This window comes from Papio anubis, chromosome 3, assembly GCF_008728515.1.
Source record: "Papio anubis isolate 15944 chromosome 3, Panubis1.0, whole genome shotgun sequence".
Classification (NCBI taxonomy): domain Eukaryota; kingdom Metazoa; phylum Chordata; class Mammalia; order Primates; family Cercopithecidae; genus Papio; species Papio anubis.
The window spans coordinates 112,087,039-112,159,127 of NC_044978.1; the positions used below are offsets into that span (position 1 = coordinate 112,087,039).

At 36.8% G+C, this 72,089-nt stretch overlaps 1 protein-coding gene across 1 annotated transcript; it reads right to left on the reverse strand.

The window, feature by feature from the left end:
* Positions 1 to 17,574: 17,574 nt before the first annotated feature.
* On the reverse strand, positions 17,575 to 50,924 carry TMPRSS11D (transmembrane serine protease 11D; the record flags this gene model as incomplete). The annotated part of the gene is made up of 9 exons (XM_031664479.1): positions 17,575 to 19,200; positions 22,375 to 22,517; positions 23,954 to 24,213; positions 29,892 to 30,069; positions 31,600 to 31,638; positions 34,697 to 34,854; positions 38,908 to 38,975; positions 45,280 to 45,398; positions 50,780 to 50,924. Coding segments are annotated over 9 exons (1,272 nt in total), but the record flags the coding sequence as incomplete, so codon positions are not given.
* Between the last annotated feature and the right edge of the window lie 21,165 nt (positions 50,925 to 72,089).

The following is a 72,089-nucleotide window of genomic DNA, read 5'->3' on the forward strand; positions in this document are numbered from 1 at the left end:
TTAGATTGACATTTAATTAAAATAACTCTGGCTTGCTAATTGGAAAGAAGATTGGAAAATGGAGAAACTAGAGTTGAAAGGGAACAGCTAGACAGTTATTCAGGTGCCAGTGCTTTGAACTAAGGTAGTGAAATGGAGATATCTGGACTTGATAGGATTTAATGATTGATTGGGTATGGGGAGTGAGGGAGTGGAAGAATCAAAGCAACACTGATGAATGATTTCATGAAAGTATTGTTTGGACAAAGGTATCTATGGCATCCTGATGAACGACATAGCAAACAATAAGCTGCATGATAATGCCTTGGTCAACGACCAGCTTGTTAAACAACTCTATTCAAGTAATGTTGATCAGTAATTGAATATGAATCCTAGTGAAGTTATGTAGTACACACTTTCTTTTGGCTTTGCTTCATTCAATATTTTAATAAAAACTTAGGAAAAATGAAAACATTTCGGTAGGAGTAGCTAATATGATAATATACAAGGTTGAGACTAAAAGGAGACATAATACAATACCTGAGATAAAATATTTGAGACACCACCATCTTGACCTATTTTGTGGTGCTTACTTTTTACAGAAAACAAAACAAGTGTTCAGAATAACATTTTGAAATGTGATATGTTGTGTTTTTTCATTTCTCATAATTTCTTTTTTTTTTTTTTCTACTTTTTTGGAGACAGGGTCTCGCTCTGTCGCCCAGGCTGGAACGTAGTGATGCAATCTCGGCTCACTACAACCTCCATCTCCCAGGTTCAAGTGATTCTCATGCCTCAGCCTCAAAAGTAGCTTGGATTATAGGCATGTGCCACCATGCTCAGCTAATTTTTGTAGTTTTAATAAAGATTACATTTTGCCATGTTGGCCAGGCTGGTCTGAAACTCCTGTCCTCAAGTGATCCTCCCACCTCGGCCTCCCAAAATACTGGGATTACAGGTGTGAGCCACCATGCCCAGCCATTTCTGGTAATTTAATTTGATCCTATTAGATCCCATTAGTATATTAGATAAGAGACCAGGTGAGAAGCTTCCCTAATTATTGTCCTTAAATGGTTTCTGGAGATCAAAGATCCTGACACGGGTTATCTTCTTCCTTCATTGACCAAAAAATATATATTGCACACCTGTTATGGCACTGACATGATGTTAATTATATAATTAGAAATAATACTCTAAAGGCTGGGCACAGTGGCTCACGCCTGTAATCCTTTGGACTTTGGGAGGCTGAGGCGGGCAGATCACTTGAGGTCAGGAGTTCAAGACCAGCCTGGCCAACCTGGTGAACCCAGTCTCTACTAAAAATACAAAAACTAACTGGGCGTTGTGGTGAGTGCCTGTAGGCCCAGCTACTCAGGAGGCCGAGGCAGGAGAATCACTTGAACCCGGGAGGGGGAGGTTGCAGTGAGCTGAGATCATACCATTGCACTCCAGTCTGGGCGACAAAACAAGACTCTTAAAAAAAAAAAAAAAGGAAAAGAAAAAAGAGAAAAAGAGAAAGAATACTGTAAGGTATTAAGGGGAACACTTAATACCTTAATACATTACCCTTAATACATTAAAGGTAAGAAAGGAACACTCTTCCCCTCATTTCCTGTTGTAGTTACAGCATTGAGTTAATTGCCACTGGGTAAGGCTTGTCCATAGCAGACAATTTTAAACAGGCTGTTTAAGCCTATGGCAGAATCAATATCTTAAAAGAAAAATGTGTTTATTTTTAGTCACAAGAGGTTGCTGTTCTAATGATCAAAAACAGCTTCTACACTGGGCTATTCAAGGCTATTGAAAATGTTGTTTCTTATAATATATGCATTTGTACTACTTTGAAAATTTTTTCTCTTAACTACATATCAGCATAATATGCTTTTTGTGTATGCATTATTTCACTATATATGAAATGTATATACTCTTATTTTAAGCTAAAACCCAACCTATACTATAGATTTGAAAAATACTTTCCTGTTCAGAGCAAATTTTCTCCCCATCTGACCAGACTAGATACATTTTCATGGACTAGAAGAGGGAGTAGAGTGTCAGAAAGGAAAGTACTAGAGTGAGAAAAAGTCTATGACCTTTAACCCTTCCTATGCTTCTTCCCTAACTTAGAGTTAGTGCTGGAGAGTAGTGATAACAAAACTCAGATAAACATGAAGGGAGATGAAAATAGAGAGGGCTTATGTCCCCCTTCACATTTGAAGCTGAAAAGTGACAAACTTGCAGAGCTCCTTGTACACCAATGGTGCTTAAGTCCTTGAGTAGAGAGGGCCTCTAAGTGTATTGAGGCAGAGACCCCGAAATAGCCTTGTTGAGTTTGATGGTGATTGAGAGTAGTGGGGGTTAGTAAACCATGTGTTATATTCCTCTAAATGAGTTCAAGAGAAAGCTGGCAGACCAGTTTGGAGAATGTGCAGTGGTTAGCAATATGATCTCTGAGTGGGAGACACAATGAGAACTCAGACTTCTGAGAGGATAGGTGTGGAGGGTTGATCATCACTGAAGACCAGACAGCACAATGTACATCTCAGGAGATGACAGTGTGAACAGATGATGACCGAAGATCAGCCCCTCAGCCCAGTGCATTGTCAATGTATAAGCTGGGTCACTTGGAACTTAGAGAAGGATAAGGGACATGGTAACTTAACTGAGAAAACCTCATACTATCTAAGAAAACCCTGAATTGGCAAAATCTAACAAGAATAGGGTGTATATTTGCTGTCGTTAGACAGAGTGGAGGCTTGAAAGAGAGATGGAATTGAGAAAATTACTTTCTAGGGGGCTTAATTGAGTTTACAGCAAGAAAACATGCCAGATGGGATAGAAAGTTTGATACAAGCTTAAAAAGAAGCAGCTTTTAAAGCTCATATTCATTTTTTGTTTAAGAAAAGGGGCTTTCAGCCGGGCACAGGGGCTCATCCCTGTAATCCCAGCACTTTGAGAGGCCGCAGAAGGCGGATCATGAGGTCAGGAGTTTGAGACCAGCTTGGCCAATATGGTGAAACCCTGTCTCTACTAAAAATACGAAAAAATTAGCCAGGCATGGTGGCACGCACCTTTAGTCCCAGCTACTTGGGAGGCTGAGACACAAGAATCCCTTGAAACCGGGAGGCAGAGGTTGCAGTGAGTCCATTGTGCCACTGCACTCCAGCTTGGGCAACAGAGTGAGCCTCTGTCTCAAAAACAGAAAGAAAGAAAGAAAGAAGGAAAGAAAGAAGGAAAGAAAGAAGGAAAGAAAGAAAGAAAGAAAGAAAGAAAGAAAGAAAGAAAGAAAGAAGGAAGGAAGGAAAGAGAAAGAAAGAAGAAAGAAAGAAAGAGAAAGGAAGGAAGGAAAGAAAAGAAGTTTTCATAAAAGTTTGTTTTTCAGCAATGAGATGTTTAGAAGTATTAAAAGAAGGAAGATACCTTTAAGATATTCTTTGAAAGAAGAATGCCATAGAAAGTTGTTATATTTTCCTAATATTATGTGTTTGAAAGTGTCTTCTCTATACACCTAACATTTGTTATGATGTATCTATAACATTTTCAAAAATAAAAATAAAATATATTTTTCTTCTTTGTTTCTTCTTTTCCTTCTTATTATAATTTTTATGTCCACTTTAAAAGCTACCAGTAAAGTCAACAAACCAACCACTGGATTGAAATTTAAAAGGTTAAAAAGCTATTTTCTATTGTATTATTATTTATTTATATTTTTGTGAATTGACTGGTACATATTTACTGAAAGGAAACAGAAGTGGCAAAGTCTTCTGAATTCATTGCTACTACTAAAGAACATTCACAAGGTGAAATGAGCTCTAAACAGACAAACTTTAAAGTTTTATCCAGTACACTGGAAAGCATGGGCAGGAAGAATACCTCATCAATATCCCTTTCTTCAGATATGTTGTCAGGACAACATGAAATAATGAAAATCTATTTTTTAAATGAATAGTAACTGATGCATTGACATATAAACTAAATTTAAAAATTTGGTAATTATAATGAAGCAACATGGAATGAATGTGAACATATAAAATGAATAAGGCAGAATGCAAGTTTTTTAATGACTATAAACCAAGTAAAATTATGTCTGTATTTAGATGAGAACTGAAAATTCTCAGATGAGAATACAGAAAAGTGAAAAGTACTGTGATTGATGGTTGGCAGTGTCATCGATTTTTTTTTTTTTTTTTTAAGTTTTAAAATCCTTCCCATTATTATAATGTTACTTACCCAATACTTTCTTTTAAAATGAAGGAACATTTTTAAAAATGTTGACTTATTCATTTATAATCACTTTTGAACATTTCAGGTTAAATTTAAAAATGAATACCTTTTAAAAGTAAGTATAAGATACATTTGCTTTCCTATCCAGCTTTCAAATAGAAAACTTTTTATAAAGGGAAAATTTGTTAGCAGTGAGGAACTACACAGAATAAAACATAAATATATTTCAATTTTAGAAGGTCCTTAGAAAAGAAGAAAATTTATCAGCTTTTAAGCATAAGTAAGCCATTTGAAAAGAAACATGATATGGAAAATTTTTAATTAAAATACCAATAACGCTAATATAAGAGTCAATTCTGGAATATATGCAATTCATAATTTGAGCAACAGCACCTTGGGTTTTATTAACAAATATATATGTGTATACTCATTGTTGATAATTCATATTTTAATTATTTTTATAAAAGTTACCTAACACATGAAAACTAGTATTAGTCAAATTGTCTAGTTATTCCTACTTGAGAGTGCTTTCTTTGATTTTTTTTTAGTTAATGTGTGACATAGTTGTGTTTCTATGAATATATATAATTCCTTTAAGTTCCATAATTGAAAGTATTACTGGGTGGCGGGGCCAAGATGGCCCACTAGAAGCAGTGGGGATTGGAGGTTCCCATCAGAAAGAACCCTAACAGTGTGCTCATCCTGCACCGGTAGCTGAGGTATCCAGGTTCTGTCATCAGAACTGACTAGGAGGCTGGTGTGACCCATGGAGAGAAAGGAAGAGCAGTGTGGTGTGGTGGCCCACCTGAGAGCCACACGGGGCAGGGAAGCCCCCACCCTCCAGCCAAGGGAGGTGGTGAGTGAGTGTGCTACCTAGCCGGAGAAACTGTGTTTTTTCCATGGAACTGTGCAACCCACGGATTGGAAGATCCCACTCATGAGCTCACATCCATGGGGGCCTAGGGTCCCAACCAGGGAGCCATGCAAATTCTCAACAGCTGCTCAGAATCTGTTTAAGCCTGGAAGCTCTCCAGGAGGGTCGGGGTGGCCAGCCTCTCAGCTGCCACTGCCTGCTGTCTAAGTCATTTGAGCTCCTTGGGGGAGGGGTGGCAGCCAACGCTGGGATTGCTAGCTGCCTAACACACTAAGCTCCCAGGGCAAGGGAAGGGCAGTAACCATCTCTATAGCTCCAGGCTGTACTTTACTGCTGCTGGAACCAGGGAGGCGGGATGGCTAGGTCCTAAGAGGTATCCCCTACAACCCAACACACTGGCTGTGGCAGACTACAGTCTGTCTCTTCAGGCCTGACTCTGACCCATCCCTCTTCACTGGGTGGGGCCTCCCTGCATGAACTCCAACAACTCCAGCCAGGGGTCAGGGATAGACTCTGATCTCGCTGGCCGTGAACCCTTAGGGGTGGGCGTGGCCGCAGTCTCTGCAGACCAGCAGAGACTTTCCTCCTGCTAGTTCTGAGGAATCTGGGCAGCCCAGATGAGTGGGTTTCCACCTAGCAAAGCACAGCCCCTCCACCAAGGGACAAAGTGCTTCATTAAATGGGTCCTACTCCCCATGCCACCCAACTGGGTGAGACTCTCTAACAGGGACTGTCAGACGTCCTATAAAGGAACATTCTTACTGGCATCAGGTCGGTGCCCCTCGAGGTAAGAGATCCCAGAGGCAGGAGTAGGCACCCATCTTTGCTGTTTTCCAACCCCCTTGAGTGACATCTCCAGGCACAGGAGTGAACCAACCAGATGAATAGGGCATGAAGTGAACCCTCAGCAAACTGCAGCAGCCTTACAGAAGAGGGACCTGAACATTGAGGGAAAAACAAATAGAAAGCAACAAGAGCATCATCTACAGAAAAGTCCTCACAAAAACCTCATCCAAGGGTCAGCAGCCTCAAAGATCAAAACTAGACAAACTCAGGAAGATGAGAAAGAATCAACGAAAACAAACTGAAAACCCAAAAGGCTAGAGTGCCTCTTCTCCTCCAAATGATTACAACGTCTCTACAGCAAGGGCACAGAACTGGGCAGAGGATGAGATAGACAAATTGACAGAAGTAGGCCTCAGAAGGTGGGTAATAACAAATTCCGCTGAGCTAAAGGTGCATGTTTTAACCCAACACAAAGAAGCTGAGAAACTTGATAAAGGGTTACAGGAGCTGCTAACTCCTGTATAGGAGTATAACCAGTTTAGGGAGGAACACAAATGACTTGATGGAGCTGAAAAACACAGCACAAGAGGTTTGTGAAGTATACACAAGTATCAACAACTGAATCGACCAAATGGAAGGAAGGATATCAAAGCTTGAAGATCACCTTGGTGAAACAAGGCATGCAGACAAGATTAGAGGAAAAAGAACGAAAAGGAATGAACAAACCTCCAAGAAATATGGGACTATGTAATAAGACTAAACCTACAATCAGAGCACAGTGGCTCATGCCTGTAATCTCAGCACTTTGGGAGGCCGTGGTGGGTGGATAAAGAGGTCAGCAGTTCGAGACCAGCCTGACTAACATGGTGAAACCCCATCTCTACTAAAAATACAAAAATTAGCTGGGTGCAGTGGCAGGTGCTTGTAATCCCAGCTACTTGGGAGGCTGAGGCAGGAGAATCGCTTGCCGAGATTGCGCCACTGCACTCTAGCCTGGGTGACACAGCAAGGCTCCATCTCAAAAAAAAAAAAACCAAAAACAGAAAAAATGGAACCTATGGTTGATTGGAGTACCTGAAAAAGATGTGGAGAGAATGGAACCAAGTTGGAAAACACACTTCAGGATACTATCCAGGAGAACTTCCCCAACCTAGCAAGACAAGCCAATGTGCAAATTCAGGAAATACAGAGAACACAATTAAGATACTCCATAAGAAGATAAACCCCAAGACACAAATTCATGAGATTCTCCAAGGTCAAAATGAAGGAAAAAATGTTAAGGGCAGCCAGAGAGAAAGGCCAGGTCACCTACAAAGGAAAGCCCATTAGACTAATAGCAGACCTCTCAGCAGAAACCCTACAAACCAGAAGAGATGGGGGCTAATCATCAACATTCTTAAAGGAAAGAATTTTCAACCCAGAATTTCATATCCAGCCAAACTAAGCTTCGTAAGTGAGGGAGAAATAGAATCCTTTCCGGGCAAGCAAATGCTGAGAGATTTCATCACTACCAAACCTGCTATGCAAGAGCTCCTGAAGGAAGCACTAAATGTGGAAAGGAAAAACTGGTACCAGCCACTGTGAAAACACACCAAAATATCAAGACCAATGGAACCATGAAGAAACTGTATCAAACAGTGTGTAAAATAACCAGTTAGCATCATGATGACAGGATCAAATTCACACATAACGATATTAAACTTAAATGTAAATGGGCCAATGCCCCAATTAGACACAGGCTGGCAAATTGGATAAAGAATCAAGACACATCTGTGTGCTGTATTCAGGGGACCCATCTCATGTGCAAATACATACATAGGTTCAAAATAAAGGGGTGGAGGAAAATTTATCAAGCAAATGCAAAGCAAAAAGATGCAGGGTTTGCAATACTAGTCACTGACAAAACAGACTTTAAACCAACAAAGGTCTAAAAAGACACAGAAGAGCATTACATAATGGTAAAGGTATCAATGCAACAAGAGCTAACTATCCTAAATATATATGCGCCCAATACAGGAGCACCGAGATTCATAAAGAAAGTTCTTAGAGACCAACAAAGACACTTAGACTCCCACACAATAATAGTGGGAGACTTTAACACCCCACTGTGAATATTAGTCAGATCAATAAGACAGAAAATTAACAAGGATTCAGGATTTGAACTCAGCTCTGGATCAAGTAGACCTAATAGACACCTACAGAACTCTCCACCTCCCAAATCAACAGCATATACATTTCTCTCAGTGCCACATGGCACTTATTCTAAAATCAACCACGTAATTGGAAGGAAAACACTCCTCAGCAAATGCCAAAGAGATGAAATCGTAACAGTCTCTCAGACTACAGTGCAATCAAATTAGAACTCGAGATTAAGAAACACACTCAAAACCATACAACTACATGGAAATTGAATGAACTTCTCCTGAATGACTCCTGGGTAAATAATGAAATTAGGACAGAAGTCAAAAAGTTCTTTGAAACCAATGAGAACAAAAAGACAATGTACCAGAATCTCTGGGACACAGCTACGGCAGTGTTGAGAGGGAAATGTATAGCACTAATGCTCACATCAGAAAGCTAGAAAGATCTCAAATCAACACCCTAACATCACAATTAAAAGAGTTAGAGAAGCAAGAGCAAACAAATCCAAAACTAGTAGAAGACAAGAAATATCTGTCAGAGCAGAACTGAAGGAGATAGAGACATGAAAAACCCTTCAAAAAAATTAATGTAACCAGGAGCTGGTTTTTTGAAAAAATTAACGAACAAAAAAACAAAGACTACTAGCTAAACTAATAAAGAAGAAAAGAGAGAAGAATCAAATAAACCCAGTAAAAAATGATAAAGGGGATATCACCACCGACTGTAGCAGGACGAGCCACAGACAAAACTCCTCAGACATCAAGTTAAAGACGTAAGGGATTTATTTGGCCGGGGGCATTGGCAAGACTCCTGTCTCAAGAGCCGAGCTCCCCGAGTGAGCAATTCCTATCCCTTTCAAGGGCTCACAACCCTAAGGCGGTGCATGTGAGATGGTCGTGATTGATTGAACAAGCAGGGGGTACGTGACTGGGGGCTGCATGCACCAGTAATTAGATCAGAACAAAACAGGATAGGGATTTTCATGGTGCTTTTCTATACAATGTCTGTAATCTATAGATAACATAACCAATTAGGTAAGGGGTCGATCTTTAACTACCAGGCCCAGGGTGCAGCTCCAGGCTGTCTGCCTGTGGATTTCATTTCTGCCTTTTAGTTTTTACTTCTTCTTTCTTTGGAGGCAGAAATTGGGCATAAGACGATATGATAGCCCTCCACCCTTATGACCATACAGAAATATAAACTATCATCAGAGAATATTATAAACACCTTTATGTAAATAAACTAGAAAATCTAGAAGAAACAGATAAATTCCTGGACACATATACCCTCCCAAGACTAAGCCAGGAAGAAGTCAAATCCCTGAATAGACCAATAACATGTTCTGAAATTGAGGCAGTTATTAATAGCCTACCAACCAAAAAAAAAAAAAAAAAGCCCAGGACCAGACAGATTTACTGCCGAATTCTATCACAGGTACAAAGAGGAACTTGTACCATTCCTTCTGAAGCTACTTCAAACAATTGGAAAGGAAGGACTCCTCTCGAACTCATTTTATAAGGCCAGCATCATCCTGATACCAAAACCTGGCAGAGACACAATAAAAAAAGAAAACATCAGGTCAATATCCCTGATGAACATCAGTGTGAAAATTCTCAATAAAATACTGGTAAACTGAATCCAGCAGCGCATCAAAAAGTCTATCCACCATAGTCAAGTCAACTTCATCCCTGGGATGCAAGGCTGGTTCAACATAGGCAAATCAATAAACGTAATCCATCACATAAACAGAACCAATGGCAAAAAGTACATGACTATCTCAAAAGATGCCGAAAAGGCCTTTGATAAAATTCAACACTGTTTCATGTTAGAAACTCATGGATTATTGATGGAAAATATTGAAAAATAATAAGAGCTATTTATGATAAACCCACAGTGAAAACTGGCACAAGAAAAGGATGTCCTCTCTCACCACTCCTATTCAACATAGTATTGGACGTTCTGGCCAGGGCAATCAGGCAAGAGAAAGACGTAAGTGGTATTCAAACAGGAAGAGAAAGTCAAATTGTCTCTGTTTCAGATGACATGATTCTATATTTAGAAAATCCCATTGTCTCAGCCCCAAATCTTCTTAAGCTGATAAGCAACTTCTGCAAAGTCTCAGGATACAAAATCAATGTGCAAAAATCACAAGCATTAATATACACCAACGGTAGACATGCAGAGAGCCAAATCATGAGTGAACTCCCATTCACAATTGCTACAAAGAGAATAAAATACCTAGGAATACAGCTAAGAAGGGATGTGAAGGACCTCTTCAAGGAGAACTACAAACCACTCCTTAAGGAAATCAGAGAGGACACAAACAAATGAAAAAACATTCCATCCTCATACTGATTCTCAGGAAGAATCCATATTGTGAAAATAGCCCTACTGCTCAGAGTAATTTATAGATTCAATGCTATTCCCATCAAACTACCATTGATATTCTTCACAAAATTAGGAAAAAAAAAAACCACTTTAAACTTCATATGGAACCAAAAAAGAGTTGGTATAGCCAAGACAATCCTAAGCAAAAGGAACAAAGCTGGAGGCATCATGCTACCTGACTTCAAACTATACTACAAGACTACAGTAACCAAAACAGCATGGTACTGGTACCAAAACAGACACACAGACTGAAGGAACAGAACAGAGAACTCAGAAATAACAACACACATCTACAACCATCTGATTTTTGACAAACCTGACAAAAACAAGCCATGGGGAAAGGATTCCCTGTTCAATAAATGGTGCTGGGAAAACTGTTAGCCATAGACAGAAAACTGAAACTGCGCCGCTTCCTTACACCTAAACAAAAATTAACTCAAGATTGATTAAAGACATAAATGTAAATCCCCAAACCATAAAAACCCTAGAAGAAAACCTAGGCAATACCATTCAGGACCTAGGCATGGGCAAAGACTTCATAACTAAAACACCAAAACCAATTGCAACAAAAGCCAAAATTGACAAATGGGATCTAATTAAACTAAAGAGCTTCTGCACAGCAAAACAAAAAACAAAAAAAACAAAAAAACCCAAAAAAACAAAAAAACACTACCATCAGAGTGAATTGGCAACGTACAGGATGGGAGAACATTTTTGCAACCTATCCATCTGACAAAGATCTAATATCCAGAATCTGCAAGGAACTTAACCAAATTTACAAGAGAGAAAAAAAAAAAAACAACCTCATTAAAAAGTGGGCAAAGGATATTAACAGGCACTTCTCAAAAGAAGACATTCATGTGGCCAATAAACATATGAGAAAAAGCTCAACATCACTGATCATTAGAGAAATGAAAATCAAAATCACAATGAGATACCATCTCACACCAATCAGAATGGAAATTATTAAAAAAAGTCAAGAAACATAGATGCTGATGAAGTTGTGGAGAAATAGGAACACTTTTACACTGTTGATGGCCATGTAAGTTAGTTCAACCATTATGGAAGACAGTGTGGTGATTCCTCAAGGATCTAGAACCTGAAATACCATTTGACACAGGAATCCCATTACTGGATATATACCCAAAGTAATATAAATTATTCTACTATAAAGACACATGCACACAAGATTATTGCAGCACTACCTACAGTAGCAAAGACATGGAACCAGCCCAAATGCCCATCAATGATAGACTGGATAAAGAATATGTGGTACATATAGACCACGGAATACTATGCAGCCATAAAAAGGAATGAGATCACGTTTTTTACAGGGACATGGATGAAGCTGGAAGCCATCATCCTCAGCAAAGTAACACAGGAACAGAAAACCAAATACTGCATGTTAGCCACCGTGCCTGGCCAGACTTCTTTTGTTTAATTTTATGTTTTTCATTTTTGTTGTAGAGTGATATTCTACTGTATGACTATAACAAAATCTATTCATTCTACTGATGATGGATATTTGGTTGTTTCCACTGTTTGACTATGATTAATAATGCTTCTTTGAATATTCCTGCACATGTACATACATTTACATAATATTCACTTTAGAATGGAATTCCTAGATCATAGGATATGTATATGATATTCTTTATTAGATAGTACCATTTTCAAATTTTATTAAAGCAATTTACACTCCCACATTCTTGCTAGTTCTTCATATTGGCAACTTTTAATTTTTACCCATTCTGATAGTGTGTAGTGGTGATATATTACAATAGCTTTAATTTTCATCTTTCTTATTTCCAATAAGGTTGAGCCTTTTTTTTTTGAGACGGAGTCTCGCTCTGTCGCCCAGGCTGGAGTGCAGTGGCCGGATCTCAGCTCACTGCAAGCTCCGCCTCCCGGGTTCACGCCATTCTCCGGCCTCAGCCTCCCGAGTAGCTGGGACTACAGGTGCCCGCCACCTCACCCGGCTATTTTTTGTGTTTCTTAGTAGAGACGGGGTTTCACCGTGTTAGCCAGGATGGTCTCGATCTCCTGACCTCGTGATCCGCCCATCTCGGCCTCCCAAAGTGCTGGGATTACAGGCTTGAGCCACCGCGCCCGGCCGAGCCTTTTTTTCTTACATTTATTGGCCACTTCTTTTTTTCTGATGTGCCTAATCCAACTCTTTGCTCATTTTCTATTATGTTATTGGTCTTTAAAAAATTTGTTTGTAGTTTTTTTTTCACACATTCTAGATATGTGTTTTTTAATTTATATGTATTGTATAGAAATTTAAAATATGCTATTCTGGCATATTGACTATTTTTAGTTAAAGTCATTTGAAAACAGCAGGTATAAGATCACTCTGACCTTTGTGCTGTTTCTTAAAAGCAGGAGATGACATTCCCATGTCAAACATGTACTCCCTCTACCAAAAGGAAAGAACAATTCTTATCATCAAGGATGGCATGCTGAGACTGAGAACATTCTGCACAGATCTTGTTAAAATATCTGGTACTGTAATCCCAGCTCTTTGGTAGGCCGAGGCAGGCTGATCACTTGAGGTCAGGAGTTCAAGACCAGCCTGGCCAACATGGTGAAATCCCATCTTTACTAAAAATACAAGAATTAGCCAGGCATAATGGTGGGCACCTGTGATCCCAGCTACTTGGGAGGCTGAGGCAGGAGAATTGCTTGAACCTGGGAGGTGGAGGTTGCAGTGAGCTGAGATTGTGCCACTGCACTCTTGCCTGGGGTATGGAGTGAGATTCTGTCTACAATAAAACAAAACAATAAAATAAAATATCTTCTAGCCTTCTCTTATAATTTAGTTACTTTTTTTTTTTAACCTTAGTGTTCTTCAATTCAGCATGTGTTCAACTGTTAACTGTATTTTGGGGTCTTCATTTTCTCATGAAGGCTCCTGTGCCACATAGAACTTCTATTAACTTTGTATGATTTTCCCTTGTTGATCTGTCTTATGTCAACTTAATTCTCAGGTCTAGCTGGAAAAAACCCTAAGATGGCAAAAGTCAAATTTTCCCACCCCTACAATTGCAAATATTTTTTCTCTCTCTGTTATTTAGCCTTTTAATCTTACAATAGTGTCTTTTCAATAACAAAAAGTTTCTAATTTAAAAAATTTAACATTATTTCCTTTAAGTACCTTTTAGTTGTGATACTGAAATCTTTTTTTAAATCATCTTTAGAACGTCTTTCTTTACCTTGAAGTCATCAAGAGATGATCTTACATTATTTTCCAAAAGCTATATTTCCCCATTCTCTCTTCTTGTTATTCCAACACTACTTTTTCCTCTACTTCCCTGAAACTGTTCTTGTAAATGCCACAAAATTTATATTTCCAACCTCAATCCCTCCTCTGAGCTACAGATATGTATTTGCAACTTTTTTTGAGACGGAGTCTTGCTCTGTCGCCCAGGCTGGAGTGCAGTCGCGTGATCTCGGTTCACTGCAAGCTCCGCCTCCCAGGTTCACGCCATCTCCTGCCTCAGCCTCCCATGTAGTTGGGACTACAGGTGCCCGCCACCACGCCTGGCTAATTTTTTTGTATTTTCAGTAGAGACAGGGTTTCACCGTGTTTGCTAGGATGGTCTTGATCTCCTGACCTCGTGATCCGCCGGCCTCGGCCTCCCAAAGTGCTGGGATTATAGGCGTGAGCCACCACGCCCGGCCTATTTGCAACTTTTTACCTGTTCTCATAGCTTGTACATTTCAAATGTATCAGATTCGGAAAGAAATTCTTGATTCTCTACTCTTCAAACTTGGTTCACTTCCCAGATTTTTCTCTCCATTATTTTCTATTTCAGGACCAAAACTTTAGTCAACTTTGATTTCTCTCTTTCCTTCAGCACCTAAATCTAATCAATCAGAAATTATTATTTTTTTCCTATAGATATTTCCTAAATTTCAACGTTTTCTACCATCTTCACTGCTAGCTCCTTAATTCAAGTCAAGCTCATCCTTTTCCTAGATGACTACAATGGTCTATTGATTAGTTTCACTTTTACTCTTGTCCTCTGGTAGTTCTCTGTAGAGTAGCCCGATTCATCTTTAGAAAATGGAAAATTGATCATATGATTTCCGTCCATACTCTTGTCCTCACATTTAGAATAAAACAAAAACTTATCTATGTAGCCCACATGTCTATTTCTTCAGCCTCACCTAATACCAGACTCCCTTCATTAATTTTGTTCCAACCACATTGGCTTCTTACTGTTTTCCAAACCCACCAACTTTATAGTTACCTCAGGAACTTTATACTTGCTTTTTCTTTTCTTTTTCTTTTTCTTTTTTTCTTTTTCTTTTTTTTTTTTTGAGACAAAATCTCGCTCTGTCGCCCAGGCTGGAGTGCAGTGGCGCGATCTCAGCTCACTATAAGCTCCGCCTCCCGGGTTCACGCCATTCTCCTGCCTCAGCCTCCCGAGTAGCTGGAACTACAGGCGCCCGCCACCATGCCCGGCTAACTTTTTTTATATTTAGTAGAGACGGGTTTCACCGTGTTAGCCAGGATGGTCTCAATCTCCTGACCACGTGACCCGCCCGTCTCGGCCTCCCAAAGTGCTGGGATTACAGGCTTGAGCCACCGCGCCCGGCCTATACTTGCTTTTTCTTTTGCCTGTCTTGCTCTTTCCCAGAATTCAGTTTGACTGGCCTAGAATAGTATCTGGCACATGGCAAGTGAGCAAAAACTATTGATAAATAAATAAATGGATGGATAAAAAAACGAATGAATGGATAGATGCATAAAATTTGCAGAAAAATCTCTTTCTGAACATGTCAACCATCTTAAAAATGATCTTAATTGATTCAGGTGGTAAAAGTATAGTTTTCTTGTATAGATGTATTGAGCAGTGGTGAAGTCTTGGCTTGTCGTGCACCCATCACCTGAATTGTGAAAATTGTAACCAACAGGTACTTTTTCAATCCTTACCCACCTCTCCCTTTGAATCCCCAGTGTCTATTATTCCCCATTATGTCCATATGTACCCATTGTTTAGCTCTCACTTGTAAGTAAGAACATGTGTCAACAGATTTTTATTGCACTGGTAATTTCAGTATAACTTGTATGATTGTAGGTAGGTTAAATGGAATGGCATTCGTGGAAAATGCCCTGTTTGTTTTCTGAATCATCTCCTCAATTTCATTTGGTTGCCTTTTTCTCCAAAATGGATTGTTACTTAATTCACATTGTGATTGGTTTGATTTCTTTAGGTGATTTGTTTCATAGTTGTGTACCAGATTAAACAAACTAACAAATCGATATCCAAACTCTGAAATTCCTCTTTCTCTCAGAGATCTTATGATCCTCAGAACTGCTATGGGTAGCATCTTAGACTGTGTAGCAGTCTTTGGAATAATCTGATTTTAAGCCCAACTCATTACAGAAATTTTTCGAAACATTTCCGCAAAATATCACCACAGGTGATTATCCGGCTTCTGCTTAAAAATCTCCCATGATTTAAAAAATGCTCCCATGGAAATGAATCTCTTTCTTCAAATGACAATTGCTTCCTTTATAAATAACCCACCACGCCTGATGCTGTGGTGCGTGCCTATAGTCCCAGCTACTTGGGAGACTGAGGCAGGAGGATCACCTGAGTCTAAGAATTTGAGGCTGTAGTATGCTATAATTGCACCTGTGAATAGCCACTGTACTCCAGCCTGGATAATATAGTGAGATCTTGTCTCTAAATTAAAAAAAAAAAAAGAAAGAAAGAAATGAAATGAAACACAAGAAATAGAGAAGGAAATAACCTGTCTCCCCTACAGAAGATTAATCAAACTGACTGTTTTGAAATGAAAAGGACTAGGTTTGATATCTGGATTATGTAGACATGTAATAAATATAAAGGGAAAAATCTATTTTTGGTCTCATTGAACCATTTCATATTTAGCAAGTTGGAAAAAAGAAAGTGAGTTGTGTAAACTGAGCTTGTGAAGGATTTAGATTCATAATCTGAGAAGTTCTTAGTTTCCTTTTCCCTAACCACAGGGAAATTATCATGGTTTATGGCAAATTGCTGCTCTGAAAGGCTCAGTTTTGATTTTATTATAAATTAAATATATTTTTTATTAGTCTTCTATGACCTTCCCATTCTTTTATTGTCTGTTTAGAAATGTTGTACTCTTTATCATTTCATCCTTTATGTTATATTGCATAATGTGTTTTTCAACTTCACTATTCTCTGTGTGTCTTAAGGGAAAGTGTTATGTCTTATTTGTCTTTGTTTCTTTGGTTAGCAGAGAACCTCAAACATAGTAGGATTCAATACATTTATTAAAGGAACAGTTTACTCTCTGTAATTCAGACATCCAATTAGTTCAATAAGTAGTCAACTGTTTGCTCTAAACTTTCTTGAATAATTCTCTTTTCATTAGTTCTGTTCACTATTTTAAATTCAGGAGGATTCAGTTTTAGTGCCAAATATTCACTTTGTTTGACATATTTTTTAATTGATTAGTATGTGTGCTTTTAAGAATTGATTAGTATGTATGCTGAACAGGATTTTCCCTGTTCAAAAACTCTTTCTACAACTGAATTAGGGTGCTAGAAAGTTTCTTCCAGAGCTCCCAGAATGACTTTTTAAGGACTGCAAGCATTTATAAATCACCACTCCTCTGTAACTACTCAAATTACTTTCATAAAGCCACACATAGGTGTCAGAAAAATTGAATTTATCAGCACATTAAAAAAAAAAAGCTCTTAAAATAAATGCTCCCCTAGTTTTCAAATATCTTTTCACAAAATATACATATTTTGCTAAATAAGTTTTTATTGTTTTCAATAAATAATTGAATTTGCTCTATTTTCTGCTAAATAATCATCTCCTTTTATATAGCTTTTAATACATAAGAATAAACACACATATGTTTGCTATTATATGAGGGCAGCTGCGCACACAAACACACAAACACACTCAAGCACAAAGACTCCCTCCCCTTGAGGTTTACTCTAAATTACCAGTTCAATGTTGTCTTCACAGGGTGCAGCTGAGGAGTGTCAAGCTGGACGCTTGCCTCAATTATAGCGCTTGATTAAAAGGTAGCAGAAAGTGCCAGGCCTTTACTAGAGTATAGGTGGCAGTTCTTTCATTGCAGAACCAATTAAATATATGCTTTTGAATTGTCCTTTAAAAGTCATAACTTCCATAAATAATTAGGCAGAGAAATTATTTTAAAAGAATTTATTTGAAATAAAGTATAGCAAAGATGTCTTTGTACATTTCGCCAAGAGTTGGTTGCATTTTCAACTCCCCTTCCCTTAAAGCAGATGGCTTTAATGTAGGTATTTTCACAATTTTACATCAGGAAATCCAAGAAGTTTTCAGCAAATGTATGGAGCAGTCCTGACGTCCAGATGTAGGGAGTTAGCTTCTAGAAGGAGGAAGCCCTGACGAGTAGATGATCATGCATAGGCAAACTTTAGCTGCACTAGGAGCTCATAAAAACTCAGGAATATTAATGATTCAGACTACATAGATTTTTGTGCCATTACATTTTAGTGGATTTAATTTACATTATATTCTTTGGTGGGGGAGGCATGTATATGAGAAGGGGAGAGAGAGAGAGAAAGAGAAAATGAGAGAGGAAGAGTGAAAAAGTTTTTTCTGTCTTCAAGATCATTCTATTGATATTAAGCTTTTAAACTTTTCCTTTGCAAACCAACTCTTCTCCCTCTTTAAACTTTCAATTCATTACTTAGATTTAGCATTTAAAGACCATTTTACTCTCAAAAATATAACTGCCAGTGATAGGAAGTCTGTAGTGGGAAATTCTTCCTGATGATTAAATTTTTCATTCTTAAAAATATTATTATTTTGTTGTTAAAAAGTACTATGTAGTTGTAAAGCACCTGAGAAGGTTGTGTAGGTATATTTCTTAACTTCTCTGTAAAGTAGATATAGTCTCTCCGTTAGGTAGATGAAGGATATTTTTCATGGGTCATCATGAAAAATATCTACAATTATTTGGGTCTCAGTTGAGGAGTGAACTATTTTACCTTTTGCCTTAAATAGCTGAAAATTATCCACTAATTCCTATGGGAGCATGTTCGTACAGAATAATTAAGATTAGGTTATATATAGTACAACAGTTTCACATTTTTAATTTTAGGACTCATACTGACCATAAGATATTGAGTAACCAAATATTTTAAATACATATTATTTCTCTTGCCTCATACTGTTCTTTTTGTCCTGAATATTATTCCATCACTTTTTCCTTTGCATGTTTCCACACTTTGCTTGCTTCTCACCCTCAGTGAAACCCTCAGAGAAGACCCCTCTGACCCATTAGACCTGTGCAGATTCCTCTATTATACATGCTCAAGGTTCCTGTTCTTCTCACTACTAGTATTTAGCACAACTGTAATGAAATTGTTCACTTTGTAGTGAGTTTAGTGTGTTTTTTTCTGTTACACAGCCACGGTACTATGCAACATTCATATAGTTCTCTGGAGAAAATAGAAAACCTTTAATAATAAAGAAAGATTAAACAGTGTTTGTTAAACCATGTTTATGTAACAAGTTGTTACATTAGGACATTTCCAGTTTCTTTTTCGGTTGAAATGTAAAGCTTTGGAATTTAAGACAGGCACACCCGCATACAGACTTTGCAACAGGGATGCACTTGGTGCACTAGATCCCAGTTCGTTGCCTAATCCAGTCTCGGTAGGTTGTCACTCGGGTATACACTCCTGGCCTATCTGGCAGGCCACACTGATCTCCCCAGCTTACTATCCCCACAAGAAACCAAAGCCGCCGTGAGTCTTCCTGTACTAGGGGGCCACCAGAGTCACCCTGTAAAAAACCAGAATGACTTATTACTTAAGTGCAAAGACAAACCCAAAATATTAAGGAGTTTATTTCTATGGCAGTCGAGGAAGGAGTCACATCCATTATATGAATCATGTCAGCCTATTTCCTTTTGAAATATTATACCAAGTCGTGGAAAAATCACTGAAATCCTCAAAGTACCCGAGTTGTTCCTTCAGCAAGTCTGAGAAGATAACAAATACATTTTTCAGATTTCCCTCAGTCACTGCGTGGTTGCCTCCTACTCATCCAGGCTTTCTCTCCTTCAGGAAGACTTCTCTGAGCAACCTTTTTCCTTCCCACTCTCACCCTTTCCAGCTTTGGGCTCCATTGTTCTTCACTGTGTCCTTACATCTTGTGTGTGTCTCTGTCACTGCTCCACTACTTTATAAAAGCACATTTGTGCATTTGTGTGCCTATTTACACTTAATGCCATTGGTCAGTTTTTTGTTTGTTTTGTTTTGTTTTTGATATAGCAGCTGCATGCCTCTGAAACACTCACTTGCATTTATTATATTTGTTCAATGTCTATTTTCCCAGATATACTGTAAGGTCCAACAGGAAAGAAAACATACCTATTCTGTACACTGCTGAAACCAAAGCTTCTAGCCCTTAGGAGATGTTTGGTGAATGAATGAGTTTCTGGAAGTCTCACTTATCTTCCTAACCTTAGCACACTACATGGTGTCTGATGCATAGTATATCATCAAAAAGTCTTCTTTTGGTGAAGAAATATATATAGTCATAAGCAAAACACTCCTAATGAGATACTTACCACCCAGTCATAATAATGAACCAACAAACCAACAAACATTTGTGTGCATAATAATCTAGTTGGGGAGACATATTGACTATGTCTTACATTCTGGGTTTAAGTCCTCCACTTACCAGCTATGTGACCTTTGATAAGCTGGTGAATAGCTCTCTGTACCTCTGTTTCCTCTTATAATGTTTGTATGAGTTTAAAACTCAAAGCACTTTGAGTACAGCTTAGCATATAGTATAGTCAGTACTAATAAAAGTCAGCTATTATTACCAAGTGTGCTTCTAAATTAGTCAGCTATTCATTGGCTGCTCTTAGTAGCTAGCTCATCCATACCTGTTTAATTACTGGTCTAGATGGGGAGAAGAGTCAGTGTGTGAAGTGCCAGTATGCATGGCAAATACTTCATGAAGCTGGTTGTCATCTGCTTCTTTTATATGACATATGCATGCTTCAGTTAACCAGTTCTCAGTACTTTCTATTACTGTTTTTGTAGTGCTTTTTCTATAGTGAGAAATTATTTTGCATGATGTCTGACCAAATGTGGGCAAGTAAATGTTAAAGTAAGAGGGACTTGTAATTTTTCCATATCTAGCCAGCTTCATTGCCTGACTGCAGACATTTGAATTTGTGTCCTGTCTTGTAGACCATAGGCTTGCTGAATGCAGGGATAGTATTGTTGTGCTAACATAATGTCTGGTGCATAGAAAGTAATTAATATAATTCCTTTGAATTAATGAATGTAAAAATGAACAAAAGAATGGACAAAACAAATAAGATCTTTTAAGTTCTTATGTAAAGTGCTGTGTTCTTTTTTTTTTTTTTTTTGAAGTGTGGACTATGCATTATAGTATTTCAGTTAAAAATCAGTGAGGCCTAGAGTGGAATACACATGGACGGTATCATGATGAGTTATGGCTTGAACTGGGCTTGAAGGAAGAGAATAATTTGTATGCACCGAGGGACAGAAGGTAAGGCCATTATAAATGGGAAAATAATGAATAACACCCTTTTAAAACTCGTGCTTATTTTTAAGTCTTAATGCTCTCAGTAGGTCTGGAGTTGTCAGTGTGGAGGTGTGTTGCTTATTTGATTGATGGATTCTTTGGAAAGCTATCATGAAACTTGAGAATTTGTTGTTTCAGGGCTAGTAGTAACAGAGAAACAGGAAGGAGAGCAAGAAGGATTTCCTACTACAGAGACATCTCCACCGAAAGGAGATAAAGGACTGGGTAATTAACAGTATCTTGACAATTGAAAAACAAATCTCCACCTACACACAACTTACAGTTGATAAAAATGTTTCATTTTGGGAAAAGTGCTCATGGATTGGGGGCTTTACCTAAAATGTGAGAACTACTTTTTATCCACTTTTTAAAGACCATGAGCACTAAATATGAAAGTCAGTGACCTTTTGATGTGAAGAATAATTCTTATCCTTCTGTATACAATTCACCCAGAAAAACAGCAACAAGTTCCTCAAGTAAACAGATCGATTTTTTAAAACTCCAGGCTAAAAGAATATTCCATTTCTGACACTACCTGTTCCTGTTACTATATGGAGTTGGATTTCCGATACGTGAACAAAACCTCTTAAAAGATATAACCGCCTCAATTATGTTTAGATAATTTAATTTAACATTTTAGAATTAAAATTTGATTTTAATCACTTTACAGTGAGAATTTCATATTTATTGTTTGTTTTTGTACATTTGGTTAAAAATTGTGGGCTAGATCCAAATATAATAGTTATTTCTTTTCTTTTTCATTTGTACTGTTTCATTATTGTTGGAGCTTTTGTGACTTAAATTACTAGGATTTTGTATAAAATTTCTGTCTTCAAGGTGTCCAAGAATTATTATTTATCTCTTAAAATTCATTTACTATATATATTAATTTTATAATATAATGATTAATTTTTTATTTAATCCTTCATAGCAGTTAAAAGGTTGAGGTTAAAGTTATTAACACCAGTGACCATGGTCTACATTAACAACAGTGAAATAGATGAGATTTCTTTGTTGCTTAAAATATGCCTGACATATTTAGTCTTCATTTAATTTTTCTTAGTACGCAAAAAGTTAGGTGCTATTATGATTATCCCCAGCTTTTAGATAAAGAGACTTGGTAATGGAGGTTAAGGAATTCAAATCGAGATCTTTCTGATTCTTGGCTTTGGATGGTTAACTACTCTGTAATGTGGCCTCTCAGAGTGAATGCTTTCATGATAGATAAACTTCATGAAAATTTTTACTTCTAAAATCTAGATTATAAATTTTAGAGGAACAGAACTGTGTATTGTGACTGTTCCCTTTATGTCTATCACATTATCACATACTAGGGAGTGCTCATACACTTCTTGGATGATGACATGGATGAGATTGTCTTGAGCTTACCTGACATGCATCCACTCCACCTTGAGGTACTCCAGCACATAGCATTCCGGGCAAGATGCCTCCATTATAACTATATGGTGCGTTACATACATCATTACTTATTATTCTGACTGGTGCTTGCCTTAGCTCTGAAACTGTGGGGCCTGTTTGGTATAAAAGCAGGAAAAAAATGGACTTCAAGATATGTACATTATTTATCCTATAATAAATTTGAGAAGAAATAAGTGTACTCCAAACATTATTTCATGTTTAACAGTGAAGGCTCCTAAAGATTTACTCTGGAGTTTCTTTGCAGTAAAAATTCTCCAAGTAGATGAAGATAACCCCTTTTGCAGATCAGTTTTTTTTTTTTTTTTTTGCTTTAGTTTTGTGACACAGTGCCCCTTAAACCTTTAGAGAAAACAAATTTGCTATCTTAAAATTGACTAAAAGAATTTAAATTATTCACTGACAGACTTTGGATTGGAAGATTACATATTGAATAACCTTTAACCTAGCAGCAAAAGAGAAACCAGCCTAGGTTCAAGGCTAAAGAACTAGTCTATTTTATATTGATGTACTCTCAGAATGACACCACCAGTTTTTCATGACTGGTGCAAATTTTATCTATTACACCAAATTACTTTGGGCCACAAAAACACAATAGAACATGTTCTAGAACTATTAAGGCTTTGTATTATTCCTTGGAGAGACAATCTACAACATGGATAAAAGCCCAGGGAAATTGTCAATGCTACCCTTCCACTCCTTTGCTGATACTCTTACTTTCTCTTTGGTTCTAGTAGCTCTTGTGCATTGTCCTTATTTTAGTTTCCATTTTATTCATTCAATAAACAAATATAAACAATGCTTATGTACACATCGAGTCTTTGCCATAGAGGCAGGATTTATTTTATCCTAGAATACTTTAAAGGGCAGTTAATACTTTAAGAATTATTAAGTCCTCATAGAATGTCTAATCTAAATACTCCCATTGCTTTGGAAGGCCAAGGCAGGAGGATGACTTGAGGGCAGGAATTCGAGACCAGCCCGAGCAACATAGCAAGAACCTGTTTCTAGAAAACAAACAAACAAACAAAACAAACAAAAAAAAGCTGGCTATGGTGGTACACACTTATCTATAGTTCCAGCTACTTGGGAGGCTGAAGCAAGAGGATTTCTTAAGACCAGAGTTTGAGGCTGCAGTAAGCCATGATTGCGCCACTGCACTCCAGTCTGAGAAAGTCTTTGTCTCTAAAAAACAAGCAAACAAACAAACAAACAAAATATTTCTTATTGTTTATAGGGAAGCTGTTTGAATCTTATAGAATCTCCGTATTATTAAATAACTCATGTTTCTTCATAACTTTGTTTTACATTTTCCTTTTACTATATTTGAGAATTCTCCATAGTTCCTGGGCATTGCTTTGCTTTGCTAAGGAAACTCAGGGGTAGCTAGAGCTTGGTCTGAACAGAATATAGAATGATTCTGTCTGTAGAAGAATAGAAACACCTATTCCAGGCATTTCCTAATTTAAAAAATTACATAATAGCAAATATAAGACATTTCTATTGTTAATTTTTTTCCTGAGACACTTACCGGCATATTCTTGAGCACCCCATCCTGTTACATAAGCAGTAGAGCCAAGTGGAATATTCTGGGTAGCAGCTGGGAGACACACACTATGGATGTCTCTGGTAAAGGTGACACTGTTCTCAAGTCTCACAAGTGCAATGTCATTTTCATGAGTTGCAGATACATAATTGTTATGAATTAAAATACTTCTTACTCTCATTCTTAGTCTAGGATTTCTTGTGGAAATACCAAAGGTGGCAATCCATTCACGAGGATTGGAGTTGCTAAAACATTATGAAAACATGTTATATGAGTAGGGAATTTGTGAACATTTCAGATATATAAATTTGTCTTAGCCATCCTGTACCACTATCCAGAAACTATTGGATCCACATCTCTTTGTTATATATTCCTGCATTATAAGTTGGCAAGTGAGTTTAATTCTTCACTGGCAGAATACATGGTCATTTGTCTAAAGAAATGGAGAAGATTTTAGAAAACATATCTTGGGGTGATCTTGGTGTTTTTCTACTCCAATGAAGTTATGCTGATACGTTAATGACAAGTAGCATAACACAAATATCTTTGATTTCTCTTTTGTCCATACCTCCCTTCCCATTTAAGCAACTAAGAAACCTGAAATAATAAACATTTTAAATTTAACTAATTTCTTTCAATTCCTATCTTTTCCTTTAGCCAGGTGCACCATTTAAATAGTAGTGATGACAAGGGGCATTCTTATCTTATTACTGGATGAATAATTTTTCTGCACTAAGTCTGATAATGGTTGAAGATCTTGGTGCGTGTGTGCATATATATACATATGTACGTATGGGGTCTTCAAAAGTTCATGGAAAATGTATATTATAAACAAATTATGCATGGATTTCAAAAATTTTTGCATGCAAATAGACTTATACTAACTTGTTATACTGAACAGGATCAGTTTGAGGCACTAAGAGGAGTAAGACATGAATTTGAAAAGAGCTCTTATCAAAGCAACATGAATGCTGCTAAAACTGAAGCAAAAAAACATCAAATTTATGATGAAACTGGAAGAATGGTGAAATTATTTACTCCTTACAAAAAGTTTATGGGGACAACGTCTCCCCCAGTCATCAGTTTATGAATGGATAATTTGTTTTAAGAAAGAAAGAGATGTGGTTGAGGGTGAAGTCCGCAGCAACAGATCATCCACATCAATTTGCTAGGAAGAATTTCATCTTGTTCATGTCTAAATTAAAGAGGACCAACAATTAACAGTGAGAAACAATAGACAACACCATAGACATCTCAACTGGTTCAGCTTATACAATTCTGACTGAAAAACTAAAGTTGAGCAAACTTTCTACTTGATGGATGCCAAAACTGTTTTGCTCAGATCAGCTGTACACAAGGTCAGAGCTTCCAGTAGAAATTTTAAACATTTCAGATCAAGATTCTGAAGTATTTCTTTGAAGAATTATAACAGAAGATGAAACATGGCTTTAGCAATACAATCTTGAAGACAAAGCACCATCAAAGCAATGGCTACAAAGAGGTAGAAGTGGTCCAGTCAAAGCAAAACCAGACTAGTCAAGAACAAAAGTCATGACAACAGATTTTTGGAATGCCGAAGGCATTTTGCTTGTTGACCTTCTAAAGGGTCAATGAAAACTAACATCTTCTTCTTATGAGAGTAAGAAAGTTAGCCAAAGCTTTAGTAGAAAAAGTGTCCAGGAAAGCTCCACCAGAGTCCTTCTCCACCACAACCATGCTCATACTCATTCCTCTCATCAAATAAGGTTAGTTTTATGAAAGTTTCAGTAAGAAATCACTAGGCATACACCTTTCAGTCCTGATTTGACTCCTTCTGATTTATTTTTGTTTCTTAATCTTAAAACAATCTTTAAAGGGCACCCGTTTTTCTTCAATAAGTACTGTAAAAAGGTAATGTAAAAAAGACTGCATTGACATAGTTAAATTCTCAGGACCCTCAGTTCTTTAGGGATGGACTGTATGGCTATGGCTGGTATTATTGCTTACAAAAGTGTCTTGAACTTGATGGAGCTTATGTTGAGAAATAAAGTTTATAATTTTTTATTTTATCTTTTAATTTTATTTTCCATAAACTTATTGAACTCCCCTCATATATATATGTGTGTGTGTATACAAGTATATGTGCGTCTATATACATAGAGGAAGACAGAGATAGAACAGTAGCGTGAAAAAAAAAGGATATTACCTTTGTGACCTAGGAATAGGGACTTTTTGGCTAAACAACAAAAACACAAACTAAAAGGTAAAAAAAAAGAATGAATTCTATTAAATCAAAATGAGATATACTGTATCTAAATTTACCAGATGAATGAGAAACCATGGGAAAAGATTGGTAATGTTTACTATCTAAAATTTTTGTAGAATATATTTTAAAAGTCTGTAAACCAGTAATAAATAAGCAGTAAAACCATTATAAAATAGGCAAAGAATATCAATGGCAGTTCATGGTAGGGGAAATCAAAACAGCTCTTAGATATATGAAAAGATACTCAAACTAGGAATCTGAGAAATTCAAATTATAAAAATGAGCATCTTATGTACATTTAAAAGACTGATAAAACTTAAACAAAAGAATAATACTAAATGTTGATGTGGAGGGAAATTGGACCTCTTTTGCATTACTGGTAAAGATTTAAGTACCCAGAGAGTATTCTGGTATATTTAACAGCCTGCTTGTGTGCTTCTGAAATTACTGGAGGTTTACAGAAAGATAAGCACAAATATTTTGTGTGTGCTCTTTGTGGCAATGGGAAGGTAGGTCATGCAACCTAATTGGATGAAGGAAATATGGTGACTGCATACCGTGAGGTGCTATGCAGCAGTGCTTCAGATGAAAATTCCAAGGATTGAGTGAAAACGGTAAGAAACAATGTTAGACTTTTACACAATGCTACTTATTTAAATTAAAGACATATACATACCACAAAGCACTATAGGTTTTGTAGGTGCATGCATGTACCTTTAAGACATGTATATTTCGAACATATTAGTATGAGGCATATGGGCAGAAGGAGGGCAGTGGAAGTGAAATCCAGGGATGACAGGAGGAAAAAAAAAATAAAATGAGAGAAATGCCTTGTACAGACTGATGAAAATAAGGATCTGTGATTTGGAGGGCTGATTAACTTAACATTGTTCCTAAGGGTTGAGTAAAAACAAAATGTAACCAAATAATACCAATTTAGGAGTTTTATGGAGATTAGATAGTGAAGTTAATACAGAAAATAAAAATTCTATGACCTGAAATACTTTTATAAGACACAGTAGTTTGTGTAAGAGTGGACCTGAGTTAAAAATTTTGAAGAAAAAACATTAGAAAACAAACCCATGATTGTTTTTATATTCAACTTCCTTTGCTCGGAGTCTTTACAGTGAAAGTTCTGAAGAGACTCTTCTTTCTTTCCTTCCTTTTCTCTCTTCCCTCCCTCTCTTCCTCCTACTTGTTTATTTTCCTCCTTTTCTTCTTTCCAGCTAGTGAATTAGAGCATCGTTTTGGAACCAGTCACATTTATATTTAAATCTTGGCTATGCCACATATTAAAAGTGTTATTTATGACAAGTTAATTAATAGCTCTGGGGTTTATTTACATATAAAATGTGATTGGTGATATCTTCTCACACAATTTTTAAGTATTAATGAGAAATGTATTATGTCAAGTATAGTGTTTGGCACAAAGTGAACTTTCATGAAGGTAGCTATTATTTTCATTAATTATAGTTCAAGAAGCCATTGTTAAGTGTCTACTTTGTATAAGGAATAATATGAGTCTCCAGGAATAAAAATAAAAGTAATTATGATCTCTTTCCTTGAGGAACTCCACACTAGTGAAGGAAACTGACAAGAGGTAAGTCAAATATCACAAATCATGAGGACAACTGTTAAAGGCAGATAAACAAATGTCTGTGGAACTCAATGTAGAGGAAAGAGAATATCAGGGAAAGCTTCATAGAAGAGGTGATAATTCGATAATCCTCTATGATAAGACCTCATCACTTCTATGTACTTTGATGTAAGGCTGGTCGTGCCCCAAACAAATGCTCAATGATGGTTCTCAGTGACAATCAGGTCTTTAGGGAGGGGCCCAATACAAGGTTCATGGAGTTTGTTAGCTTTAGTGGATCAATCATGGTAATGAATAGAAGGATGTGGGGTGGCAAAATTCAAAGTTCCATGGATTCCTTTGGTCATCATTGGTGATGTTTATAACTGTGGCTTTCATTATAGTGATATCATTTACTTAGTTTTTGGTGGTTGGGCCTGAATAGGGCTTAGAATCCAGTAAGGTTTCTATTCCATTCTTGGTTATGCTAAGTGCCTGATAAGTCCAGGTATTTGAATTCCTGGTTCCCACATTCAAGAGTATGATTGAAATCAATGCGTGCCATTTCTGCTTTTTGGCCTTTCAAGTGGCAATGAAGATTGAAATACTTTTGTGAATTTTGTCTCTTGGGTTATTTGGGATGTAGTAATAAATTTGCCAATCTATATCAGAAAACTGGTAATTCTGGAAGTATCTTTTGAAATTTCAAATGTGTTCACTGCATATAAAAATATTGTTATAAAATTACTATAAGAAAAATTCAAAATAATTTGGGATTTCCTAAAACTTTAGTTCAGAAATGACCCTAGTCTTTTAAACCTTTATTCCTTCTAAATTTAACAAATACTTTTGTAACAGGCACTGTACCATGAAGTAGTGCCTATAAATCTGAAAAAGACTACTTAGAAATTATCAAAAATTTCATAAAATTCAAATAGAGATTTGGGAAATATATTGACATTTCAAGGATAAGCAGATTGAGCAGATACTCATAGGTAGGGAAATATAGGAAGAGTCCAGGGCAAGAGAACAATGCTGTTTATCTGAAGCTCAAGGTACATGCTTTGAGAAATAAGACTGGATTGATCTGGCTATAGAAGGCTTTGTGTGTGTGATAAGGAAGTCCAATTTGGAGTAAGAGTCTGAGAAGAAAATTGATATGAGCACGGGCACACGAGTTCAAATCTCCATTATTTTTCTGGGTGAACTTTTTGAGTTAAGTTCCCAACAACTGTTGTGGTCTATGATGCCCCAGTAATAAGGCAGGTTTGAAACAGACAGATTTTAGTTATGCTGAAGTCTAAAATCCTTCTTTTATGAGCAATGTGAACTTTTCTTTTTACCAATAGGGTAAGTTTATGCAACCTACTCTCCACTGGCAGCATATCACCCTAGTGTTGGCAATAGTTTAGTTACCTCAATTAAGAATTCTTATAAGTTGCCTTTTTAAAAAATTTTTTATTTATGCTACTCATTGTAATTGATCATTATTTTTGTGCATTCTAATTCCAACATTAGAGTGTAAGCTCTTTGAAGGCAGAGGCAATACTTTGTTTATACTAGTAGCTTCTACAATATATAACACTGTGCTCATACTAGATACTCGATAATCTCTATGAATGAATAAATTAATGGCATGGGGTGGTCTCTAGGTTAGCCATCAGCTTCCATGATATAATGTGCAAATCTTCCACAACAATTCATTTTGCTAACATTTAACATATGTTTACATTAGTGTACTCAATGCTACCAGTAACACTAAGTCACAGATAACAGTGTTGTCCCTTAATTGGGAAAAAAAAAAATAAGGCTTATGGAGATTTAGTAAATTTCTTAAGCTTTTATAGCTAGGATTTAAAAAACATTCTGACATATAAATTTTTATTCTTTACTGTGCTAATATACTATTACCTGAAACAGAGAAATAGCACTAAATTAGCATGCTAAAGGGGAAAAATGCTTTTCCTCTCATGAATAGGAAGAAAATTCTTATTGATTTTTTTTGTACTGAATTATTTCTGGCTCAATTCAATCCTAGGGTGCAGTCTTCGTGACCTGTCTATTCTAATTGTTCCCAGATGGGTAGGTAGTGGTGTTCTCACCTTCTGAAGCAGTGAGCTGCTGTCAGGATCCACGTGTTACTGATCAGGCTGCCTCCACAGTGGTGGGCATTATTTAGCCGTAGACTGACTTGCCACGGCCAGCTTCCCTCCTCAGCCTCAGTGCCTCCAATGATTCTCTGCTCAGACAATGTTATTAGGTCTGGACCGGCCCCACATTCTAATGAGAAAAGGGCATTAATGTGCTGGGAAGATCATGATTCCTTTACATTTGGAAGAAGCTGAAGAGGTTTTCCATAATTTATGGCTTTTATGCCTTATACATTCTTCCTCAGGACATGCTGGACTTTCCAAAAAGCATGATCAATGTATTTTTACAATTCATTTGACTACTGTTGCTTATAGATGCCATTTTGGAGAACATTTCAGAATTTGGTTGGCATATGGGCTTCAAATTTTGGGCAGTTTCAGAGTTCCCTGGAATTCCATTCTCAGAACCACATCATGGGACAAATCTAAAGCTGTGTTTTGATGTGAGGTTCATGCACACACTGAAGTTGGAGGAAAACTTGTCTCATCCAAAAGACTCCTTAGAGACTGCAGTTCATCTTGTAGAATCCAGTCCAAGACTGATGCTGTATTACCAAACATGCCCTCAAAAAGGAGCTGCTATACCACAGAATATTCTTGAGGGTGACAGAGGGTTTCATTTAAATGTTTATTTAAATGTTTTCAAAGAGCCTGTGACCACTCTACTGGCCAGAGCTGAAATGGGCTGGGGTAGGCTGACCACCCGATTCCTCTTAACTCCCATTCCCATGATTTTCTTCTATTTTGTGGTCTATTACTCGGAAATTAATAGTAAATTGCACAACTATTGCTGCGTTGGCTCCTAAGTAGTGCCCTGGTTTAATAGCACAACCACCTAAAGGCTTTTTTTCCTAGCAAATTTCCTGGATAAAGGAGGACCAGGCTTTCATTAAGATATACATATGTTCCTTTGTGGCATCTCCCAAACAAATACCCTAATAAATTGTTTATCACAGTTTCATTAACAATAAGCATGAATTAAATATGTAGTGAAGCTGAAAAACACTGATGGGACTAGCATCACTTAGTAAAATCACTTAAGTACCTAAGATAGACCAGCTACCAGGTACATTGAACTCATTTTTAACTGCATTTTTTTGGTCAGAGAAGTAAGCTGCTGTTTTCTAGGGATTGCATTTCTGCTATCCTAGCCTGAGAATACATAGGATGATGTTGAAAAGTAGTGACTTTTCCTTCAGGTTATAGACCCAAAGCTGAGAAGACTTCTCATAATTCTTTTTTATTATACTTTGTGATTAACCTGAATTCACAACAAAGCAAGCTACTCGTGTTTAGGAGAAGCTACATAAATGGTGTCATCAAACATAATTTGTAAGTCTGCAGAAATGCCACTTTAGAACCAGGGCAGTAAAAGCTTCTCAAAGCTGCCAAGGAAATTTTCATGAGGCCAATTTTGAGTACAGAGTGGGTAGCCCTCCACTACAACTTCTTCCTTTTTCTAAAAGGAAAGGGGAAACCTAAAGTCCATTCCATGGGACACTTGGGATCAGCACTGTCTTGTTTCAACACCACCTGAGCGAACTAAGAACAAAGACATCAACTTGATAGACACTGCCCTGGCCAAAAGTACACAAAAGACTTGCACTTTTACTCTTTATGATTTGACAAATTATAATTACAAAATAATTTAAATACTTACCGTTAATAAGCCAGTTTGCTGCAGCCTGGTCAGTAAGTGCTAGAATTTAAAAATGAGAATAAGATAAATACAGTAAAGGCTGTATATCATTTCACCATAATTTCTTAAAGTACAGTACTCAGACAACAAGAAGCGAATTACTTGTTGTAGGGGGAGTCCTCTAAAATGCAGATTCCTAGGCTCCCTTTCAGACCTGCTGAAACAATCTCTAACTCATGGGCCCTACAAATCTCTTTGTTTACCACCTTTTCCCAATTTGTTGTTATGCATACTAAAGTTTGTACTTTAATTTCTCATTAAATACTTAATAGGTATCTCTTCTTTCAAGGTACTCAATTTATATGGGAAAACAGAAACATAAGCAAGTCATTGAGATGCAATATGATAAATGCCATAAGGGAAGTTAATTTATCATGTACTTAAATATACGCATATTACTCTAATGATACCATTCTATAATAAGTGCTGCAGATTTAACTGTGAGCAAAATATAGAGGACTTGCCCTCACATAATTTACAGATAGAAATTAATCAAGCAATCATTCAAATAAATGTAAGTGCAAAGTAGAGAAAAGAAAAAAGAGAATAACTAATATAAATTATATTGAGGAGATAACATTTGAGCTAGAGGAAATAGCATCTGCACTATATTTTAAGATCTGAAAGGAATTTTTCAGGCACACAAGAGGACAAAAGAGATTTCAGATGGAAGGTATAGTGGGCACAAATGCTTGGAGGTGTAAAATGTTTGTGGAGCAATAAAGTAAGGAGAGCTAGAGCATGTGTTGTGTTTAGGGAAATAGAGGGTGAGCCTGGAAAGGAAAATATGTCAGTGTCAGGTGGTAAAGGTCTGTCTATTTCAATTTAAGAACTGCATACAAGACCGTTTTCTCTGCATGTCCAACACTCATATCAAACGCAATGTGACCCAATTTTATCCAAAATTTGCCATTTATTCTTTCCTTTTAGTAAAATGACACCACTTCCAAAATCTGAATTTGTCTCAAACTCCTCCTTTCTCATCATTTCCACATCTTATAATCTCCAGATTCTGTACCTCTGTCCTCTATGTTTTGAATTATTCTCTCCTCTTCATTCCTTTTGCTACTACTTTAGTTCATGCTTTCATCATTTGACATCAGTACAGTTACAATTTTCTAACTGAATTCCACCACTTTTGCTCCTTTTCAGTTTATGCACCTCTACCTTACCAGACTGATCCTTTCTAAAAAATGTTATGTTAGATCATATCCTTCCTTGATTGAAATTTTTAATTGAGAAACCCATCATTTTTATTTCCTGCAAGATAAATTAAAACTTTTCAAGACAGGTTTCCATGCTCTCTCAAACCGATTTGTCCAAAGTTATTTCCCACTAAAAGTTTCACAAGGTTTGGGTATCACATTTGTTTTGCAAGCTTCAGTGGATCCAAATCATACTTTTGGAGACAGAACATTTTAAAAAGCTGGCCATTCTTAATTTTTTGAACAAAACAGACTTAGTTTGAATCCTGACTGCCTCATATACTGACTGTGTCAGTCTGGGCAATTTATCTCTTCTAAGGGGGACAATAAAACTATCTATGGGATATGGTTGTTGTAAGGATTAATCAAGAAAAAAATTCATATAAGGCATTAAAACCATGCCTAAAAATAGTAAGTTCTCATTAAATAAGTGTTTTGATGATGATGATGTGAATGATGAACACTAATCAATCATTCCAGCAGGCCCCTTTCTTCATTGTTCTGTCAAATCATCACGTTCGGTACAGGCTATTTTCCTTTTTCACGCTTTCCTTCTCTGGCAATTTTCTTTCTCTCATCTCAAAATATGTAAATCCTACCCATATTTCAAAGTCAAAGTCCATTCTCCTTCATGAAACTTTTGCTAGATATCCCAAGCACACTGGTCTCTTTCTTCCCTAGATTCCTGCAGTGGTCACTGCCTGGGCCTCACACTGGGCCCTTGATCATATTCTATCTTGACTGTCAACACTCTTGTGTTGGAATATCTTTCCCTTCAACTAGATTATGGGCTCTGGAGGTGGAAACTGCTATTATGTTACCATTGTATCACCATATTGTCTAGTATAATGCTAAGTAAATAAACACTCATGAAGTGCATTCATGAGAATTCCTTAATGTGTGGAAGCAGAGGTAATATTCAACTACCTAACAAACTGCAGTGCATGAGCATCGGCCAGTCATAAAAGATGCAATCAGGCTATGGAGTTGGAGCAGTGTCTTAGAGTTCTTTGCTTTGCTAAGCATAACTCTTTAGCTGCAAGGGCAGTGGATTTGAAGCATCTCGGAAGACAACTTTGTGGGCCTGATGCAGTAATTGTTTACTAACAAATAGGAAAGCATTTCAATATTTAACAGTTAGTACATCTGTAACTGGTACCTACCAGTCTAGTGTGGGAATCATCAAAATCCTTTTAATCTTGAGCTCATAGTGAAGAAATCATGACTTACTAAACTAGCAGAACGTGACCAACTTGGAGGAATGTCCTAAATTCTATGCATATATTATTTCTTTTATTTCAGTCATGCAAGAATTATTTATTGAATATGTGTTATATGATGGAGACCAGGTGGTAGCAGGGTAGTAGGATGAAGAAGTTTGACTGGTTCTTTTTTTTTAGGACGATTATAGTGTAGGATAAAGCCAAACAATACAAAAATTACATAAATAACTTTGAAATTTCAATTGTGATAAATGTTACAAAGAAAAATGAAGGAGCCTCTGAGGTGGATCATTAATTAAATAGTTCCCTGACCTTGAGCATCTATGTACCCCTCCTATGTCATATCCACAAATGACATCTGACAGTAACATCACTCATAAGGAATGTTGCAGGGATAATTAATGAGAATTTTTAGCAAATAAAATTTACTATATAAATGCCAAATGATTCTTTAAATCTTAGAATGTTTTACGTTAGAGAGCTATATGGTATATTTAGCTTTTTAATGTATTGTTTTCATAGTTTAGTTTCAAAGAAAGAAAAGTCAGCCTCTCAATTAAAATGTGAATTTGAATTGGTAAACTTGAGGGATATGTTGAAATAAAATTGTTTATGAAAAATTATACTTACATGTTATCTCAGTTGAAGAGTTTATTTCCAAATTTCCAGAGTTATTCAGCATTTGTTGTAAAATAGACTCAATTCTGCTTTTCATTGATGCTCCATTGTTATTTCTAGTGAATCGAAATTTCATGACAACATCCGCTCTCACACCACTACCATCTTGACTGTAAATCATAAAGATATTTTAAAAAACAAGTAACATGACACTTTTTCACCATCCTGTTTATATACTCTTCTTGATTAAACCCTTTTAAAGAATTCATTTGTGGAATTTAACTTCAGATAGATCTCTGTAACAGTGTTTGTATACATAATACTATATCACGATGCTATCTCACAAATTTGATTTCAATGCACAGAACATTGTACTCACTATAGGAGAGCTGATTTTGAAGTTATAATGCCAGAATTTTACAGTGTAACTTTGGATAAGTTATGTAAGTTTCTTGATCTTTCTATATCTAAATCTCTTCACATGTAAAATGGGTTATGAAGATTAGATGAATCACTATATGCAAAACTTCAAAGAAGAGTCAATAATATACAGTAAGTGTACTATAAATATTAGCTATTCTTAGACTTTGCCAATGTTATTAAAAATAATCTCCTTAAACAAATTCATAAAGTGATGAGATTCTAAATTTGTGTGAGAGACTCAGCTTAATTTCTTGGTACCTGGACCATTCATCTGGCTACAAAAGCAAATTTTAACTTGTCATATATTAAGATTTCATCAATCATTTTAATTAATGATAAATATTCCTCACAATAAACCTTGGTGACTTGATTATTCTGATTATCTAAAGCCTCAGTAATTTCCATTTTCTTCCATGAAAATTACCTCATAAACCAGTTTCTCTACCTAACATTGGCTATGTTCTTTTCTGAAAAAGTACATTAAAGATATTTGGCTTCGAGGCCTTCATATTCTCTCTTGGCTTCCTCATCTCACCTCAATGACCAGCTGTAACTTAATATTCATTCCAGATACTAATCTAATATTTATTTTAAAAAATGTTAGATAAACAACTTCTTGTGCTAGGCACTATTCTAAGCTTCAGAAATTAGCTGTGACCAAGATTCACAGTTGCCATATGGGTCTTGCAGTTTAGATGTAGAAACAGGCACTGAACAAATAATTACCACCGCCATGTCTAGCAACATGGAAGCCTAAATAATTTTAGAAAACACTTTCTGTATAACACAAATAGAAACGATAGATAATATATAATAAATTCCATTTCAAGTGCAAAACTGGGCTCATAGAAAAGTAAGGAAAACCCTGGAAGACCAAAAATAAAGAAGAATATGAATAGTATGTGGTAAGACTAGAATATTCCACAGGCTTATGTTTAGCATTTACATAGAAGCTGGAGATGGGACCTTGGGCTAGTGCAAAATAGGAAGTTGAACTTGAGGTTTTAGAATAAGGCCAGGAGTCTCGAACTAAACCCCCAATAACGGCATGAACTAGAATGAAAAAAATATGCTCATCATCTCATAAAAAAATAAATTTATCTGTTTCCAAGATCCAGCTTTAAATTAAGAAAAAAAAAAAAAAGAAATATCACCTGAAAATTCGTAATCATGGGCCTGGCTGCATGATGTCTGAATCTTCCTTAATACTACCTGAATACTCCCAGAACCTTTAAACTAAGAAATTAACAACAACAACAAAATCCATGTGCTGCTGATTCCTCTAGAATGTCTGACAGATGTAACTGCTCTGGAGGTAGATGTGTTAAGTCTAGGTTGTACAGGGTCCCAAGTGAGATTAAATTTAAGCATACAATTTCAATGGTAAACAACACATCATGAGGAGTGTATTAGTATTTTCCCACGGAGCTATAAAGAACTGCCCAAGACTGGGTAATTTATAAAGAAAAGAGGTCCCCATGGCTGGGGAGACCTAAGGAAATTTACAATCATTGCAGAAGGAGAAGCAAACCCATCTTTCTTACATGGTGACAGGAAAGAGAAGAACAGAACAAAGGGGAGAAAAGTCCCTACAATCTAATCACCTCCCACAAGGTCCCTCCCACGACATGTGGGTATTATGGGAACCAGAGTTCAAGATGAGATTTTAGTGGGGGCACAGCCAAACCATACCAAGATGGACTCAAAATAACAAAAAGATTATCCTCAAAAACTTCACATAATAGAATCAACAGACAAGTGATTATATTTGAAGTGACAAATGACATAAAAGAGGGAATCATAAAAATGAGATTAAGTAGAAAACATTATTTTTAAAAGGTCACCTAGTATCTGATAACACAACAGAGTGACTATGGTCAATAATAATTTAATTATACATTTAAAAATAACTAAAAGAATATATTTGGATTGTTTGTAACACAAAGGATAAATGCTTGAGGGGATGGATACCCCATTTTACACAATGTGATTATTATGCATTGTTTGCTTATATCAAAACATCTCATGTACCACATAAATACATACAACTACTAGGTACCCACAAAAATTAAAATAAGAAATGCTTTTAAAAGACCAGGCAGATTCTCAAAAGAAACAAATAGAATTTGCAGATAGAAAATCATACTCATTGACATTGGAAACACAATAAATGGGTTACACAGAATACAAGTCAAAGTTGAAGAGAAATTCCTTATCTAAAAGAGATAAAGAAATTACACAGAATCTAACATAGATAAAAGATAAAATAAAGGTTGAGAGACGTGATAAAGTTCCATGTAAAGCAATGCTAAAAAAGAGCCCAGAAAAAAACAAAGAAGCAGTCAAACTAGAAGAGATCATGGAATTATCCACGTGATGGTACCAAGTAGATGGCTGCATATATTCATGTCTAGATACAAAAGAGGACTGGCCTAGAGATATAACTTTGAGAGCACTCAGCATATGGGTGGCAGTGAAGGTCAATGAAAGGAGAGATTGTGACCTGAGAAGATGAGAGGCCTAGAGCACAGCCTGACGTTCAGCAACATATGAGGAATATATAAAGAAGTAAGACCTAGTAAAGGAAACCAAGAAGGAATAGCTAGGGAGATAAGGGGAAAATCAGAGTGTACAAGGCCATACAAACCAAGGGATAGTCCTATTTCAAGGAGTGACAGGCCAACAGGACGAAATACTGTTGAGAGGTCCAAGAATAGGACTGATGTGGTTTCTTTGGATTTTGTTATTTGGATGTCATTGTTGAATTGGCAAGAGCAGTTTATATTTTGTGATGATATTGAAGCCATATTGCAGACGATTGAGTGATAAGTGGGAAGTGACCCAAAAGAGAGAAAATGCAGAAGGCTCATGTAGTCCTACAAGTTTTCAGGGCTTACTTACTTTTGAGCATTAGTGGCTGATACAGATACTCACAAGAAAGTACTAAGTGAATGTGCACTGAATTGACTGAGAGGTGTTTTGGAAAATTTCCTTTTCATGGACTCTTCTTACCCCTTTAACTCCTCATCAAAACTTGCCTGACCAGACATGTGTGCTCCAGATACTTACTAGGTGACTCTCCAGAGAGTAAGAATTAATTTTCTTGTGATGCTAGTATTTGAGAAAGAATTGGTATAATTCCTCTTCTGCCAAAGAACTATTGCATATTATTTAAAGGCTAGAGCAATGTGGTCATTTGAGACATTTACAGGAGAGTCAGTAAAGGTGACTATTTCAGTTGGAAAGGCCGGTTTTATCACATCATATTTAACTAAGGCAGGAATGGCAAATAACTAGCATGCATGCTGCTACTCCTCCTATTATTAATTCATGATAAACACGCCTTGGATTTGGCCGTAATACCCTTTCATTATAGCACGTCAGGCAGATAAAACCAAAAAGCCACTTTTGATGATGGTCATAGTGTCTTGATTTTGGATGGATACACCCAAACCACAGCATTGTACAACTCCAGGAAGGACTATTGACATAGGCTGCACTGTGAGTGATATCCACTGGAGTTTTACAATAGGATGACTTTGTTACTGTACCTTCACCCCAACTCGCTCTCCACCCCTTCTTCCTCTTCCCAGTAAGGATAGATGTAATATGGTTACTTACATTAGTAACTAAATAGATCATATGTTTGGCTTCTTCGGCATTTTTTTAAGATGACTAAAATATTATTTTCATAATATTGCAACAACTTATCTGAACATGTCATTTACTATTCATTCTGTGACAAAAAGTCAAATATGCCACATTGTATCTATAAATATTTTTTCTACAGTTCCACTCACCTCAGTTTGACAACATGAGCTCTCATGAACTGGTTTCTTAAATTTGATTCTTTGAGTGTTCTAGTAATCTGTAGAAAGAAAGAGAGGGGAAACTCTCTGTAATTACAGTTCTTCTCCTTCCTCTCAACCTTGCAACATGAGACATGTTAATGAGGAGTAGAAAACTGAATTTTCACTTTAGTTCAACCCAGTTCCATTGCAAAACACATGGGATTGATTTGGACAGGTTCTGTAACCTTTTGATGCAGTACCTATTCCTTTATCTGTTACACAGAGATGATGCTGGACAGGATGGGTTTTTGCTAGAAATCATTCTAAACACGTCAAGTGTTTTACTCAATGAGAGGTTATGTTATATGGCTTGGTGACTATTCTAAGGGCTTGAGGCAGGAGTCATGCCAGCATGAGGGAAGTCCACTGACACAACTCAAAATGTGTGATCCCAACAATTGCTTTTAATGGATGAAACCTGATTAAACCAGACTAAAATGAGTAGCAATGGAAAACTTGAAGAGAAGGGGAGAAGGAAGCAAAGGGCAGTCTTTTTTTTTTTTTGTCATTTCTGATTCACACCTAAGCATCAGGGACTGTTTTTTTTTTTAGCATTAGTTGGTAATATCTTTTTTATTTTTTAGAAATTGAGTCTCATATGTTACCCAGGCTGGCCTCTAACTGTTGTGTTTAAGAATCCTCCAGCCTCACAGGAAAGGTAGTGGGGAAGAGGGGAAAAGTGGTGATGGTTAATGGGTAGAAAAATATAGTTAGATGAAATGAATAAGAGCTCACATTTAATAGCACAACAGGGTGCCTATTCCAAGAGTGGAGCTGGAATATTCCTAACACAAAGAAAGATAAATACTTGAGGTGATGGATATCCCAATTACTCTGATGTGATTATTAAAAATTATGTGCCTGTATCAGAACATGATTTGTACTCCATGGGTACGTACACCTATTATGTACCCATAATAATTAAAAATAAAATAACATTAAAAAGGGTACTCCAACCTCAGTCTCCTGCGTATCTGGGACTACAGGTGTATACCACTGTGCCTGGCTCAGTTAATAATTTATTGGCAAGGCGTGGTGGCTCACGCCTGTAATCCCAACACTTTGGGAGGCCAAGGCGGGTGGACCATGAGGTCAGGAGATCGAGACCATCCTGGCTAACACAGTGAAACTCCCTATCTACTAAAAATACAAAAAATTAGCTGGGCGTGGTGGCAAGCACCTGTTGTCCCAGCTATTTGGGAGACCGAGGCAGGAGAATCACTTGAACCTGGGAGGCAGAGGTTGCAGTGAGCCGAGATCACGCCACTGTACTCCAGCCTGGGCGACAGAACGAGTCTCTGTCTCAATAATAAAAATAGTAATAATAATAATTAATTTCTTAACCGAATCATAACTGTCTCTTTGAATCACTACTCGGTCCCAGCAAGGATGTTTCTCCTGAGGCATAACATTCAGATTCACAGTCAACTGGAAGTGCTGTGCCTGATACAGTTCTCCTGAGATGCAGGGTCAGATGTATTGTGGTTTCATTAAGAAGAATGGATTATGCTGGCTTATACTGTGAGGTGGCACCTAGGTGGATGTGGATATGAAAAGGTGAAGATAAGAAAATTAACTAGCATGGTGGGTATTACATTAAGCCAGGATTTGAAGCCGATTTTTCTCAAAATGGTAAAATTTATGCAATGTCGATTACACCACAATATATCTTACGTTTTCAATATTCACTCCTATAGGATGATTGATGTCAGACCAACATGATTCTTAACCAAATGATAACTTTCTGTTTTTTTTTTTTTTTTTTTTCCAGAGAACATTTGAACAATTTTAAGAACAATGAGACTGTTGGTTTTATCAAAGTACTTTATGTTTCTTTTTAAAAAATTCAAGAAATACTAATAAGTGTTAAGAAGAAAGCGAAAAGTCAGGCCAGGCACGGTTGCTCACATCTGTAATCCCAGCACTTTGGAAGGCTGAGGCGAGTGGATCACTTGAGGTCAGGAGTTCAAGACCAGCCTGGCCAACATGGTGAAACCCTGTCTCTCCTAAAAATACAAAAAAAGTATTAGCCAGGTGTGGTGGCAGGTACCTATAATCCCAACTGCTCAGGAGGCTGAGGCAGGAGAATCACTTGAACCTGCAGGGCAGAGGTCTCAGTGAGTCAAGATCGTGCCAGTACACTCCAGCCTGGACAACAGAGCAAGACTCTGTTTAAAAACAAGAAAAAAAAAGAAGGCAAAAAGTCATTCTAAGTTCTATAATCTAAAATTAACCATTGCTGTAATTGGATAAAGTAACTTCCAGTTACCTACTTAGAATCATGAGCTTTAATATGTTGATTAATATGGAATGTTAAAGGAGATATTTTAATAAAAATATTGAACTTTAATTTTACTTGACTTTAATCGAAGTAGAAGAAACTGTTGTAAAGTTGAAGGAATTGTTAAAATTTGGATAAGTGGTTCTTGTAATTATATTTTAATTCATGATTTGGCATTGCACTGGCACAGGCTAGACTGGACCAAAATGTTAAAGATCCCCTTTAACATTTCTGTTATGTGGAAAACATTAAGAGGCAATTTAGTAAGGACTAAGATAATAAGCAACATAAGGAAAGCAAGTTGATTAATTGGTTGATATGCAAATACAAATATAAAAGAAGAGGCCTATGAATAGGATTCCATATTTCACAGAGTGGGTGAAAATGTTACTACTGACACTCATTAGAACTTAACAAATGCCAGGTGACTGAGTTAGGAATAGATACAAACTGCTGGGGCTGGGGGTGGGGGAAGGAAGTCCCAGGGATGCTAAGGCTCCTACAGAGGGAGTTAGCCCCCTGTCAAAAGCTGACGCCCCTGGGAAGCACAGCAGCAGGGGCTCAGTGCCACCTCTGGTGGAGTGACAGCCCCAGAAGTGAAGGAGGGTTTATGTAGTAAAGGAGTGCACTTGGAGAGGCAAAGCCCCAGGTCTGCATGGTCAGGATCTGCCTCCAAGGGAAGCTGTGCAGTGTCAGTGTGTATGTGCACTTGCGTGTGTGTCTTCATTTGTCTTTAAATCCCAGTCAATCAATCTTATTTTTCAATTCCTTTTGCCACAATGCCTGACATTTTTAGCATTCAGCCTTAAATAACCTAAATCCCAAAGTTTCACCATTTTGTAGTACTTTACAACTTATAGATGACTGCACACACACTCATTTCATTATTTACAGCTCAGTAGATCTCACTGGACCCATGTGGCAGGTGAGGAAACAGTCTGTGAGCCTTGTAGTGACTTGCCTGGAAGTGGAGGAAATCAAACCAGACCTTTGACTACCTGCCCAGGGCCATTTCTGCTGCCCCAGAGCAAACTTTTGTACGCAGACTGAGAGCTTTGGAAATGTACCGAAGCGGGAGCTGGTGCTGTCCTGTCATTGACTTACTTCCCTGCTACTGTATGTGTCTGGGAGGATGCACTGGTTTTAATGGAGATCTACTGCAGCCATTCCGTTCCCTCTGCACATTCACTTAGGTGACGGGCCCAGAGTCACGGATTCAAGAGAAGTGGCGTCAATAAACCTGCATTACTTAAACCAACAAGTGGTTCAGAAAATACACTCCCAAACAACTGGGTATCCAGATCTCTAGGCATAATAAATCTCACCCGTCTCCCAATTCTGGACTGCACTTGTGTGTAAAGGCAGGCAATGGCTGAGAGATAGCTTTGCAGATAGATGGTAGAACAAAAAGTATCAAAAGATCTCAACTCCCTGGAGCCACTGGTGCTTTGCTGCTCTCCACTGAGGGAGGTGCACCTCCTAGCCTCGCTTGGATGGTAAAACTGAGGCAGTGGGGCTGGGGAGCATGGCTGAGGAGCAGTTCATTAGGGATTGTTCATCTTGTATCTTTATTGCTGGCTCCAGCTTAGATCTACCTCTGAGGTAGTCTAGGCATCCATTCCTTTCCCCATTGAATCACTCTGCTAAGATGTCCACAGTGAACTTTTGTCTCCCTGAACAACCTGTTTTCATTTCGGTTTTCTCTTCCAGCCAATGGCACCATTATCTACCCAAGTTAGACATTTCTGTGTCAGTGCTAACCTGCCACTTCTCATCCTGTCTTCTAATCCATTGCCAAGTTCTGTGGATCTTACCTTAAGCCCATCCTTTCCTCTCTATTCCCTGGCAGCGCTCCTGGCACCTGGTGTGTCTCTGGTTTGGCCCTTGTAGGGGCTGCACTACTGCACTACCACCCACCTTGGGACTGAGGTTACACAAAGGGGGTGGGGCAACTCACACCCAATGGTGAAAGATGGTTGCTAAGGGCCCACTTCTACCCCCTGCCTCTGGCTCCCTTCAGTCTTCTGTGCCAACAGTACTGTAGTTTGACTCTGCCTCTGCCCAATGCTGCTTCCTTCTCTTCCTGAAGGTGTTGGTTGAGAGCACTCCAGAGACACACTCTGCACGCAGGTCTTAGAGTCTGCTTCCCTGGGAACCTAACCTGTGATACTTGGTGCCTGGATAGCCCTAGGAAGCAAACTCTAAAACATAGTTAGAGTTGGAAACCCTCCTGCCGGTTTCCATAGAGGACCCTGTCATTGGTGGGAGATGAGCACTGAAAGCTTTGAGCGGGGCTCCGAGGAACAAAGGGACCAGGCTGCACCAGCAGGCTTGTTAAAACACAGATTTCTAGGCCCCAGTGTCAGAATTTCTGATTTGGTAGGTCTTGGTGAGCCCAAGAATTTGCATTTCTAACAAGTTTCTAGGTGATGCTAGAGAGACCATATTTCGAAAACCACTGAGCTAATCTCCAGTGAGAACCATCACAGCTGGAGGACTGAATCATAAGCTTATTTAACACATTATTTTTTTTCTCTAGAAGCAAGCATCATTGAAAACCAAGTTATGAGAAGACGGCAGGGTGAGCATAGAATAAAGCAAGGGGAGTTAGATACATCATTTAAATGTTTAATGAGATTGGAATGAACAGTTGAATCAGAATGATTTGGGAAGAGAATCTAGGGCAGGAACCAGATGTAGGGTTAACATTGGGGGAAATAAGTTCATTATGTCAGAAGTGGGAGACTTCTGTTCCTTCAATAAACATTTATTAAGCATCAACCCCACCAAATGTTGTGGATATACAAAAATCAAATGGATGTGGAGCTGTCATCATGGAACTTAGTCTAACATGGCAGATTAAACAAGTCTACAAATATTTTTAACATAAAATACATAGAGGTATGTGGCATGAGATCCACACAGATATGATTTTGTGGTGAGGTGATGTGGAAGGAAGATTAATTATATCCAACCATGGAGATCAGAGGTAATTTCTTATAAAAGATGGCTTTTCAGGTTGGCTATAAGAATAAGTAGGGCACACGATGACTGAAATATGAGCCAAAGCATAGACATGAGAAGTTGCTTAGCTAACAAGTTTGGAATTTATTTTGTAGGCAAGAAGTTTTGAGCTGGAGGTAACATGAAGGTAACAGGCTGTGAGAGATTTGTGTTCAGAAATTAGATTTAAATTAGATTAGAGGGAAATAGCCTGCGCACAGTGAGAACAGTTAGAAGCTCATTGCAGTGGTTCAGAAAAGCACCAAGGGATTAAAAGCCTGGATTAAGGAATATTTCAGAAAATGTAGAAATGCTGATAAAATTTTATCTTGAACTCACCAAAGCAACCCTGCCAGGTGACTCAGTTACATGCTAAAATTGTAGAACCATTGAATTACTTTATAGTCTTAGGACATATTTTTGAAAAGGTAAGGGTAAGTGAGTGACACTGAGCCTGGTCAAAGCTAAAGGGCAGCCCCTGGTTTGTGGTGATACGTGAACGTTAAGGGTTCACTGGTGAGGTTTCCTGGCAGGCAGCCAGAGGCCCTCTTCAAGTCAGAGCTCAAGCTTGCTTTGCATATTTCTGTTCAAACTTCCATGTGTATCATTGAACCAAAGTGTAATGTTGTCCAAACTATGTTATTACTGATATGGTAAGCCTGTCTTTTAACACCTCCTGTCTTGTGTCTTTAGTTGAATAAGGAAGAGGGAAGGGGGAAAAATGAAAACAAATTAAAAAGACAATGTCAATGCTTAATTAAACAAATAAAAACCTTTCAGTATTTGAATTCATAAATAAATAAAATGCATATTTAATCATGGCCTTTCTAACACTTTTTACTCATGACAAATATGTGAATAAGAACCAGTATATGAGTAAACTAACTTGATAAAAGCAGAGAGAAACACATGTTTCACCATACAAGGAAGGAAAATATGTAGAGCACCTAGCAACTGAAAATATATTACAAAACATTAGGTTTATTATCATATTCATTTTATAATGGAATAAAGAGCAGAGACAAACATTAACTTACCAGAGATTCAATTCTTCCACTCAAAGTCCTGTATTCCTGTGTAGCTGGTGAATTTAACTGACTATTATATTCAACATTTAGGAGTTGAAAACTGCTCCTGTAAAAGTAAGATTTTTGATCTGGAAAAGAAATAAAAGGGAGGGTCAGTCTTACTTTACTAAGTAGTTAAACTTTTGATTTATTCAGGATTATGGGATGTTATATTATAGAATTTAAAAAATTTGCTTTCCTTGAAAGAAAAAGTTCTATGCTTAATGAGTGTAATTATGATAAAATTATTATCTTTTCCACTTTTAAAAAGATTGGCAAAGCCAGAGTGGTGTAGATGTTTTAAAATCAGAGTGGAATTATTATTTGAGAAATTAAAAATAGTCAGAAATACTATAATTTTTGTTCTTGCTATATTTTAAGGGAGGTTTGTGGTGTATTTATTCAGGAAATATTAATGAGTGTTTGTAATATACTATTATTCATGTATCATTAGGAAAGAACTCAAAGTAATTGTGAAATTTTAAAAAATTATTTTCAAATAATGTTCTTTATAGAGGAGTTAGTGATTCTCCATTAGTTTTTCTGGAGTAAGCTAGAAGATAAGTCATCTGACAAGATATCTAATCTAGTAATCCAATGTAAATTATTTTCATCAAAAGGCACCTTGCAAAATAAAAAGCTTGACAGACCAATAACAAGTAACAAGATTGAATCAGTAATAAAATGTCTCCTAATAAATAAATGTCCAGGACTGATGGCTTTATTGCTATTCTACCAAACCTTCAAAGAAGAACTGACACCAATTCTCCTCAAACTACTCAAAAACATCAAACAGGAGGGAGTTCTCCCCAAGTCATTCTATGAAGCCAGTATTACTCTGATAGAAAACCAGGCAAGGACACAATAAAAAAAAATAATACTACAGGCCGGGTGCAGTGGCTCATGCCTGTAATCCCAGCACTTTGGAAGGCCAAGGTGGGTGGATCACGAGGTCAGGAGTTGGAGACCAGCCTGACCAACATGGTGAAACCCTGTCTCTACTAAATATACAAAAATTAACCAGGTGTGGTGGTGGGCATCTGTAATCCCAGCTACTTGGGAGGCTGAGGCAGGAGAATTGCTTGAACTCGGGAGGTGGAGGTTAAAGTGAGCCAAGATCAAGCCACTTTGCTCCAGCCTGGGTGACAGAGCAAGACTCCGTCTCAAAAAAAAAAAAAAAAAAAAAAAAAAATACAGGCCAGTATTACTGATAAACGCAGAGGCAAAAATCCTCAACAAAATACTATCAAACTGAATCCAACATCATATCAAAATGATAATATACCACAATCAACTAGGATTTATCCCAGAGATGCAAGAATGGTTCAACGTATGCAAATCAATAAACTTAATACATCACATAAACACAATGACGACAAAAAACATATGATCATCTCAATAGACGTTCAATAGATTCAATATCCTGTCATAACAAAAACTCTCAACAAACTAGGTTTAGAAGAGGAATACCTCAACAACATGAAGGCTGACCAACCCACAGCTAACATTTTACCAAATAGGGAAAAGCTGAAAGCCTTTCCTCTAAGAACTGGAACAAGACAAGTATGTCCACTTTCATCACTCCTATTCAACATAGTACTGGAAGTCCTAACCAGAGCAATCAGGTGAGAGAAAGAAAGAAAAAGGCATTCAAATTGGAAAAGAAGTTACGTATTCAAATTGTTCTTTTTGCAGATTATATAATTTTATACCCCAAAAACCTAAAGACTCCACCAAAAACTCTTAGATCTGATATATAATTTCAATAAAGTTGCAGGATATAACTCAATATATAAAAATCTGTAGCATTTCTATACACCAACAATGAAATAGCTGATAAACAAATCAAGAAGGTAATTCCATCTTCTACAAGGAAAACTACAAAACACTGATGAAAGAAATGGAAGAGGACACAAACAAACGGAAAGACATTTCTTGCTCATGGATTGAAAGAACTGATACCATTTAAATGACTATACTCTTCAAAGCAATCTATAGATTCACTGCAATCCCTATCAAAATACCAACGTCACTTTTCACAGAAATAGAAAAAGCCATCCTAAAATTTGTATGAAACAAAACAGAGCCCAAATAGTCAAATCGAACCTGAGCAGAAAGAACAAATCTAGAGACATCACACTACCTGACATCAAACTATACTCCAAGGCTATAGTAACCAAAACAGCATGGTATTGGTATAAAAACAGACACATAGACCAATGAAATAGAATAGAAAGCCCAGAAAGAAATTCACGTACAGACAACTGAATTTCAACAAAAGTGTTAAGAACAAACAATGGGGAAAGCACACTCTATTCAATGAATAGTACTAGGAAAACTGGATATCCATTTGCAGAAGTATGAAACTAGACCCTTATCTCTCACTATATACACAAATCAATATAAGATGGATCAAAGACTTAAATGTAAGACCTACAACTATGAGAACTATTAAAAGAAAACCTAGAGGAAACACTTCATGTCTTTAGTCTAGGGAAATAATTTATGACTATGACCTGAAAAGTACAGACAACAAAACCAAAAATAGACAAATGGGAATTAATTAAACAAAAAAGCTTCTGCAGAGCAAAGAAACAACCAACAGAATGGAAAGACAACCTGTTGAATGGGAAAAAAATATTTGCCAACTGTTCATCAGACAAGAGACTAATATCCAGAATATACAAGGACCCAAACAACACAACACTAAAAAAAAATAAAAATAAAAATTTCATTAAGGAGTGGGCAAAGAACATGAGCGAACATTTCTCAAAATAAGACATACAAATCATCAGCAGGTACATGAAAAAATACTCAACATTGCTAATCATCAGAGAAACACAAATCAAAACCACAATGAGATATCATCTCACCTCAGTTAAGATGATTATTACCAAAATACAAAAATAACAGATACTGGTTAGAATGCAGAGAGAAGAGAATTCTTATACACTGTTGGTGGAAATGTAAATTAGTGCAGCTATTGTGGAAAATGGTATTGAGATTTCTCATAAAACTAAAACAGAACTACCATATGATCCAGCAATCCTACTACTGGATATTTATCCAAAGGAAAAGAAATCACCATGTCAAAGAAATATTTGTACTTGGGTGTTTATCTCAGCACTGTTCACAACAGCCAAGATGTGGAATCAACCTATGTGTCCATCAAGAAATGAATGGATAAAGAAAATATTTTATATATATATATATATATATTTACATATATATATTTACATATATATATTTACATATATATATATACACACAATAGAATACTATTTGGCCATAAAAAGAATGAAATCTTGTCATTTGCAGCAACATGGATGGAATTGGAGGTCATTGTGTTAAGTGAAATAAGCCAAGCACAGAAAGACAAAATTAGCCAGGCATGGTGGCTCATGCCTGTAATCCTAGTACTTGGGTAGGCAGAAGTGGGAAGATCACTTGAAGCCAGGAATTTGAGACCAGCCTGGGCAAAAAAGTGACCCCATCTCTACAACTAAAAAAAGAATAAAAAAGAAAGACAAATATGTTCTAACTCATATGTGGGAGCTTAAAAAGTTGATCTCATCAATGTAGAGAGTAGAATGACAGATACTAGAGACTGGAAAGGGTGGAGCATTGTAAGGGGGATTGAAGAGAGGTTGGCTAACAGGTATAAACATATAGTTAGATAAATGGTGTAAGTTTTATAGTTTAATAGCAGAGCAGAGTGACAACAGTTAACAACAATATATTACGTATTTCAAAGTAGCTGGAAAAGAGGACTTGAGCTGTTCCAACACATAGAAATGATAAATACTCAAAGTGCTGTATACCTCAAATACCCGGGCTTGATCATTACACGTTCTATGTATGTAACAAAATATGACCTGTATCCCATAAATACGTAAGATGTTATGTATCATTAAAACAACAAAAACAACAACAATAACGACAGGGGTCTTCCAGAGGACCTTTTCAGTTGTGTGAAAGAGACAAAAGTCTCTAAAACATATCTGTACACAACTCATAAACATTATGAAGATGTACATAACCTAATGGAATCTGTCTCAGAACAAAAATCTCTTCTTTCCTTTGATCATTCATATGCATTACTTATGCAAACAAACACCTTGGTAAGGGGCAAAAGTTGGAGATACTAGGGGAATAGTGGTTGTTTGTAGTGGAAGATCAAGTCATTTAGGGGCCATAAGTGATCATTGGAACACAGTTTGCAGATGACTTACCAAAGGGCTTACTCTTTAGGCATGACAATGCCGTGTCATTATGAGTGAAAATTCATTAATTTAATCCGAAACTCCATGTCTCTTTTTTCTACCTCTGTAGTTCACCTTAAGTATAGGTGACTCCAGGTGATTTGATAGCAAAATGCAGTCAAAAGCAAAATTTAGCCACAACCTTTACATTTGATTGGCTGAAATGATTGAGTATCGTTATCGGTATTTCTAATGTTGGTAATTGTATTACACCATTGGAAGTATTTCAACCTTAGCATAGTTAAGTATTTTTACCTGTTTACAATTGGACATACTATAAGTTATATTCTGTCTCTTTTTCTCTTAACACTCACACATACCCATGTACACACCTGCACACCCACACACATGATTTAAGTGATTTAATAGAATTATATTTGAAATAAAAATAACCTCAAAGTGTATTTTAAGTGAAAAAAAGATTCTAATATATGATATTATTTAGTAAAATTTGACACATTTTACACATCTATGTTAAAGCATCTGAAAGAGCCTTCACAGAGATTTTTACAGAAAGTTGTTTATGAATGAGCATGGTAGGTGTATTCTTTACATTATTTTTTCTTGTCCATGTTGTCTATTGTTTTAGTGATATAATAACAAATTAAACAAAATAAAAGAGACAAATAACTAAAGAACATGATGTTTTAAAAAGTTTGACTTTACCCCTTTTTATTTCTCAACTGAAAATTTATCTCCTGACCATCCTAACTGTTAGGCCTGTAAGACACTGTTTTCAGAAGACAGAGCGTTATTTGTTAATAAGAATGGACAAATACTTAGGTACATCCAAATTTTAGTGTTGAAACTTAGGGTTCTTTGCAATATTTCACTTTTGTGATTTTATCAGGTTATCAATGAAGGAAATCATAGTATTAATGAAAAACAAAATGAGTAAATTTTAGCATCAGAAAATTATTGAGGTTTTTTTTTCCTTTGGATAGAATAATTCTTTTTTGAGTAACAATGTTTGGTATACTCAAAAGGTATGTTTGGGGCACTAAAAATGGCCAAAATAGGAAAGAGAAAAATACTGATTGAGGAAAAATACAGATATGAATCTATATTTGGGGAAGAACTGTAAGTAAGATATATAATCACATTATATTAAGAAATAAAAGCCATAATAAAAGAAAGAATGCCAAACTTTAAATCTGAAATTGTACGTCACTATTAAATCTAAAGAGTAATAATGCTCTGGTACTTACCAAAAGCTAAAAAGTAAACAAGTAGAGCTATGGTCACTGCCAGGATCACTACCCCTGCGACGACAATGAAACATACGACATATGGATTCAGAAATCTTGAAGTCGATGGTACACGTGCTGGCCTTACGAGAGAGAGAGATATCAAAGAAAGTCATTCATTTCACTGATTTCAGCCATCATTTTAGTACTCACGATTGTCTTCTGTCTTTCACGATCTCTTATCTGGCATATGGCTCTAGCCATAGAAACATATTCCGAGAAATGAAACTGAACTTAACAGGGTTGTCCTTAATGGTTTTTTTTTCAAGCTTTTTTTTTTTTTTTTTTCCCAGCACAAAATGATTGAAGTTCAGTTAGTCTGACGGAAGAAGGAAGTCTGACTTATGGTTTGGAATTACTTTCCCTTCTGCCAATTGATAAAGTTTCCAAGAATAACAACAAATCATTCTCTGTTCTACTGCAATGTCTTCCAAACTTCAATGCTGGACACTACTGTAGTAATCATCCTTGCTTGGGCACCATCCCCAAGGCTGTACTGAAGAGAGATCATTTGAGTGGGAAGAAGTGTTGAGGAAGATGAAGCAGGGGTGGGGTGGTAAGGGGGTCAGGACAGTAGCATTTCTCATTGCAAGATTCCCCATATTATTAAAAATCGGCAGAGGCATAGAGAATCAGGGAGAATAGCAAGCACCTGAAATGAATTAAAACTGCTCCAACAGCCAATGATTTATTTGATTTATCATATTTTCTCCATGAATTTGTACTAATATATAGTCACACACACTCACACTGGGAAAGTCACCAGAGGAGCTGGGTGTGAATTCCAGTTTTACCCTTTGTTTGCTTGAAGGTCATATTGTCATTTATCTGAGATTTTCTTTATCTGAAAAATAGGAATAATAGTACCTACCTCAAAAGGCTGTTTTGAAGATTAAGTGGGGTCATGTTATGTATTATTAGGTATATATTTCTAGTTCAATAGGTTATCCAACTTGGCTGTGAACACCTTGAAAGTAAAGCTACTATTCATGCCTATGCTTAACATAGGCAAAGTGTTTAACACTTTGCAGAATGCTTGGGTTATACAGGTGTTTTGTAAATACTTATGGTATTTATAAATATTTATTGCCTATGTTAATTCTTGACATATTTCAGATTTAAAAGCCTCAATAGAGCTGAGAAGCAGTTATATTTAGGCATATTCTAATTTTTATATTTTTCTATTTTGTTTTGCCAACATTCTGGTACAAGTGAGAAGGGTAGATTCTGAGGGTCAGTGCTGTGGGACACATTTCACTGCAATGTTGTCTGATATTGTTTGGGCTCTACCCAGCTCACAGGCCTATAAAAGGGCACCTCTTGATATTTTGTATTGTGTCACTTGCACATTGTACGCTGTGGCACTGGAACTAGTAACATTTCAGAAGATTGTTGGAAGCAGACATACATTTGCCAGTTTTCCATTTTGTTGAATAAACACAGAACACTTTATAAAAATTGACCCTGCTCAAGCATGATCACTTTTAAAAAGAGCATTTAAATATATAACATAGGAAGAAAATAACCTCAGAACAATTTATTAAATGCTATAACTTTATGATGTCTTTTTGCTATATTTGTCTTATTTGTTCATTTTGCTACACTAATGAAAACTGGCTTTCACTGACACAGGTTGAGAGTCCAGTGTTCAGCAACCACTACTGTAGTACTTTTCTGGTTGAAAACTGTCACTTTGACATTTGTTTACTATTTGAGTTTCAGTTTACCCATTTGTTACCTCATGGGGTTATTGTGCCTGTTACATGCAATCACAAATGCATAGTGTTGGTATTTGTGATTTCAGTAATTAATAGTGGATGCTGAGTAGTGAAAGAGTCAAAAAGAGACAGAGTTGGAGGCAAATGTAACTCCAAAGATGAAACAAATCTCAAATTGTTGCTTTCTGCAACAATTAGGGATTGATTATGTTTCCAGAGATGAGCTGATATGTCAGGATCCACAAGCCTGGAGTGAAAAGAACTGTAAACAAGAATTAAGTTGGAGGCTAAAATCTCCAAAAAATGAAATCAAAAGACTAGAGTCAATATATACTTTAACTTGGATGAGCCTCCCACAGGAATGACATTACAGCCAATTTTGCTTTCAGTTCATGAAAAATGTCTTGAACTCAATAACTGAAAAGCACCATGAGACATATGACTCAACAAAGGGTGTGGAGCCGAAATTACCTTACTTTCACCAGCCATAACTAATTACATAAGAATGAATTGTTCCACCCTGTAGAAACAACTGAAGAAATAGCATGTTTCAACTTTCAATAGCACGTTCAACTTACAATTGAACCTCTGAACGTTGCTAACACAAACTAAATTGTGCACAGTATTTACTCTATGTTTGTAAATACTGAATTTGTTTGTAAATACTGAATATGTTTGTAAATACTGAATTTTAATTCATAATGCAATGGAAATATGTGAAACAAAATATTTTGCTTTTAAAGCAGGGTCTTGATCAGAGAGATTTTTAGTGCTTGCATTTAAACAGCAAAGCAGATATTCATTTGTGACCTATTTACCCAGTTTCTCTCTCACTCTTTCTCTTTTATATTGACTTGAAAAAATTGCATGAGGGTGGAAAATTTATCTTTTTATACTTTATTATGAAAGCCTATCTGTCAGGCATTGTACATGTACATTGTCAGTCTTCACGATCTTTTCATAGCCTTGTAAATTCTGTATTATGATTGCGTTGTAAACATAGGAAAGGTGAGGCTCAGATAGTGAATAACTTACGCTTATTGAGGAGTGACAGAGCTGGAAACAGAAACCAGGTAAGTTTGAATGAAGAGACATGAACTTCCACTCACATACACTTCGTCCCTAAGTACATTGCTTCACACTACAGAGAATGGAAAAGTTTTTGGGTTTCATGTCTCTCCTGACCTCACTTGGGGGGAAGCAAAGGGAATCACCATCTATTAATAATAATATTTCTCAAGATAGATCTTGAGCCCAGACCTCTCTCTTTGAGCTGCACATCATCATTTCCAATTACTAATTGAATGTGTTATGTGTGCTTTACAATCACCTTAATAGAAAAGTTCAAAACCGAACTTGGTATTTTTTCTCCCATTGGACTGTAGTGTTTGAGGATATGCCCAGGGTTGTATTAATGAATTTTTCTACAAGACATTTTTTCCAAACATGATCATTTCTTATTTTTTTGAAATTTATTTTGTTCTAATATCAGTCATGTCTTTCAAATGAAGGAACTGAGATATGAAAGATTTGTTTAATTGATTTTAAACTTCTAAGCACAGTGTTTAATTCCTACATCATAAAGCACTTCTAAGGGGATGGGAAAGGGAACTAGACTAGAGGTAGGAGATGTGCATTCAAGTACTCTTTCTGTCAAATATAAGCTATGTGATCTCACATTAATCATAACTATTTTAAGCTTCAGATTTCGAAAAAATTTACATGATAAAGACAATACCTTCCTCATAATTTGATTGTTTTAAATCAAATAAAACAGTGTATATACCAATGATTTGTAAAGTGGAATTTAAGGTATTATTATAGAGGCAACTGAAGTATAACAGCAAGATTCCTAGAACTGAAGATTTTTCTGCCAGTGACTGTTGTGTGAGCTTGGATGAGTCCTTTTAATATTGCGGAATCTTAGTTCCCCTGCGACATGTTGGTAATAACAACAGTTATTGAACAGTATATTTTGTGAGAATTAGAGCAGATGACATGCATGCTGTATAAATTATAAAGGGCTAAATAACCATAAAAAACTTTTGAGAAAAATAAAATTTTAATTAATTAGTTTATTTATTACTATATATTTTAACTTATACTATCAAGAGAAAGAAACGCATTTATTTAAAATATTCAGTATTACCTGTTTACCGATTTACCTATTTCACTTTTTCTCCGCACTTTTTATCTTGCTCTATATCATTCTTATTACACAGTTAACTTTATAGTAAAGAAGAGGAATGTGTCAACACCTACCTCCATCGAGGTACTTTTGGAGTAGGAGAGTCAATACTAGTTTTCTATTCTTCTGTAGTAATTAATTTATTAACTCTCTAGACTGGCTGTGCAAGAAATGCTCAAAGGAATTCTAAACATGGGAATGAAAGGTCGGTACTCACCTACCGTAAAAATACATGAAAGTATAAAACTCACTTGTCTTATAAAACAATTAAAGAAATGAGAAAGAGAAAGAAACAAAATGGCAATGTGACAGAACTCCACCAAACCACGGGGCTTATGAAACAGTTACAGAAATGACAGAGAAAGAAATGAAATGGCTGCATGACTGAACTCCACCAACTATATGCTGCTTACAAAAAACTTACTTTACTGATAAAGGCACTAATAGACTAAAGGTAAAGGTATAGAAAAAATATATTCCACACAAATGAAAACCAAAAGAGAGTAGAAGTAGCTATATTTATATCAGATAAAACAGGGTTTAAATCAACAATAGTAAAAAAAAAAAAAAAAAAGACAAAGAAAGTTATATAATGATAACAGAATCAACTCAACAAGAAGATATAACAATCCTAAATATATACATATCCAACACTAGAGCACCAATATGCATAAAACAAATATTACCACACTTAAGAAAAGAGATAAGAATACAATAACGATGGAGAACTTCAACATCCCCTCTGACAGTACTAGACAAATCATCAAGACAGAAAATCAACAAAGAAACAATGGACTTAAATTGTACTTAGACCAAATGGACCTAATAGACATTTACAGAAAATTCTGCCTAACTATCACAGAATATACATTCTCATCAGTACATGGAACATTCTCCAAGATAGATCATATATTAAGCCACAAAACAAGTCTGAAGAAACTTTAAAAAATCATCATATCAAGTATCTTCTCAAATTACAATGGTCTACAACTAGAAATCAATACCAGGAAGAACTCTTAAAAGTATACAAAAACATGAAACAAAAAAACGAACAAGAAGGAAAAAAAAAAACACAAAACCAACATGCTTCTGAATGATATAACGAAATAAAGAGGGAATTAAAAAAATTTTGAAATGAATGAAAATGGGGACAAAACATACCAAACCCTCTAAAATATAGCAAAAACAGTGTTAAGAAGGAATTTTATGGCATTAAATGCCAATGTCAAAAAAACTAAAAGATCACATATTAACAGCCTAATGATGCACCTTAAGGAACTAGAAAAACAAGAACAAACCAAACTCTAAACTAGCAGAAGACAATAAATAACAATGATCAGAGTAGAACTAAATAAAATTTAGACCCCCAAATTACAAAGGAGCAATGAAATAAAAGGTTGGTTACTTGAAAAGATAAAACAATCGATAGACTACTACCTAGACTAGCCAAGAAAAAAAGAGCAGATTCAAATAAACAAAATCAGAAATGGAAAAGGAGACATTACAATGATATCATAGGAATACAAAGACCGTTAGACACTACTATGAATAACTCTACGCTCAAAAACTAGAAAACCTAGAGCAAATCAATAAATTCCTGGAAACATGTAACCAGGTAGAAATCTACCAAGTTTAATTTACAGATTAAACCAGGCAAAAATAGAAATTCCGACCAGACCAATAATGAGTAGTACAATTGAATAAGAAAAAAAATATCTTTCAACAACAATAAAAATCCCAGGAACTGATGCATTCGCAGCCAAATTCTACCAGATGTATAAAGAAAAACTGATACCAATCCTAATGAAATTGTTCCAAAATATTGAGCGGGAGTAAATATTTCCTAACTCATTCTATGACTCTAGTATTACTCCGATACCAAAACAAGACAAGGGCACACACACAAAAAGGGAAAACTATAGGCCAACATCCCTGATGAATGCTACATAAAAATCCTCAACAAAATACTAGAAAACTGAATCCAATAGGACATAAAAATGATAATATGCCATGGTCAACTGGGTTTTGTTCCAGGGATGCAAGTATGATTCAACATACACAAATTGATAAATGTGATTCACCACATAAACAGAATTAGAAACCAAACCATATGATCATCTTAATAGATACAAAAAAAGGTATTTGATAAAATTTAGCATCCCTTCATGATAAAAACCCTTACAAGCTAGGCATAAAGGGAGCATACCTCAAAATAATAAAAACCATATATGATAAACCCACAGCTAACATCATACTGTACAGGGAAAAGTTGAAAGTATTCCACCAAAGAATTGGAACAAGGCAAGGATGCCCACTTTCATCACGTAATGAAACACATTATTTGAAGTCATAGAAGAGCTATCAGGCAAGAGAAATAAATAAAAGACATCCAACTTGGAAAAGAGGAAGTCAAATTATCTCTGCTAACAATATGATCTTATACCTAGAAAATTCTTAAAAGTCCTCCAAAAGACTCCTAGATTTGATAAATGAATTCAGGAATGACTCAGGATACAAAGTCAATGTACAAAACTCAGTAGCATTTTTATACACCAATAATGACCAAACTGATAACCAAATCAATAAGTCAATCCTACTTACAATAGATTAAAAAATAAAATACCTAGGAATGTATTTAACCGATGAAGTAAAAGATCTCTACAAGGAAAATTACAAAACACTAATAAAAGAAATGGAGATGATACAAACAAATGGTAAACCATCCCATGCTCATGCATCAGAAGAATAAATGTCACTAAAATGACTGTACTTCTCAAAACAATCTACAAATCCAATTAAATCCCTATCATAATACCAATGCCATTTTTCACAGAATTGGGAAAAAATCCTAAAATTCATATAAAACCAAAACAAAGAGCCAAATAGCCAAAGTGATTCTAAACAAAAAGAGCAATGCTGGAGGTATCATATGAAGTGAACTTCAAATTATACTACAAAGCTATAGTAACCAAAACAGCATCATACTGGCATAAAAATAGACACATAGATGGCTGGGCGCGGTGGCTCACGCCTGTAATCCCAGCACTTTGGGAGGCCGAGGCGGGCGGATCACAAGGTCAGGAGATCGAGACCACGGTGAAACCCCGTCTCTACTAAAAATACAAAAAATTAGCCGGGCGCGGTTGTGGGCGCCTGTAGTCCCAGCTACTCGGGAGGCTGAGGCAGGAGAATGGCGTGAACCCGGGAGGCGGAGCTTGCAGTGAGCCGAGATCGCGCCACTGCACTCCAGCCTGGGCGACAGAGCGAGACTCTGTCTCAAAAAAAAAAAAAAAAAAAATAGACACATAGATCAATGAAACAGAATAGAGAACCCAGAAATAAAGTCACATACCTACAGCCAACTGACCTTTGACAAAGTTGACAAAAACATACACTAGGGAAAGGACACCCCATTTAATAAATGGTGGTGGTAAACCTGGATTGCTGTATATCAAAGAATAAAATTAGACCTTTATCTCTCACCGTATGCAAAAATTAAGTCAAGATGGATTAAAGAGTTAAATTTAAGATCTGAAACTCTTAAAATGCTAGAAGAAAATGTAGGGAAAACTTTTGGACATTAACCTAGGCAAAGAATTTATGATTAAGTCCTCAAAAGCAAATGCAACAAAATAAAAATAGAGAAATGATACTTACTTAAACTAAAAAGCTTCTGCACAGCAAAAGAAATAATCAACAGAGTGAATAGACAACCTGAAAAATGGGAGAAAATATTTGCAAGCTATGCATCTTACAAAAGACTAATGTCTAGAAGGTATAAGGAACTCAAATAACAACAGCAAAATTACACAATAACCCCATTAAAGAGTGGACTGAGGACGTGAATAGACATTTCTCAAAAGAGACATACAAATAGCCACAAACACATGAAAAAATGCTCAATATCACTAATCAGAGAAGTGCAAATTAAAACCACAATGAGATAACCTGTTACACCCGTCAGAACGGTTATTAGAAAGTCAGGGTATAACAGATGTTGGTGAGGATGCAGAGAAAAGGGAACACTTACACACTTTTGGTGGAAAAGTAAATTAGTAAAACCTCTATTATAAACAATATGGAGACTTCTCAAAGAATTAAAAATAGAACTACCATTTGATCCAGCAATCCAACTATTGGGTATCTACCCAAAGGAAAAGAAATTATATCAAAAATTACCAGTACTCATATGTTTATTGCAGCACTATTTATAATAGCAAAGATGTGCATTAAACCTAAGTGTCTATCAACAGATTATTAGAGAAATATACATATATATATATATAAGAATACTACTCAACCATACAAGGAATAAAATCATGTCTTTTACAGCAATATGGATGGAACTGGAGGCTACTATCTTAAGTGAAACAATCCAGAAACAAAAAATCAAATATTGTGGCACAAGATGGCCGAATAGGAACAGCTCCAGTCTATAGCTCCCAGCGTAAGTGACACAAAAGATGGGTGATTTCTGCATTTCCAACTGAGGTACCTGGCTCATCTTACAGGGGCTTGTCAGACAGTGGGTGCAGGACAGTGGGTGCAGCCCACCGAGCGTGAGCCAAAGCAAGGTGAGGCATGATCTCACCTGGGAAGCGCAAGGGGTCAGGGAAATCCCTTTCCTAGCCAAGGGAAGCTGTGACAGATGGCACCTGGAAAATCGGATCACTCCAACCCTAACATTGCGCTTTTCCAACGGTCTTAGCAAAGGGCACACCAGGAGATTATATCCCGTGCCTGGCTGGGAGGGTCCCACGACCACGGAGCCTCCCTCATTGCTAGCACGGCAGTCTGAGATTGAACTGCAAAGTGGCAGTGAGGTGGGGGGAGGTGCGCCCGCCATTGCTGAGGCTTGAGTAGGTAAACAAAGCGGCTGGGAAGCAGGAACTGGGTGGAGCCCACAGTAGCTCAAGGAGGCCTGCTTGCTTCTGTAGACACCACCTCTGGGGACAGGGCATAGCCAAACAAAAGGCAGCAGAAACCACTGTAGACTTAAATGTCCCTGTTTGACAGCTTTGAAGAGAGTAGTGGTTCTCCCAGCATGGAGTTTGAGATCTGAGAACAGACAGACTACCTCCTCAAGTGGGTCCCTGACCCCAGAGTAGCCTAAATGGGAGGCACCCCCACAGTAGGGGCAGACTGACACCTCACATGGCGGGGTACCCCTCTGAGATGAAGCTTCCAGAGGAATGATCAGGCAGCAACATTTGCTATTCAGAAATGTTCGCTGTTCTGCAGCCTCCGCTGCTGGTTGCTGATACCCAGGCAAACAGGGTCTGGAGTGGACCTCCAGCAAATTCCAATGGACCTGCAGCTGAGGGTCCTGACTGTTAGAAGGAAAACTAACAAGCAGAAAAAAGGATATCCAGGTATAGAACTCAGCTCTGCACCAAGCAGACCTAATAGATATCTACAGAACTCTCCACCCCAAATCAACAGAATATACATTCTTCTCAGTACATCACACTTATTCCAAAATTGACCACATAGTTGGAAGTAAAGCACTCCTCAGCAAATGTAAAAGAATAGAAATTATAACAAACTGTCTCTCAGACCACAGTGCAATCAAACTAGAATTCAGGATTAAGAAACTCACTCAAAACTGCTCAACTACATGGAAACTGAACAACCTGCTCCTGAATGACTACTGCGTACATAACAAAATGAAGGCAGAAATAAAGATGTTCTTTGAAACCAATGAGTAGTGTGTAGAGGGAAATTTGTATTACTAAATGCCCACAAAAGAAAGCAGGAAAGATATAAAATTGACACCCTAACACCATAATTAAAAGAACTAGAGAGGCAAAAGCAAACACATTCAAAAGCTAGCAGAAGGCAAGAAATAACTAAGATCAGAGCAGAACTGAAGGAGATAGAGACACAAAAAACCCTTCAAAAAATCAATGAATGCAGGAGTTGTTTTTGAAAAAATCAACAAAATTGATAGACTGCTAGCAAGACTAATAAAGAAGAAAACAGAGAAGAATCCAATAGATGCAATAAAAAATGATAAATGGGATTTCACCACCAATCCCACAGAAATACAAACTACCATCAGAGAATACTATAAACACCTCTGTGCAAAAAATAAATAAATAAATAAATAAAAATAAAAAACAAAAAACAAAAACAAAAAAACCTAGAAAATCTAGAAGAAATGGATAAATTCCTGGACACATACACCCTCCCAAGACTAAACCAGGAAGAAGTTGAATTTCTGAATAGACCAGTAACAGGTTCTGAAATTGAGGCAATCATTAATAGCCTACCAACCAAAAATAGTCCAGCACCAGACTGATTCACAGCTGAATTCTACCAGAGATACAAGGAGGAGCTGGTACTATTCCTTCTGAAACTATTCCAACCAATAGAAAAAGAGGGAATCCTCCCTAATTCATTTTATGAGGCTGTCATCATCCTGATACCAAAGGCAGAGACACAACAAAAAAAAAGAGAATTTTAGACCAATATTCTTGATGAACATCGATGCAAAAATCCTCAATAAAATACTGGCAAACTGAATCCAGCAGCACATCAAAAAGCTTATCCACCATGATCAAGATGGCTTCATCCCTGGGATGCAAGGCTGGTTCAGCCTACGCAAATCAATAAACATAATCCAGCATATAAACAGAACCAAAGACAAAAACCACATGATTATCTCAATAGATGCAGAAAAAGCCTTTGACAAAATTCAGCAGCCCTTCATGCTAAAAACTCTGAATAAATTAGGTATTGATGGAACGTATCTCAAAATAATAAGAGCTATTTATGAGAAACCCACAACCAATATCGTACTGAATGGGCGAAAACTGGAAACATTCCCTTTGAAAACTGGCACAAGACAGGGATGCCCTCTTTCACCACTCCTATTCAACATAGTGTCGGAAGTTCTGGCCAGGGCAATCAGGCAGGAGAAAGAAATAAAACAATATTCAATTAGGAAAAGAGGAAGTCAAGCTGTCCTGTTTGCAGATGACATGATTGTATATTTAGAAAACTCCATTGTCTCAGCCCAAAATCTCCTTAAGCTGATAAGCAACTTCAGCAAAGTCTCAGGATACAAAATCAATGTGCAAAAATCACAAGCATTCTTACACACTAATAACAGACAAACAGCAAAATCATGAGTGAACTCCCATTCACAATTGCTTCAAAGAGAATAAAATACCTAGGAATCCAGTTTACAAGAGATGTGAAGGACCTCTTCAAGGAGAACTACAAACCACTACTCAATGAAATAAAAGAGCACACAAACAAATGGAAGAACATTCCACATTCATAGATAGGAAGAATCAATATTGTAAAAATGGCCATACTGCCCAAGATAATATACAGATTTAATGCCATCCCCATCAAGCTACCAATGACTTTCTTCACAGATTGGAAAAAACTACTTTAAAGTTCATATGGAACCAAAAAAGAGCCTGCATTGCCAAGACAATCCTAAGCAAAAAGAACAAAGCTAGAGGCATCACGCTACCCGACTTCAAGCTATACTACAAGGCTACAGTAACCAAAACAGCATGGTACTGGCACCAAAACAGAGATATAGACCAGTAGAACAGAACAGAGCCCTCAGAAATAATATCACACATCTACAACCATCTGAACTTTGACAAACCTGACAAAAACAAGAAATGGGGAAAGGATTCCCTATTTAATGAATGATACTGGGAAAACTGGCTAGCCATATGTAGAAAGCTGAAACTGGATCCCTTCCTTACACCTTATACAAAAATTAATTCAAGATGGATTAACGACTTAAATATTAGATGTAAAACTATAAAAACCCTAGAAGAAAACCTGGGCAATACCATTCAGGATAGGCATGGGCAAGGACTTCATGTCTAAAACATCAAAAGCAATGGCAACAAAAGCCAAAATTGACAAATGGGATCTAATTAAACTAAAGAGCTTCTGCACAGCAAAAGAAACTACCATCAGAGTGAACAGGCAACCTACAGAATGGGAGAAAATTTTTGCAATCTACTCATCTGACAAAGGGCTAATATCCAGAACCTACAAAGAACTCAAACAAATTTACAAGAAAAATACAACCCCATCAAAAAGTGGGCAAAGGATATGAACAGACACTTCTCAAAAGAAGACATTTATGCAGCCAACAGACACATGAAAAAATGCTCATCATCACTGGCCATCAGAGAAATGCAAATCAAAACCACAATGAGATACCATCTCACATCAGTTAGAATGGCGATTATTAAAAAGTCAGGAAACAACAGGTGCTAGAGAGGATGTGGAGAAATAGGAACACTTTTAAACCGTTGGTGGGACTGCAAACTGGTTCATCCATTTTGGAAGACAGTGGGGCAATTCCTCAAGGATCTATAACTAGAAATACCATTTGACCCAGCCATCCCATTACTGGGTATATACCCAAAGGATTATAAATCATGCTGCTATAAAGACACATGCACATGTATGTTTATTGTGACATTATTCACAATAGCAGAGACTTGGAACCAACCCAGATGTCCATCAATGATAGACTGGATTAAGAAAATGTGGCGCATATACACCATAGAATGCTATCCAGCCATAAAAAAGGATGAGTTCATGTCCTTTGTAGGGACATGGATGAAGCTGGAAACCATCATTCTCAGCAAACTACCGCAGGGACAAAAAATCTAACACCGCATGTTCTCACTCATAGGTGGGAATAGAACAATGAGACCACTTGGACACAGGAAGGGGAACATCACACACCGGGGCCTGTCGTGGGATGGGGGAGGTGGGAGGGATAGCATTAGGAGATATACCTAATGTAAATGACGAGTTAATGGGTGCAGCAAACCAACATGGTACATGTACACATATGTAACAAACTTGTACGTTGTGCACATGTACCCTAGAACTTAAAGTATAATAATAAAAAAAGAAAGATTTGAGCAGCCCCAACACTATCCCAAATGGGGACTTGGTGCAAATTATGAAAAAGTTCCCACAAGACACTTCCCTACCATCTGCCAAAATTGTTACAGTCACTGTCCTGATATACATTGTCTGGGATTTCCAGGCACCAGTCCCCCTCGCCCCCGGCCAGGTGTGCAGGACAGCTGTAAATTCACATTTACAGTGTGAAGCACAGGCAGCTGTAAATGACAGGAAGAAGTTCACACTCAGGAAGCAAGAATCAGGGCCTCAGGGAGGGAAGCTGCAGTCGGGTGGCCCCTAGCAGACAAGAGCGGCTCAGGCCCGCGGGAGCATGGCTGGTTAACTGGAACACAGAAAGGAGAGAGGAGTCAAGATGGGCCTCTTAGCCCCTGTCTAGGAATCAGTTCACCTCTCTGCAGAAGAGCTTGTGTTTTCCGATTTGGGTTATAACTTTGAGAGAGTAAGAAAAAAAGACAACATGGGTTGATCAGCCTTGTATTAAGAATTTTCTTACCTAAGTAACTCAGGAATGGAAAATCAAATACTGTGTGTTCTCACTTGTAAGTGGGAGCTAAGCTAGGAGGACACAAAAATACACAGTGATAGTGGACTGTGGGGCCTGAGCGGGAGGAGGCTGGGAGGTGGATGAGGGATGGAAGACTAAATACTGGGTACAGGGTACACTTGCTTGGGTGATAGTTGTGCCGATATCTCAGAATTTACTATAAAGAACTCATCCTGCATGTTATGCACATGTACCCTACAACTTAAAGTATAATAATAATAAATAAATTAAAAAAAAAAAAAAAAGAACTCATCCATGTAACCAAAAACCACCTGTACCCCTAAAACTACTGAAACTAAAAAGTAAACAATAAAAAAAGTTCTTACTGAAAAAAAAAAAAAGAAAATGTGGCACATATACACCATGGAATACTATGCAGCCATAAAAAGGGTGAGTTCATGTCCTTTGCAGGGAGGTGGATGAAGCTGGTAACCATCATTCTCAGCAAACTACCACAGGAACAGAAAACCAAACACCGCATGTTCTCATTCATAAGTGGGAGTTGAACAATGAGAACACATGGACACAAGGAGGGGAACGTCATACACTGGGGCCTACTGGGGGCTGGGGGCTAGGGGAGGGATAGCATTAGGAGAAATACCTAGTAGATGACGGGTTGATGGGTGCAGCAAACCACCACGGCACGTGTATACCTATATAACAAACCTGCACATTCTGCACATGTATCCCAGAACTTAAAGTATAATAAAAACAAAAAGATTTTTTAAAAGTCAAAGATTGCATGTTCTCCCTTATACACGGTAGCTAAATAATGTGTACACATGGACAGAGAGAGTAGAATAATGGAGACATGGAAGGGTGGGAGGGGAATGAAGGATGAGAAATTACTTAATGTGTACAGTGTACCCTATTCAGATGAAGGCTATACTAAAAGCCCAGATTTCATAACAATGTAATACATCCATGTAATAAAACTGCACTTTTACCCCTTAAAACTATTATAAAAATTCCTTCACTCAGAGGAGGGAGGAGGAAATGCCACCAATCTTCATAGAACATGTGACATGTGAGCTATGCCTTGAAAGATGGCTAGGCCTTCTGGGTAAATGAAAAAATGGGAACAGAAGAGGTAGAAGTGCAAAGTGTGTTTGGTGAAAAGTAATTGGCCCAGTGTGGTGCCTATAGGAAAGCAGATGGAAAATAATCTAGAAAAATAAGTCTGGTCAAGATTATGGAAGACTTTGTGAGTAATGGGTTTGGACTCTTTCTTGGCCTTAGGGTATCAATGAGCTTTTTGAAATGAGGAGTTAAAGAAAAGCAGCAGTGGTTTAGAAAGGTTAATCTGGTGGCCCGGTTGGGCTGCAAGAGGCGGGAGTTATGAGGCAGGAGGTCTCATCGTGCAGACAAATTTATTAATCCATTAATGGGATATGAAGTGCCAAGGGCCACATAGAGGCTGTGTGTGTGGAAAAGAAAGGGTTGAGGAAAATGTGGAAGATGAAGAATTAGGACCACTCCCTCATAGAGAATTCAGTGCCAGGGGCAAGAGTGGAAGTCCAAGATGAAACTTTGAAGATTGAGCTTCTGTGATCAGGGATTTAGTTATACTGGTCACATGACTAGACAATTTGAGTTGTTTTGAGACTTCAATAACTGTCAGTATTTTTGTGTTAATTCCTCGCAGTCAGCTGTTAAGACGGGTCTCAGCTGAGCAAAGGTCTTGGGACTGGAAGTATTTTTTTTGAAGTCATTATCTTACAGGTAATATTTGAAGCTCTGAAAAAGAGTATTGGAAACCACTTATTTCACTGCCTTTGGATTAAAAAATACAGACCTTCAATATAAAATCTCTAGGCATATATGTAGACACACATGAATTTGATATAATAAAGAAGTTCTCATTACTATAGCCTTAGGTATCTAATAATAAGAGGAAACAGTTGGTAATTATGATTACATATATGTTATATAATTTATAATAATGTATGTAACTTACAATATATATGCAATATTACATGTATATAATTTAGGAACCTATCAATTAATGTTTATAATCATATGATCATACCATTGCCATAAGTGAAATAATTTTACATGTGAGGCTAAAAATACAGAGAGTGATTTATGACCCAGGGAAAAAGAAACTTCTGTTTCATTTGTTTCATATTTGTAAACTGTGGCTTACAAATAGAAAAGAAAAAAATATTAAATTTGGTCTGTACTTCATTTGCTAGTGCATGCTAATTCTTAAAGCGTTACTGGTAATGAATGAAAACAACATAAATAATTACTCATGCTGGCTGCTTGGGTGTGTAGTTATGTAATAAGTTGGTAGAAGGACCACACCTACCACATTAAGCCATCAATCAGTAGCTGGTTATTTTAGGTACTTAGGGTATGCTATAATGAGACCAAGGTCAAAGGTTTAATTTTAGATAGATTATTGCAATTAGTTCACAGATACAGGCTCAACCCTTATTTTTATTTGCTATTTTGCAAATTTGTGCTCCTTTTTTTTTTTTTTTTTTTAAGCAAACATCCTTCCCTGCCAAAAATGGAAGGAAGTCTCTAATTAAAAAAAGATGATCTTGGCACAAGCTACGCTACCTGTGGTGCTACACTGATCACCCACTAAGGACTTCATGCTGAGTGTCATACGCTTTTCTTGTGTGTGGCAACATCGTTTTTGCATATTTTAAGATTTTCTAGAATATTTAAAATAAAAATTTCATAGTGAACATGTTTATTAGACATCCAGGATAGCCATGGGTATTTATCTTGTACTGTTTTGTCTCTTAATTTCTTGGTGCTGCATCAAGACACAACTTCCAGGAATTTCTAATGTGGTTCCGTATGTCCTTAAGTTTCTGACTTTATCTCTAACTTCACTCTGCCTCCATATCCTGTTCCAGACATCCTGGCCTCTCTGCTGCTCCTCAAGCACAGTAAGACCTCTCTACCTCTGGGACTTTGTGCTTGCTCTTCCTTCTGCCTGGAACGCTCTTACCTCAGGTTTTCACAGGTCTTGCTCCCTGGCCTCTCGTATGTCTTTGCTCAATTGTTGTCTTCTCAGTGAGACCTTGCTAAGTACCCTATTTAAAATTGCACCTCCTCTCTCTGCTTTATTATTATTATTTGCTTTATTATTTTGTAGTACACTTATAACTTTCTAATATACCCCACAATTTACTTATTTTGTTTGTTATCTGTCTCCCTCCACCAGTTAAGAAGCTCCATAAAGGTAAGGATTTTTATGTTTCTTCCTTTCTTCCTTCCTACCAATTCATTAATAATGCCTTTATTTTAAAAGACAATGATCTCATTACTCTGGCTTCTGTATATTTCATACATTCAAGAACTGTTCCTAGGAAGGCATTGGCTAGGAGCAGGAATTGATTCTGGTATTGAAAAGTCTATAAAGGTAGGTGACGAATACCAAAGCCAAGAGTCTTTATTCATTAGTCAGACTAATTTGTAGCCTTTCCAGGGAAAGAACTCCTTGACTGCAGAAGACTTATTTAAAGAAATTCAGAGTGTTTCCCTTTCCAGTCAGAGCTGTGATACAACTCTGCACTCATAATTTGCAAGGCAAGAATTTTCAGATGCTGTTTCTGATCCTCATATGCTATATATCTTATTTTAAACTGAGGAAGGAGATGGTATATCTCTATTGTCACTCTCATACCCCATCTTCTTCAAGCAATGGTATAGCTAGGAGGATGGTATAGACTGCTGAGTAGGGTTTCGAGAATGCTGCTGACACAAGTCAGGAAAGTTTGCCATGTTTTCCTTCACTCAGCATCTATCCCCATATTTAATAATAGGGTCAGCCTTGCATGATTATTAATAGATGTCTGAAGACTACTTGCCATTTCTGTGAAGAATCAGTTGAAGACTGAAAGACATATTCTGATTACTGCTCTCTTACACTTAATATACACTACTTTGCTAAGGAAAGTAATCTTTTCTGGCATTTTACATCTGCCCAAAGTGTGGATTCTTGCTTCTATAATTCAGATTATGAAGCCTTTTCTGTCTGCAAATGAGCATGGTGATATTATGGTAGGAGTGGCACCACCTACAAAGGTGAGTCTGACAAAATGATTTGAAAACAACAGAACAAATGGAAATATTTTTTTCTGGAACTTTATGATGCTAAGATTTTAAGTAAATTTCTCTAGGAGTCACCAGATTTGCAAAGTGATGGGAGCAATACTTTATTGACTCTACTGATGTTTAAGAACATGCACTGAGTGTTTGTAACCTGTTACCAAGAACCATAACAGAGAGAGCCCTGACGGGTTAGCTATCTTCTTACTGATTAATGCTAGTTAGGGATAGCCCAATATATACTGTAGAGGGCACTGCTGTTCAATGTTAATAATTTTTCTGAGTTCTACAAAGTGTAGTCATTGACAGAGCCATGAAGACCACACCAGTTTCAAAACAAGAAAAAACTATTTACAGACTTGCTTGCTTCCTTGCCTATTTCCCCCTAAAATGGCCAAAATAAAATTTTTCCCTGTTTGGATTTAGTTTCCAAATAGATATGTTTTCTTCCTCCTTTCTTTCATTCTTTCTTTTCATTTTCTTTCCTTTTCCCCCCTTTATTTTTAACTAAAGATGTCTTCTAACCTTTATTGGCACAAAATAATTTTGCCAGCTACCACAAATTATAAAGAAATATTCATGACAGTTTAAATATATCATGAATTTTGTTATAAAAATGCCTTCGAGAAATGAGTACTTGAATGTCACATGTATTTGAATATCTTTGGGGATGATGAAAGTATTTTGAAATTGGATTTTGGTGATGGTTGCACATCTCTGTACATATACTAGCAATCACTGAACCTTAACACCTTAAACACGTGAAGTTTCTGTTTTGTAATTTTATTTCAATAAAGTGGTTAAAATTAAATTTATCTTTTAATGATTGTTAACTTAGTGGAATAAAAAAATTACCCAGTTTCCTGTGTTCAATTGACAATGAGGGTGGACTTAAACTTCCAGAACAGAAAAAGACTCAATAGCCCATTCAGTTCAGGTTTCAATGCTATTTCCTAGGTATCAGTTGTTTTATTTATTTATTTATTTATTTATTTATTTATTTATTTATTATTATTATACTTTAAGTTCTGGGTTACATATGAACAGACATTTCTCAAAAGAAGACATTCATACAGCCAACAGATACCTGAAAAAATGCTCATCATCACTGGCCATCAGAGAAATGCAAATCAAAACCTAGGTATCAATTGTTAATGAGACATTGGAATACAGGAGTCTGTTAGTATTAATGACAAGCAATTTGTTACACATAATGATTAAAATGCATCAGAGTTTTGAAATGATTTACTTCTTATGCAATTTAAACTACTTAATTCTAGAATAATGTTCTTCCCACTCATGTGCATTTTTGTTTGTTTGTTTTTGTTTTCTGGGTAGAATTACAAATAGTGCATTGGGAATTGCTTTAAACCTGGTTGGACCCATGGAGATGTGTCACATATTTTCATCACTGTCATATGTCAGAGGGGAAAAAGGACTGAGAAAGCCTAGAGAAAAGTTCATGTTTAACCTCAAGATGCCAAATGACAAGTCAATTGCTCTTTGCACATTTCCAATTCTATTTCTTCTTTTCCTTCTGTAGCCTGAACTGATGAAACAGCAGTGTTTCCCAAACTTATCAAAGCACAGAAACATTTATTTCGGAAATACCTAGCATTTCGAGGAGCACAGTATTCCTGGAACTCAGGAACGTGCTGCTCTGTGAGTTCTAACTTGCCAAGGCATTCAGTGTTTCTGCAGGAGAGGAATGGGGGAATCTATTGCACACTCAGGGTAGAGACATGTTTATTCGTATTTAAATACACAAGGAAATGTCTTACTGTACCCCTCTTTTCTATTTTGGGAATCTGGGAGACTAAGCTTGTAACTTGTAGCTTGTAGCATGAATGATGGAGTAGAATAAATAGGAAAGAAATATATCCTTAAATACACAGGTTAGATAAATAAAAATCTATTAATAAAGAGCCTAAAGAAAGAAAGATGACATTTCAGCACATATTGGGTGAAATAAGTTGTTTAGTCCAGCACTTCTCAATTTTTAGTGGATATGTGAATTGCCAATTAAAATGCAAATTTTAAATTAGTGAATCTGGGTTGGACCTGAGTCTGCATTTCCAACAAGATCCCAGGGAACGTAAATGCTATTGGTCCAAAGACGATGTTTTGTGTAGCAAGGGTTCTAGATACAATTACATTAGAGAAGATCAGAGAAAAGTGGAGTGATCGTACTGAAGGCATAATAGATCCTTCTCTATTTCCTAAAGCCCAAGTAAATAGGCAATCCTCTTTGCTATAGGATTATTATGAAATGTTCAAAACCTTACCTTATTGCTTCATCAAAATATACTGACCCTATTATAGAACTACAATCATGAAACATGTAACAACATCTTTTTCAATCACAGATCACATGTATGGCAGTGGTCCCATACAATTGTTATATACATTTTGACTGTACCTTTTCTATGTTTAGATATACGTAGATACACAAATATTTACTACTGTGTTACAATTGCCTATGGTATTAAGTACAGTAATGTGCTATACAGGTCTGTAGCCAAGGAGTAATAGACTGCATACCCTAGGTGTGTAGTAGGTTATATCATCTAGGTGTATCTAAGTATACTCTACGATGCCTGCATCAGGATAAAATTGCCTAACGATGCATTTCTCAGAATGTTTCCCTGTCAAGTAACGCATGACTGGTGGATCCATGTTTGCTTCTTGTAGGATATAAATCAGTGAAGGATTTAGAAGTTCCTATACATAGCTCAGTGTGATCTGATTTGTAATGTTCAATAGAAAGTGTCAAGATATTCTCCACCCATCATTATCTCTACAAAATGTGTCCCAAAGAGGTGAGAAATTTGGTACATTACACTCTAAAGGAGTTCACGGCAGTGTTTTTTGCTGCAAATGTAGGCATCCTCCAATGTTTGATTTTATTTTTGTAGATAGACCTAAACCATAACATTGGTTACAATGTTAAAAATGTTGGGGATGGGAGTGAGGAGGTGAGAAGGGAGGCACTGTGAATGATGGAGTAGAATAAGTAAGAAAGAAATATATCATTAAATGCACAGGTTAAATAAATAAAAATCTGTTAATAAAGAGCCTAAAGAAAGAAAGATGACATTTAAACATATATTGGGTGAAATAAGTCAGAGGGGATGATAGAGTAGGGAATCCAGAAATTTACTGAAATTATTTTCTCACAGCAACTGGTTGAGGGTCATTTAGTAGAGAGGAGTGGATACTGGAATCAGAGCCTCATTTGTATTCATCATGGTTCATTCTATTTAACCATACGTACTAAATCATAATTGTTCTCATAGAAAAAAGGTGACTTTTAGTGAATCATGGACCAAACCCGAGATTAGTTCTTTGAAATGTGCTTGAGTAATATTTAGTTGCATCAATATATTTTTAAAAACAATATCTTGCATTCAATCCCTTCTGAATTTAATCCTACTGGCTTTTTGCCCAGATTGTCTTCAGAAGCAGAGGAAAGAATCAAGCTTCTCGGTTTTATTTTCCCAGGATGATTTTGTGTTATAATGAAACGAACAGAGTTCCAAGGTCTATGGAATGAATACTTTTGATGCCTGTACAATGTGTTCCTCAGAGCTTATGAAAACTGCTGCATATATATTCTCTTATCCAGGGAGGCAGTATGCATACTGGCAGGGTGAGAGGGGAAAGCTGTTGTAATCAGAAAAAGCTGCTCGACAGGAGGCAAATCCCTTCTTTGGATTTCAGTTTTCTTCCTTGTCATTGAATGAAGACTCAGCAAGTTTCTTCATCACCTTCACACTGTTCTCTTTATCCTCCCTTCTTAACAAGAAGGTTCCTTCTTCCTTCCCATGG